Source organism: Uloborus diversus, chromosome 4, assembly GCF_026930045.1.
Source record: "Uloborus diversus isolate 005 chromosome 4, Udiv.v.3.1, whole genome shotgun sequence".
In the NCBI taxonomy this organism is placed as follows: domain Eukaryota; kingdom Metazoa; phylum Arthropoda; class Arachnida; order Araneae; family Uloboridae; genus Uloborus; species Uloborus diversus.
The window spans coordinates 54,006,056-54,078,144 of NC_072734.1; the positions used below are offsets into that span (position 1 = coordinate 54,006,056).

The window sequence follows — 72,089 nt, forward strand, 5'->3', positions numbered from 1 at the left end:
TATCAGGCAGAAGGGGCCCATCGGTTTAAATCCGTAACCACTCAGATTCGGGGAAGCAAGTGCCCAACACTTCAAAGGCCAGGGCTCTAGTATGGAAGAGTTCACATTGTTTTTTAAAACACTTTGACAGAGTCCGAGATTAATTTGAACTGGCTTTGCAGAGTTTATGCGATCATTTTGGGACACCCTGTATACTGGAATTATATGATTGCAACGTCAAGGCACCTTTTTTAGCCTATGAATCAGCAATCTTATTGCCATGGACTCCACAATGTCCAGGTATCCATGATTCATTGTAAAATGGTCTCCCTTTTGCTATCAGATCGATTTCACAACAGTCTCCGACATTCAATGATGAGAGAGGACACGAAGCTAAAAGTAAAGTTTCCATCAAATACTGCAAAGAGAACCGATAACCAGTAAGAATAACTGCTTTGGAAAATTTATTTAAGTGGCAGGTCAACTGTGAAAGAGCAATTTTGATCACCAGAAGCTCCCCATCAAATGGTGTTGCAAGAGCACTTGCTGGTTTGCAAAAGAAAAGAAAACGTGTTGTTATGAGCTACCAAATAAATTAAAATGAGCACCTTTTTATATTAGTTTAAAGATGGCTATAAATTATTTATTGCAAAAGGTATATACATTGCCAAAAAATTTTAGCATTTTGTAATAAAAATAACTAGGTCTGCTAAAATTGAGGTAGTGAGAAGCAAAGGGATGTAAGTGACAAAATAAAAAATTTCGAGATAACCTGCACAAATGGTAGGAAAACCTGCCCTTTGTTTCGAGGCAAGAGGCAGAACACGTATTCCTGATAGGTGCTGCTATATAGCAGGACTTTCAGTGAAAGCATACCAAGGATCTGAATTTTAAACGCATGTTTCTCGTAACTTTAAAAAGTCCACTTGCACCCCTTTATTTTTCTTTGCCACAATGTTCATTGTTGTAAGGCAAGCGTAGTTGAAAAATTTTGAAGTATCAACCATTTAAGCAACCTTTGAATAACTTTTTGCTTCTCCTTCGGTCTTGAGAGACAATTTCTCTTCGGATGAGTTATAACTTTGAATTTCAGCAGATCCAAAAATACAAAAGAATATTGCTGAACTCATGACTATGACAATGCTTATAATGAAGAATTTGTTCCACTGTTGTACTGTTTGCTACAAGAATAATGAAAAAAATATGTAATGAATTTTAGCTAAAACTTGAAAAATACACAAAACTCAATTTTTAAAACAGAAAAAAAAAAGTTGTGGCGTTATAATATGAGCTGTTGATGATTAAAATAGTTTATACAAGTGTTTGCAACTTAAATATTTTTTGTTAAAACGCATTCCAAAATCTGTTTTTTTCCGACAATTAGGAAAACTGAAGCTACTTTGTGTTAGAAAATTGACTATACTAGGGTTTTGATATTTTGGGTGTTATGTTGAAGTAACGTGTTTTGCTTCTTGATTGTACACTATAAAAAAATCCGGAAACGTTTCTGAGTATATCGTGCAGCTGCGGTTCATGAAATTTTCAAAAACGTTTCTGAGTATTTCGGAATTATCTTTCTATAATGTCCAGAAACGTGTCTGAGTATTTCGGAATCCTCTTTCAATGTTTCTGAGTAATTTGGAATACTCTTTCTGTAATTTTCAGAAACGTTTCTGAGTATTTCGGAATCCTCTTTCCGTAATTTCCAGAAATGTTTCTGAGTATTCTGTGCAGCTGTGGTTCATGAAAGTTTCGAAAACGTTTCAGAGTATTTCGGAACTCTCCAAACAATTTTCAAAAACGTTTCCGAGAATTTCAGAATCCTTTTTCCGTGTTTTTTTCTAAAATATAATTCTTTACTATAATATTGCATACCATATCAGTTTCAGTTCTTTCATATCTAACAGCAATGAAACAAACAATTTTAGAATCATTCGTGGATTTTTTTTTTTTTCTGAATTTATAATGACAAATAGCATGGTTAACAGCATAACATATGCACAGTTATAAATTTTTGAAAATTTATGAAATAATATAGTAGTTTCATTCCTATTCACAAAATCGTCAGGGGAGGGGAGGGGGGTACTTTCTCAAAAGTGGGATTGTTTGTTAAACAATCTTAAACTTCAGTTTTTCTATCAATAATTTCAAGACAAAATTATCAACATATTGTATTTTTAATGCAGAACTTAAAACATATCTTGAATCAAACTTGATAGCTTTTATTTTCGGATAAAATTTGACAGAACTTACCTTTCCTTCGCGTCAAGTCTATTTCTCTGACGAACAAAGTGTACCGAAAAGTGCCAACAGAGAAATTGATGAATTTAAATATGACACCAAGTCCTCCTGTTAGAACCATTCGGGGTGATTCTTCTGTTCTTGCCCTTTTCCAGTTCATCACAAATATAAATACTTAATCAAAATAGGTTACTGATTTTATTTTTACAATGTGCGCAAAATGCATTACATATTTTATTGATTAAAACATTGAATTCTATTGCATGATTACTCCATTTCATATATACGAGATTCCCCCCCCCCCCCCACAGCATAAGAGTGATGGTGAACCCATAAAATGCTATAAAGCGCCCCCCCCCCTTAAAAAAAAGCAATCCCTGAAAATGTCAGTGGCAGTCTGCGTGGTGAACGCCCCTCGTCTTCTCCCCATATGTACATTGTATATTAATAACATAGTATTTAAAAAAGGATCACTTTTAAAACAATGACATGAAATAATATTTCTTTTTATTTCGGCTTGTAAATGCAGCTGCTCCATTTTTGCCTCTGACTCATTCCTCCTGACTGTCCTATATTAAACTAGTATATCCACGAAGAAAATGTTATTTACCGAACAACTAATGTCAAGGAATTTTTTATTGTCAACCACATTTAACAAAATGAATAAGCACATGAATTAATTGCATAACTATGTTGCTTACTAATAGATAACTGGGCCATTTTCTAATGGTATAAATATTTTTAAATAAATGAATAAATTATAATAAAAAAAGATAAATAATACTGGCACATTTTTTGTGAAGCATATTACAATACTAGAAAACATTTGCATTACCATATTTTTAATGAATTAAACAATTGATTTTTTTTGAACCAATGTATGTATATCCAAGTATTTCGAAACAACTTTTCTGTGATTGCTTTTCAAATATAAATCTTATTTCTTTTGCGTAATAAATCAGTTTCAATTGGTTACAACAAATAGTACACTGCGCTCATAGGTATGTAGGATAACTTTAAATTAATTCGATAAACCCAAAAACAGTTACAATTGGAGCCTCATCAAATGCAAATCAACAAAAATATAAATGTATATAACAACATGTTTTAAAATATTCATTAATACTTACAAGTGAACATGAGCGGAAGAAAATCTAAGTACCTCCATTACAACTGGATAAGTAATCCAAAGGGTTTCGTTTCATTAAGTATAAAAACGGGTGTTGAAGCTATTCACGCTTGAACACACAATATATATGTAATCATGGTCGCACCGGAAATTGTAAAGAAGCAAATCGTTATTAACTAACTTAATAGCTGCGTACATCGTCTAAAAAATCAAGAGCAGCCCAAAATGCAAAGGCGTAAAATTAGTTTCGACACAATTTACTACTCTCTAGACATGAAATAACAAGCAATCCAATGCTAAACAGTTGCTGACTGCAGCAACCATAGAAAAGGAAAAAATAAGCTCTCGTTATTTTCGACTCTCTGGCGCCAGTGTTGGAAGGATAAAATATGTTTCGAAGCATTGCGCCTCACTTCCGCTTCTAGATTTCTTGAAATAACAAAAAGCTTTCTGAATAATGAGGAGTTCGCTATTGGATGAAGGATTCATACTATTTCGGAGACGTTTCCGATATATCTAGAAACGTTTCCGAAATTTGTTACAGTGTAGTTTCTTATTAACTCCATGTTAGGTTTCTTATTAACTCAACGATAATCCACAATCAAAATGCACCACAATCAAGAAGCAAAACACGCTACTTCATTATATAGCAGACATAGGAAAAGCACATCGTTACGCCCCAAGATTGTGGACGTGTCGCTACTTAAGCTACACTGTAAAAAAAATCCGGAAACGTTTCTGAGTATATCGTGCAGCTGTGGTTCATGAACGTTTCAAAAACGTATCTGAGTATTTCGGAATCCTCTTTCTGTCATGTCCAGAAACGTGTCTGAGTATTTCGGAATCCTCTTTCTGTAATTTTCAGAAACGTTTCTGAGTATTTCGGAATCCTCTTTCTGTAATGTCCAGAAACGTGTCTGAGTATTTCGGAATCCTCTTTCTGTAATTTTCGGAAATGTTTCTGAGTATTTCGGAATCCTCTTTCCGTAGTTTAAAGAAATGTTTCTGAGTATTCTGTGCAGCTGTGGTTCATGAAAGTTTCGAAAACGTTTCCGAGTATTTCGGAATTCTCCAAACAATTTTCAAAAACGTTTCCGAGAATTTCGGAATCATTTTCCGTGATTTTTTCTAAAATATAATTCGTTATTATAGTATTACATACCATATCAGTTTCAATTCTTTCATATCTAAGAGCAATAATACAAGCAATTTTAGAATCATTCGTGAATTTTTTTTTTTTTTTTTTTTTTTTTTTTTTTTTTTTTTTGAATTTGGGAATTGGAGGGGGGTACCTTCTGAAAAGTGGGGATTGTTTGTTAAACAATCTTAAACTTCAGTTCTTCTCTCAATATTTTCAAGACAAAACTATCAACATATTGTATTTTTAATGCAGAACTTAAAAACATATCTTGTATCAAACTTGATAGCTTTTATCTTCGGATAAAATTTGACAAGACTTACCTACCCTTCGCGTTCCGGAATTCGTTCACCTCAAGTCAATTTCTCTGACGAACAAAGTGTACCGAAAAGTACCAACAGAGAAATTGATGAATTTAAATATGACACCAAATCCTCCTGCTGGAACCATTCGGGTTGATTCTTCTGTTCTTGCCCTTTTCCAGCTCATCTCAAATATAAATACTTATTCAAAACAGGTTACTGATATTATTTTTACAGTGTGCGCAAAATGCAATATATATTTTATTTATTAAAACATTGAACTCTATTACATGATTATTCCATTTCATATATACGAGAATCCCCCGCCCCACCATAAGAGTGATGGTGCACCCATAAAATGCTATAAAGCGCCCCCCCCCCTTAAAAAAGCAAAAAAGCAACCCCTGAAAATGTCAATGGCACAGTCTGCGTGGTGAACGCCCCTCGTCTTCTCCCCATATGTACATTGTATATTAATAACATAGTTTTTTAAAAATGATCACTTTTAAAACAATGACATGAAATAATATTACTTTTTATTTTGGCATGTAAATGCAGCTGTTCCATTTTTGCCACTGACTCATTCCTCCTGACTGTCCTACATTAAACTAGTATGCATGCAGTAGGTACTGTCCTGAGGAAGACAAATTATAGGGACTTGTTTCTTAATTTAGCCGAGGTAAAAAACCCCTACTTTTAATTTTAGGTTTAAGCTCTTGTTTATTGCATATAGTTTAGCATATGGTGCGTTTGGCCCAATGTAATGCATATATTACAGCTTAAACACTCTCTATTTAGTAAGTAGTTTAATATCTTTTTGTCTTTTGACCATATTTATCGGATCTTCCACGGCTGATGAGCTCCGCGAATTCAACCTTTCAACTTTATACTAATAATTGCTACTTTTAATTTTCTTTTTCTCATTGCTATTCATTGCTTGTGCATTTCATATATATACAAAAATATATTATTGAGAAATAATTCTTGTTTGTTATATTTGCAGCTTCTTTCCCTTAAGGGCAGGTACATTGCAACTAAAATAAATCGTACTAATGAAGCTCTGCTGAGATAAATAATATTTCATGTATAATATAAATTATAAATCAAAGTATCATATACATTATAAATCAAAGTATCATATAAATTATAAGTCAAATACTTTAATATGGTGTAAAAATACAAAATTATTTATGCTATTAAGTTTTTTTTTTTTTTTTTTGGTAAAATTGAGGCTCGTAAAACGAAAAAAAATGAAGACACTTTTAAATACATATATGAATCTATTTGTTAAAGAAATTAATACACATTTAACTAATTTAAAGCGTTTCGCTAATGCAAATATTTAAAGAGATATCGTCATTTAGATAATACTGAAGCACTATGTTCCTAATTACAAGAGATAGATTTTTTTTTTTACTTCATACAATCTAGCTACACTGTTTACAAGAGAATGAAAACATGCAACCTTAAAGACGAACTATCAAACCTGACAATTTGCATATTATATCATTTAATTCATAATGCTTGATACATAAATGTTCAGCCAAATATTAACTGAGATTGACACATAAAACCAAAGTACACAATAACACTTATTTAAAGTTTTTTATAATATTCAATTCATAAATTTTACAGAATAAAACTAGACACACTTGCACTTTAAATATGTGTTCTATGTAATGTAAAATATTTTCAAATTGCAATAGTTCACAACGAAAAAATGATACTGAGGAAAATAGTTTTTTTTTAACGAGATTTATATGAACTAAATCATTTTAAAGTAATAGAGTTGCAAAGCGACTTACCTATTCGTCGGTGGTGGTCTTTTGCAGGCTTTGGTCACCAAAAAGGTGATTTTTATGACAGAATAAAATTCTGCCTACAAAAATTACCCATTTGGTAAAAAGAAAAGTATCCCAGAAAAAAGTAAATTACCTACACAAGTTATGCAACGCAACGAATTTCATGGCGTCCTCTCGGCAGTTATTTGGTTTTTAATTTTAGTTTGTATTCCTTCCGCGAGCATGCGTCGAGAAGTTGCACTTCGTACTTAAAAATATGACATAGCTTCAAATTCAATCTCATGACGATACATTAGCAAGAAAATATAAGACTTTAAAATTATCTTCAGTGAATTCATGCGAGGAACAAAACTTCTACTAATGGCCTTGATGAGTGTTACTTCGCACATGAGTCATTGCGTGCTTTCATGAGTTTCAGTTTGGATTTTCTGCTGGACTATAAAATTGAAGCGTGAGCTGCGCATGCGTCGACTCTTACTTTCTTGTTAAACGGGAAATGTATTTGATAAGAGCAGAAAACTGCTGAGGGCGTACGAATCTGTGAATTACGGAAAGCTTTTTTGTATATTCAGAGAATTTTCCGAGATTTTTTACAGTGTATGATCAAGAGCTCTAGTTCAACCTTGCTGGTAAATATGACCTTTAGTGACTGAAGTGGTGTTGAAAGTGAAAGGATATTGCGACAAATATTTCGTTGCATCACAGCTCGTATAAAATCATAATAAGGGTTGTTGATAAACTCATTGAAATCTAAACACCACTTTTAAAAATTGATTTTAGTGTTTCTTTTCTATTATTTTTCTCTAATAACCAGTTCCAAAAAACTTATCTTTGTCTACCAGTTTGTTAGCACTCTCAGCTTCAATGAGATGACATCTGCCTCCAGCTCGGTTATTCGCAATTCCTGACTGAGGAGTTCTAATAAAAACAAAACTGCAGTCTCAGGATGTCATAACCGGGCTGTGTGGAAAATCTCCATAAAAATCGTCAAGTATACCTGTGCGCAAGAGGGCGCTTTTCGATATGCAAATTTCCCACCTATCGGTTCAATTTAGTTAGCTGTCTTTCTGTTAATGTATCGTGGATTCGTGGCATTCGATAGCTTGATTTTTGTTGATGTTGGTCGTCTCGTGGCAGTTCGAATAGCAAGGGCAATTTGGAAGCCCTTTCGTATGTAGAATCCTAATAAAGTTAATTTATGTTTTTAGATAGTTGCCTTAGCATTTTCTTTATGGTGCATCGGCCGCAAGGTACTGCACAACCATTTGATAGTTAGAATTCGTCGAATAGTCATGTGCTTCTTATGTTATATTGACATCGTTGTTGTTTCGTACCATTGGACATAGTAACTGAAGAAATTTGGGTGAGTTATTTGTTTTCAATTTGTATGTCAATTAGTATGGATGCTGAAAAGATAAAAAAAATAAGCGTAAAGCGCTTAAATGCAGTGCCACTAAGTTCGTTAAAAGTTTAGACGTCACTTTAGTAAATGAAACTAATGTTCCTAATTTAGAAGTATCATACAATCAATTAATTGATAAAATTGACTGTCTTAAAGTGGCTGATAATGAGCTTCTTAATGTTATCGAAGCAAAAGATATCGAAAAAGAAGTGCAACAATGTGAAGACTTCATGGAAAATTTAATTTTTTATAAAAGTCAAATTACTCAAAGAATAGCAGCTCTAACACCTCCGGCTTTACCTCCTACTATTAGCCCCGCTAATTTATCCAATTCAACATTGGAAACTAGTGGTCTAGTATATCAAGAAACTAGATCGTCGATTAAATTGCCAAAACTAACTGTTAATAAATTCTACGGTGACCACAGATATTGGCTAGAATTCATTAGTCAGTTTGAAAATGCAATAGATAAAAATAGCGGCTTATCTAAAATTGAGAAGCTTATTTATCTTAAGAATTTAGTAGGTGGTGCTGCAGCTAAAGCAATTTCCGGATTCGCATTGACAGAAAGTAATTATGATGCAGCCTTGGAACTTTTAAAATCTAGATTCGGACAAAAGAATTTGCTCATTAATGCGCATTTAGGATCGCTTTTGAACATGACTCCCATAAAAAATACAAGTGATACGAACAGTTTGAGAAAATTATACGATAGAGCTAAAACTGAAATCAGGAATTTAGAAAGCTTGGGAATAAATTCAGAATCGTACAGTAATCTCTTAACACCGATAATTTTGAAAGTATTGCCCTCTGAATTAACTCTTGAATTTAGTAGAAAGAATAAAAGTGATAATTGGGATTTGAAAGCTCTTCTCGAGTTCTTAGGTGAAGAAATACAAAATCGCGAAAGAGCTCAATCTTTTCATTCTCCCATAAAAGAAAACAAAATTCGGCCCATCCGCTCCAAGAACGCAATCGAGGCGCTTCTGGGTCAAAATCTTTTACGAGAGATACTTTTCGAAAACAGAAAAGTTACAATTCTTCAGCGGCTGAACTCTTAGTCAATCATACAGTTGCTAGTTCAAAATGTGTGTTTTGCGGCTCGAACTTGCATGATTCAGTTTCGTGTGACTCGGTAAGCATAGAAATGAAACGGGATTATTTGAAAAGAAATAGACTTTGCTTTTTTTGCTTTTCGAATAGACACTCAATTTCTTCTTGTCCAAAGCTTAAGAAAGAAAAAGGTTGTTCGTTTTGTGGTTTAAAATTGCACCCCAAAACACTTTGTTATCGGTTTTATCAGAATTCGGATAAAACAACTTTCACCCCGCCTCTTGAAGAATCTGATGATAATGTTACTAACGTTTCTTCTTGTCAAACTGAAAACAAATCGCAAAGGGTTTTATTGCAAACCGCATAGGTCGTTGCTCGTTATAATAATCAATATAGAAATTGTCGTCTGTTAGCAGACACAGCGGCTCAAAGAAGTTTTGTAGATAGGAAATTTTCAAGATTGTTGAAACTTCCCATTATTCGAAAAGAAAATCTAACAGTTTATTCCTTCGGAGATAAGTCTCCTATTGAAAAAACGTTTAATGTAGTTAAAATAAGATTGGAAAATAAAGAAGATCCGAATTCGTATTTGGAAATCGAGGCGTTAGAAATAGAAAAAATATCCGCGGCACATATTCCACCGCCTGCAGTAGATATTTCCATTTATCGCAAGCATTTGAAAGGTTTGAAATTAGCTGATACTTCGAATAAGGATGCTAGTGCTTCAATTTTAATCGGAGCTGATAACTATTATGACGTCATGACAGGTAGAATTAAACGCATTAATCGGAAACTTGTAGCTGCTGAATCGCTCTATGGGTGGTGTTTAATTGGAATATCAGGCTCTCCAAATAAAAATTCAGGTGATTCTTTCGCCATGAAAGTAATGGTTGAGGAGAAGAATTTCCTTATGTATTTGCCTTTGTTATAGTTCTTTTTCTAGGTTCTATTGATAAACTCTTAGAGTTCATGGTGGGGAGCTGTGGAAAATCTCCATAAAAATCGTCAAGTATACCTGTGCGCAAGAGGGCGCTTTTCGATATGCAAATTTCCCACCTATCGGTTCAATTTAGTTAGCTGTCTTTCTGTTAATGTATCGTGGATTCGTGGCATTCGATAGCTTGATTTTTGTTGATGTTGGTTGTCTCGTGGCAGTTCGAATAGCAAGGGAAATTTGGAAGCCCTTTCGTATGTAGAATCCTAATAAAGTTAATTTATGTTTTTAGATAGTTGCCTTAGCATTTTCTTTAGGCTGTCTGGTATTGGACCCTGGCTTTGGACGGTAACTTTAAGGACTTTTGTCACTCGCTTTCAAATAAGACATTTTTTACATTAATGAGAAAATACTGTTTGGCTCTCTATTACGTTACAGTTTGGTTATTAATAGAACAGTAGGGTAATTGCCGGGACATATTAGTAACTATAATTGAGTTAAAGTTTATTTCTTTTAGAAATGTTTTATGTATTCGCTTTATATGTTTACCAATGTTTTTTTGAAAGCCCTTACCTTTTTAATTTTAAATGAAAATAAAATATGAACTCAGTAATACACGCATACAAATGCGATTCTCTTGAAACACCTGTATAATCAAAAAAAATATTTACCTCTTCATTCGTTAAAATGCCATACACAACAGGTAGTATGAATCCAGAAAGAGATCCAACTGTTGTACTCAAGCCCATTAAGGAACCTAAAAAATATCACTGCTTAAAATCAGTTTGTGAAGATCACTTGATTTCAATGCATTACATAAAGTAACGTGCCTTGTTTTGGAGTGTTTTAAAAAATCCTGCATGATAAAATTCTTAAAAAAATCTTAATTTATGTCAAGTAATAATTTCTTTTCCTTTATCCTTGGTTCCATGAATGTATTGTTCTAGATGCAACTGTGTTGTATGTTGCAGTCCTCAGAAATATTGTCGGTCATTCTATGTCGGTCACTGTTCGGTTCATGAATATTTGTATTTAAAGTAATTAAAGTTTTAAATTTGAGGTAAACTGCCTGCCGTCAACGCCACACCGCATATATACATATATATCTATGCGTAAATATGTATATCTTGTTTGTAAATGTCTCACCAACATTTTTTCACAATTGTAAGTGTAAGTGTATATAGACAACACTGAAAGAAATTTTTAAAATTAACATGTAACTATAAAAAGTAGAAGGTAAATCTAAAAAGGACAGCGAAAAACAGTAAAAAAACAAACAAAGAAGTAAGGCATGACTTTATGCATCAGAGGAAAGAGACAAACACAGTGAGAAAAAAAAAACTTAAAAATTACTTCTTTCGCCGCATGCAGAAAAGTTTTTCGGACTACAAAAGGCCATACCGGAAATAACTTAAGTTTAAATCTGGCGCTGAGGGTTCCAAAAGATTCAAAAATGCACATAAATGCTTTACATTATTCTATCATAGACTAGGTTACCCGCAAAATGCATTAACACGAGCCATCAAACCAGTAAATTCGCCACTAATGTCTGTTCTTATAAGCAAGGATGACATATCTTAAGCTATATAAATAAAACAGAAAATATATGTGTGTGTGTGTGTGTTCCCTATACAAATCCACAGTTTACGTCGGATCTCGACCAAATTTGGCAGGGAGGTACTTGGGCAACCGAGAAGGAATGTAGGAGGGTTTTCAAACTCCAAAAAAGAACCGAACTGTTCGAATTTTAATTTTAGGACCCGAAAATGGCATTAAATGGCTCTTTCTACCCGAAATAATTATCCGATTTCTTTGATTCAGGTTCAATTCGAAAGCCCGCGAAAGACAACCATAGAGTTCACTCATTTCCTTCAAATTTCAAAACAAAAACTGTAACATCTTCGTTAAAAAATTAAAAAGCTCTGCTAAGCCTAATGTAAGATAAATTTTAAATCGGAAAATTATCCTTTGCGCGATCTCATTTTAAATTAGCGTTCAGAAGGTTGCCACTTTTTTTTTTTTTTTAGTATTTATGGAGGGTCGCGTTTAATTTTTTCGGGAACTTTTGATTTGCAGTTTTCTTTCTTTGAGAATGATTATTTTGACGGGAAATTTTTGTACTATTTTTTTTTCCTCTAATTGAAGCCTGATTGTTGAACATGCTTCACTTGACAAAACTTTTATTTTCTAGGTAGACCGTGCAAAGTCGGGCAATGCAGCTAGTTATTAATAAAACATTACTCTTTAACCTGAGAATTATTCACGTATATTTCGTAATTAGGTAAATACGAACGAATAATAAAAATAGTTATTACTAGGATTAAAAAAAAGCACTACTATTAAAGGTGAGAAAAATATACCATATTTAGAACGATATTCAATGTCAATATTAGCATTTTCAAGATACGTCTTTCTGCTTATCAGGGTTGAGTAAATCTAATAGAAATAGGTCAGATCCATGGCATGATACAAAACATGACAGACTGTTTTAGCTTCGGTCGTGGTTTTGGGATTTGTGTATTCAGTGGTCGCATGACGCATTTCTCTTGTTTTGTTAAAAATTGCGCTGAATCACGATCACATTGCTGTTTGTTACTCTGATTTTCGCATTCATTGGGAGCAGTTACACAGGTTTTGTCACAATAAGGTTGTTTCCTTCAGTCAAAAGTACTACTTTCAGTCACTGAAATTGATAGAATAAGCAAAAAATAATAACATGGAGTCAGAAAAAACTTTTATTTTGCTAGCAGTTATTTTTATTTAATTCTGTTAATTGTCATATAAAAATGGGTTTTGGAAATATCGCGTGGTCTTTATGATGTCACAAGTGATGTTCTTTTGTGCGCTACTCCATTGCCGAGCTAAATGTATAAGCTTTGCTTTCAACCACGTTCCCAGGTTATGATAATTTGCGCTGTGTTCTAATGGCGTCAGTGAATGGCTTTTCATTACTTGGGATGCCATGTGCAGAAGCGTTAGAAATGAATTTCAATCTGCGCGTCAATTAAAATAATTGTTAAAAAACATTAAACTTTGTCAAATTATTTAAAAAATGGTTAAATCTAAGGTTTTTCAACATGCTCATTCAGAAAAAAATACTTTTAAAATTTCGGAAACAATCCAATTCTCTCCGAGGTTCGGCAGTTAATTAATAAAAATATTACCAAAGGAGCAACAGCGTAATGTAATTTCCTTTATGATCTCTACCTTGCATATTTCTCCGAAGTTTACAATACATACACAACGTAGAATCACGTGAACTATTTCAGCTGTTGTACAACGGGAGAAAACTTACCGGAGAAAGTTGGACTCATATCTAGAGCAATCACCATTATACTGCTGTTCATAAAACCGGTGCTGCCAATTCCTAAAATGGTGCAGACGATTGTCACTGTATTTTCAGAATTCGAAAAAATTATAAGAGCGAGGCAAAGGGAGTAGATCACAGAACCTAGAAAGAGAAGCGTGGATGATGATCTTTCAGAAATATTTATTAAGTCAAAAAGTAACAAAATGCTTTTAAGCTGCAGTAGAAAATATTTAATGCGAAATTGAGGGACTCGAGATATACAAGGTGTTTTATATTGAATGGAACAAAAAGAAAGAACACCAGTGAACACTGTTATTACTCCATTTTAATAGGGGTTATTATTGGTAAAACTAGTATTTTGACCAATTTCTTTCCCAATTACTCCTTATTTATAATTTATATCGTAACCACAAATTTCAGTTGAAGATCTATAAATAAGCTTGGCGACAGCTTCACCTCAAAATGTAAAAAGCATATTTGTCAAATTTTGCCCATCAACCATCACCACAGGCGATTTCTAGCAGCAATTACTAGTCGAATTAAATTACTTACAATTTTCAAATAATCCTAATTGGTTGCATATAAACCACCAGATTAATCATGATCTAAGTGTACTAAATATTCGAGTTACTTAATACGAGACAACAAGCGTTGCTACAGAATTGATAGTAACATATCTGTACCTGAGGACTAGACTAATGTGAGACTTTTTTGTCATTACTACATTGTATGTAGTATTTTATCCTGCATTGAGCCGCAAAAACGTATTAAAAAAATCAAGGTAAACAAAGAAGATTTTTGGCTCCAACATACGCCAGTCATCAACTGCTCATTGGATTGGCGATTTTTCTTAGGAACTTTGACTTAATCTAATTAGCGCTGTTTTCACCAACTCATCGCCTATCAGGTAAGGATATCGCCAAGTGTCACGCTGATTTGTTTACTTCCACCATCAGTTCTCGCTGAATTCACTCTCGTTTTATAAAAAAATTTCCATTGTAGTTATTTACCAGTATTTCTTTATATTCATTACCAGTGTTATAAGAGTACGACTCCTAACGGTTGCATGCGCCAGGCAAATGTTTTAATCCCTTTCTCAAAGTAGTGATAGTGTGTTTTACTTTTATCTGGTTTTGAGGTACAGATTTACATGGTGTAACTGAAATGCTTCAACAAACTTAGAGTGATGATAGTACCTATTAAGATGATCAATTACATATGATCGCATATGCCATGCTGACGCACTACATGCACAAGGATGATTTTACAAAGCATTTCAGTTTTTGAAAAGGTTTAAAAGCAGGTGTTAAAATTTACGCACGGCATCTTCAATACATTCGTCGAAATGACAACGAGTCGATGGTCGCAATGACGATGCATTTTGACAAGTTTTCGTCGATCTCTACATTGTCGTTGCGGCGCGTGAATTACACGAACAGATTGGAACTTTAAATGACCGCTTTGAACCTGCCTTAAAATTGAAATTAGTGTATACAGTGTAAAATAAATTGTTTACCTGCTTAGCATCCATCAGTGTCTGGATTCGTGTGGTCGATGTAGTGCATCAGCATTGCATTTGTGACCATATGATCCTATGTAATAATAGGTCGTCTATATCAGTGGTTCCCAATATTTTTACTCCAGAGGACTAGTTGGTACCCTACCAAATCCAAAGCGAACCATATACGGTAGACATAATATTTTCACAACAGTTATATCTGTACCTTCAGCCAGACTGACGGAAGTCCAAAAATTGCGATATTCCGTTTATTAGTGCTTTGTATGTAGAAGCCTATTCCACATCGAGCCAAGTGAACGTACTTCTTAAAAAGAAAAAAAATCCTTTTCAATTTTTTACCAAGATTAAAAGAGCGAGCGTCCCATCCTTTGCATGCGCCAGAAATAATTTTTTCTTCTCTGCTGTAAAATTACAATAATGTGGCTTACGTCCTTCTGGCTCTGAGGTACAGATATTAGGTGAGATGGGGGGGATCCAAAAGTTATCTTCAATAAATTAAAATTGATGAAGATTAATTTTCACTAGCTGTTTGCGGACCACATGAATATTGTTAACGAAACACTAGCTGTCCGCGGACCACAGGTTGAAAGGCACTGGTCTAGATGGGTATTAACATCCCTATAAATTTGTTAAAACATTTCAGTTACACCCTGTATACGCATTTGTGAACAAAAGAAGTTAAAAAAATTATATTTTAAAACTCACCAATAAGATTCCACAATTTTCTAACTTTGTTTAAACTTAAGTAGTTATTTGTGGTCAAACAGGAAGATAAGAAACTCGACGACACATTACAGATCAACCTTAGCAAGAACGGCACGGAAATCAATGTTCCAGTCTATAACATATAAAAAGTTGATGAATGTTAAGAGTTTTAGGATGAAGTTATGTGCCTATTTAAGTAACAATAACTTAATAGCCAGGAAAAGCAGAACAAAGTTCCTTTAACGTTAAATCGCACAAACTTGCAGAGAACTGCTTACACGTGCTTCGGGGTTAAAAGGAACCCCTTTTTCAGTGCAAAAAAGTTGAACTTGTGGAAGAAAAGCTTTTGTCTCGGATGTCTTTTTACCCATAACCTCAATTATTTTTCATTAAAAAACACGCTTCTCATAACCCCGAAAAACGTGTACACAATTCCCTGCAAATTTGAGTTATTTAACGTTGTATTTTATTTTTTTTTTACTGTACTAAGTAAAATTATTCAAAATATACTCTATACAAAGTTAATGGGACAGATTTTTACCGTCTGCCATAGTAATCAATGTACATTTATGTTAGGAAAAGTATACGAAACATCGCTTTAGTCAAATAGCGAAAACAATATGCTCAAAATGAATTTTAATCCTAACTGTATTACTTCTTATAAACAACATTTTACCTCAGTAATTGGGTAACGAAGAACAGTCGCTAAAAATGTTGCATGAACCGATACAAAATGAACTATCATCCAATATTGTCCAAAAGAAGCTAACAACAGGGCATATGTAGGCATAGAATACAATATTTGACCCCAAGGAGCTGCTGGCCTCTGTCAAGGAAAAATAAAATAGAGTATTTATTCATTTTTTTTTTTCAGTAATAATTCAATTCGAAACAGGTTACATCTTTCATATAAAAGGGCATTTTAAGCATTTAAAATACAACAAAATAAATATTGTTTGCACAAACCACAGTTGCATTTTAATGTAGTGTCCAGGGAACGAACACACTCCAATGGTTCCACAGTGTTTAAAATATAAAAAAAAAGTTTCAAAAGCTTTTTCGTAGTTAAATTGCAGTTGTAACATTCCTTCTACTCTGTTTCAAAAACAAACCGACCAGAAAAGACTATTTGTCACTGGTTGAGAGTATTCTTTCACCGAGTCGGTGCACACTTTTTCATTTCGAAATATGGGACTCTGCTTTCTGCTCGTTTCGCTCGCCAATCCCCATTTACGTCCTTTGAAATGAATCAATAGGTCGTATGTTTTTGCTTCGTTCTTTGTACTTACGTCTCTTAAACTGGACTAAATTTTACACAAAGTAGAAGTATTCATTTCCTATGTTCATAAAACGCAAAACGTAACTGCCTACGTTTCTTTTCAATGTAAAAAAAGAGCTAAAGTGCATGACGTACCTTTATTGTCATTTCATTTTCTTGGTTTTCTAAAATATATCTCAGCTCCTCTTTAGATATTCTTAAATCATCTTTAGGTAAGCTCTTCAAAGAAAGTGTCTGAAGTACTGACAGTAAAATTCCAAACCCTCCTAAAAACAACAAATAAGATTTTGTTACGAAATTGCATCTAAAGGTAGGTGCATCACAAAGCAAGGAAGTCGTCTGCTAGGTAAGTTTATGTGAGAATTTTAAAGCAATGACTATTTCTTTATTAGTTAAATATGTTTTTTTTTTTTTTTTTTTTTTTTTTTTTGTATATAGACGTTTGCATACGGTCATCAAAAAAGGTAAATATTTTCACAATATAAAATTTAAAAGGGTAAAAACATTCTTAGATATTGTTTTACGCTAGATACAAAAAAAAACTTGTTTGAGAGTGGTATCAATTTGGTTGGAATTGAAGAAATGAAGTAGAGAAACGTAGTAGTTTCAATGCAACAACATTTGATGAGCACATTTTAAAAGTTCTTTTGAAATTTGTAGGATATAGTTGATTGCACATTATAACCTAAACTTAAATAGAGAAATTTATATAACAGATACTAAAATATGACATGAAAACATATCAGTTACAATTTTCATAAATCAAAGGTATATTTTTCGATAGAAAATTCGATGCAAAAAAAAGGTATGAAACATTTGTGTTGCCTTTTTAATTAAAAAAAACCGTTAAAAGTTTTGTTTAATTATGCCATACAAATTGTAACATTAACTTAAAAACCCAATAATTAACGTTTTAAATTACCGAAAATTGAACGTACGTAAAATGAACGGTTAATCACACCGTGTCCCGGCAAGTTACCTCTGCGAGTCACAATGGTCACAGTCCCAAAGTGACTGAATTGCGATGTCTCCTGGGAGTCATACAGTGACACACTTGTGACATGTCTCATGTCATTTCACAGTGATATTACTTCAACGATTAAATTAATTAAATTGTGATATCATGAAAACATTCTCAAGTAGCACTTTTCGCCTCATAAGCGTTTAAAAGTGGTTGTTAACGTTATGACAACCATTTTTAAACGCTTAGAAAACTTTTAAACGTTACGTGTTCAACCTTAACTTACTTTACTGCAAAATTTCTTTGCACCATTTCCGCGGGCTGACATTCGTAACTTGCTACAATCTGTTGATGACATTACAATCATTTCCCAACAATTAAAATCACGCAAAATACGCAGACGACAGTCTATGACGATTTATCTTTCTTATTGTTGCATTAATAAAGATATTTTTATTCGCACAAAAAAAAAATCAGCTCTTCTTGGAGCGATTGGCGCCAAAATTGAACCAACACCTGTTTACGTATAGGTTCACATTTCTTCCAAATTTCATCGAGAACGTAACATTAATTCTTATGACGCTCGCATTGAAAAAGAAAGAACGTTCGTTGCGCCAGCTATTGACGCCAAAATATAATCGGCTTTTATACCTGCTAAGGGCTACTTGTCATCACATCACATCACACCCGAGGGTCCCCTAAGGGCTACTTGTCAATAAATTTTTATTTGATTTCGTTCATTATTAGATATAGCAGTCACAATTGATAACAAAAAAACGTTCTATAGCTCAGCCCCCGTTTGAGCTATTGATACCAAAACTGAATCAGCACCTTTACTTGTGGACCAAATTTTGTTTGACTTCAACTGTTACTTTCTGCGGAATGGCTGAGCCGCTTAACTCAAGAAATGCTCCATTGCTTCAACCCCCTCCCCCTGAAGAAATTCGCATCAAAAACCAATGGACGCAAGTTCACATAGGGGCTTATATGTGTACCAAATTTCGTTCGTTTTCACGCGGTAGTTTTTGCTGTAGAGCGGCCACAAAAAACCGGTCACACACATACGGACACACACACACGCGGACACGGACAGACAGACATTTTCCAAAAATGGTCAAAATGGACTCAGCACACCTCAAAACGCTCGAATCCGTCGAAATTCGAAAATTTGCACAAATCCAATATTTTCTTCCATATCTTTACTAATATTATAAAGAGAGAGGGAGGATTTTTGAGTGATTATATGTTTTAGGTAATCTCCGGAACCACTGCCCTTATTTGAAAAATTCTTTCCCTAAATGAAAGGTGCTTTCTTACTGAGTAACATAGGCTATAATTCGAAAAAATTCTGATGAATAGTTCTTTTTTTATTCACATTTAGGCCCAAATTTCAAGTAAATTGCCTATTATTGGCTATTAAAGGGGTGAAAAATTACTTGCACATATTAATATTATATATCGTTAAGAAGGGTAGAATTTTCTGCGTTTTAAACTAATTATTTCAATGCTCTAACTTAATTACGGCGGGAGTAATTTGCGTTTTTAGCTCGAACTTTTTTAGGCTTAGCTGAAATTTAGGCACTACTTTCTTCATTAAATCTATCAATAAAAAGTGAAGGAATCGTCCCACAGTTTTCTTTTTGACGGCATTGGAAAAAGCGAGATTTTTTACTCCAGATCCCTCTCGAATTTTGGTCGAAAAAATTAGCTTCTATCTTCAAAGGAAAAAAAGCTACAAGCGTTTTTAAATCAATTTCGAAATACGTCATTTTGATTCAGGTTTTCAACCATTTTATTTTCGCGTTTCCATAGTTACGCTTTTTGAATCAATTTTATTTTGCATCTGATGTCTAAAATTTATTTTATTTCATGTTTCCATGGTTACGCTTTTAAAATCCATCTTTCGCATTTTAATTTGGGCCGGGTTAATTATAATATCTGTCGTCATTGGAAGAGTAATTTTGCATGGTGTCTTTTTTTCTTTTATTTAAGTTATTCTTTAAGTTATTAAGTTATTCTTTTAATTAATTATTGAATATATGTCACTTCACACAATTTTTGTTCTCAAGGTAGACCGGGCAAAGCCGGGCAACGCAACTCTTAATATGTAAAGATTTGAAAGCTACTGTTAATGTGATTTTGTACCTTTTTGTTTGTTTGGCGAAACATTTATTACTGCCAAAGAAAAAACATCCGCTTCACTCGCAAAAGGACTGGGTTCCGGTAGCGTGGTCGCTTGGCAAGTTAGGCGCTGAGCAGTTCAATCTAGGATTATTGTTTTAAGGCAACCGTTAGTGTAATTCATTGTTTTGGCGATTTGTTTTGTAAGAAAAGAAACTTTTGATTTGTTTTTATCCGAGTGAAATGTACGACATTTTCTTTTTTCTGACGATGATTTTAAAATGTTCCACGGGATGTTTTTTTTTTTTTTTTTTTTTTTTTTTTTTTTTTTTTTTTTTTTTTTTGACTGATGGACTATGATAGCGTGGTTGCTGGGTAAGTTTGGCGATAAACAATAGAGCTGAGGAATTATTTTTACATTTGAAAGATATTATTTCATGTCTTTTTTTTTGTTTATTAGGCGAAATATTTTAAGTTGCAGTAAAAACCGCTTCACTCGCCAAATAGAGTTTTAAAGCAACTGTAAATCTAATTTATGATTTGACGAAAAGTTTTAAATTCCAAAGAAACTTAAAATAGTTTTTTTTTTTTTTTTTTTGAAAAGGTGTGTACGCATTTTATACACGAAGAAAAACGATCATTTTACATCAGAGGGGGAGGGGGCGTCAATTTTTTTTATTCAACGGACTTCCATTAAATTTTTAGCACGGGCATCGCTGTGCGGGTACTGCTAGTATTAGATACAAAAGAAAATAAAAACATTACAGCGGTGTCTTATTGTCGTCACGAAATTTTATATAAGGGACATACTTATGACGTGTGTTTCATGTGACTTGACAGTAACATCGCTTCATCAATTAACTTGTGACAGGTCACTTTGTGACATTCTGAAGACAGTCTGAGGTCCAACGCTGGGACAACCATTTTTACAGGTTTATGAAACTTTTAAACGTTACATGTGCTACCTGGATTACTGCAGCGTCACTTCGCACCATTGCCGCGGGTTGACATTCGAAACTTGCTGCAACTGTTGATAACATTACAGCGACGTTTCATGGCCGCTACGAAATGTCATAATGGCCTTATTTTAGTCACTGTTCCCTTTCAGTACACTATTAAAAAACTTTTTAATGAAATTATATTTTTTTATTTGTTATTACTTAACTTTGAAATCTGTGAACATAATTGACTTAGATTTCTTTTTTTATTTAGTCAAGATTTTGTACTTATCACCAGATGAACTTACTTACCAAAGATATAAAAAACTGAAGGCCAACCTCCCAAGGAAACACTGTCACAAATTAAACTGGATAGGATTCCTGTCACTAAAACTCCAAGCGCACCTCCAGAGAGAGAAAGTCCGGAGAGAAACCCGCGCTCCGATCTGGGAAACCAGTTTGCTGATAAAACTGTCATTGCTGGGAGCATCAAACCCTGAAATTTAATTTTCGTTCTGTGAAAAAAAAAAGTAATGAAATAAAAATGTGAGTATATAACACTAATCTACATCGTCGACTGGGATTATTATATGATTTTTGTTAAAATCTAGGAAAAACGAGCTGATGTGTGCATCACATGACTTCCTTTTACTCCAATTTAATGTCATTTCCCCATTATTGGCAATTTTAATGTGATTCAATTGTTTACTTTCTAAATATCACCAACAGTGGCCAAACTGAAACCAAATTTAAAAAAAAAAAAATTTTTTAAATCTCCAAATTTGTCATTAAGTTGCCGACAAAACTTGGCGACCAAAAGACTGGTGATATATCGGCAAGTGTCCGACAAATTATAACACAACTTGAGTTTACATCAAAATTAACAATGATTTCCCCCCAAAAAAGGGCAAAAGACTCCCTTAGGAACATCCGTATGCAACCAAAATTGAAGGTGCACAACTAGACACCACTAGAAGTCCACGTACCAAATTTCAACTTTCTAGGACATCCCGTTTTTGAGTTATGCGATATGCATACACACATACACACATACGCACATACGCACATACATACGTACATATAGACGTCACGAGAAAATTCGTTGTAATTAACTCGGGGGTCGTCAAATTGGATATTTCTGGTATCTGTACATTCCTAGGCATATATCCACGTGTGGTCGGGTCGAAAAAAAAACTCAACATTCATTCGGGGGTGAGAAAAATGGAAATTAAGGCCGATTTTTGAGTGAAATTTTTTTTGCGAATACTTCCTTTTTTGTAAAAGGAAGTAATAAATGTTAGAGCTGTTGTTTTATCAGTTTTTGGACATTTCATGTTTGTTGAGATATATATGGTTTGGATATATATACAGTGTTGTATTGAGGGGACAACGCGGGGGAATGGCGTCCACAGAAGTATTTTGATTTTTCATTGTAAAATTATCAAAAACGTAATTTAAATTGGTTTCAAACCTCAGTTTAGTTTGGTGAGTGTTTTTAGTATTTGTGTTTACATTTTTACATGTAACTTATGAGGAAACTCGATAAGGGTAGGTCAACCTAAGTCGGACCTTAGACCATAAAAGTTGATGTTTCTCTGGTTTCTTCAGATTACCATGGCGGTGAGAATAATTCCGCCTCGTTGTTACAATATTTATTAAGAGGACAAATTTTCGTCGTCATGTTTAACAATCGTTTGTGTTCATTCAAGGCTTAACTCACTTAAGCATAATACGTAACTCTGCGAACTCCATTGCCCTCCTGCCTTCGTGAGCGGGGACTACTACTAAGTGTTGGCGTCTATGCCCTACACACAAATACACACACATACACATTCCTACACCGTTACAAACACACTTCTACAGATACATACGTCTACACACGCATGCCTACACACACGTCTACACACGCGTGCCTACACACACGTCTACACACGCATGCCTACACACACGTCTACACACGCATGCCTACACACACGTCTACACACGCATGCCTACACACACGTCTACACACGCATGCCTACACACACGTCTACACACTCACGCTTACACACACACTTGCCTGCACAGACATGCCTACACACACATGCCTACACACATACACGCCTACACACACGCACACGTCTACATACACACGCCTACACACACACACCTACATACACACGTCTACACACAAACCTACACACATACGCCCACACACATGCCTACACACACACGCCTACACACAAATCTACACACATACGCCTACACACAAATCTACACAACACGCTTATACACAAGCCTACACACAGACACGCCTACACACACACACGTCTACACACACATGCCTACACACACGTCTACACACACACGTCTACACATACGCCTACACACACACGTCTACACACACACGCCTACACACGCACACCTACACGCGCAAACTCCTGCATACACGCACGCGCGCGCCCTCTCGTGATTGCGAAAAACATAATTTGAATTCAAGATGTCAAAAATTCAAAATGTCTTATACTTTTTTCCAACTACCAAACATTTACGATTGACTCATTTTTACTAAATAGAATCCAGAAATGTTGTGCAGTTGCTTTTTTTTAAACTCACCTGAGCCACTCCTCGTACGCATTGAATCAACATCGTAAAATAAGGGCTGATGTTGCTTGTTAGTGGTGAAACTGTGGTACTGAATGATGAAGTGAATGTCCCAATGATTAGCACTATTGTAGGTCCGAATGTTTCTGCCAGTTTTCCTCCAGCTATCAAAGATAGAACATATCCTAGAAAACCGGCCCCTATGACGCAACCTTGAATTTTCGGACTCCAGTTGTACTTAATGCCCTAAAACAATAAAATCTAGTGGTAAAAACAAGAATGATCAATTTTTTAATTAGCTATAGAATGTTGTTTTTAAGTTTCGTTTCTAAATAATTGAAATGCTCTGAAGACAATTATTCATTCTTATAGTGCACTCAATATTAATGTTCTACTATGCATTAGGAGAAATTTGTCTAAAATAGAAATGTCATTTCTTACGTAATACTCATTTTCTAGTTTATTTTAATGGGATAAAATAGAAAATAAATATCAAACGTTGTTTTAATTTTTCCGCATAATTCAATTAAGGGCAAAATTGTGATCACTACCTGTCATAGGATGATTTAAAGGAAGAAAAGACGACGTTAAAAATCATCGTCACCCGAACGCCAATTTAAAAAAAAGTAGCCTGAAAGTGCTTCGTTGACATTTAGCTATTCGCAATATCGTTTTCACCAGTAACAATATGAAGCCTTTATGAACTAAGTTATTTGAAGCACATTACTTTTATTAGTTAATGCAGTAATAAATTTACTAACTTCAAAAAGAAAGCGTACCGTTTTAGTACGTACCTTATTTCAAAAGAGCGGCTACTATTCGAATTGCTACTACCAACCACTGATAGCTTTACCCTCTCCTGGTAGAGGAGTCTAGTTCCACTCAGGGGCACCCCAAACCAGGCCCGGATCTACATCCCGCAGTGCAGGGGGGCACACCACTGAGGGGTCCATGGTCCGAGAAAACAAAGAACCATTTTAAAAATGAATAAAAAAAAACTTTACTCAGATTTTAAAAGGTGAAAATATTTTCAACATTTTTATAAATATAACGATTAAAAGCCCACATAACTGCTCAAAACCTTAAAATAATAATGATAGTTAAAAAATAAAAACCTTTGAAAAATGAACTCATAATTAAGGTAGACATATTGAAGCAGTTAAAAACAAACAACAATCACTCCTTTTTTTTCTTTTTTTTTTTTCTTTTTTTTTTTTTGAGAAGGGGGGTGGCAATCCAGTGGCCGGTTAGGGGCCCTAATTATTTTTTTGCAAGGGGGCAAAACTTTATGGATCCGGGCCTGCCCCGAACTTAAGTTTTTGGGTGAGCGGAAGTTCTCAGTTTGCCGAATGGCACTCAAAATTTTGCCGAATGATGATAAATTTTCTGAATTTAACTCCAAATTTCGCAGAATGATCATAATTTTAACGAATTGATTTCCGAATTTTGACGGATAAAGATAATCTTGCTGAGTTGTCAGACAAAATTTGCCGAATAAGGAAATTTTTGGAAGGTCACAGTGACCTCCCATGATCCCTTATTGGGATGCCCCTGGTTCTACTGGTTAGTAGGGCAACATTTTCACCATTTTACCCTATACAGTTAAACAGGACAGTGCTGTTTCTTTTTTCCTCCAAGTGTTCGGGAAAGAATAAAATTAAATATAAAATATTACCAAACATTATAGAAACAAACTTAAATAATAATCCAGCGTGTATAAATTACCGTACTTGATCAAATGTAACTTGACTACTATTGCCTGATGATACATTCCAGTTTTGCTGAAGAGTATGATTTTCATAGCCTGAAAGATCCACCATAGCAACCATGGCGACGCTTATGTTAATTCTGTAAGCAGCCATAAGATAATAAACGAAAAATCCATGGAGTGCGATTACGTGTCGTCTTTTCCAAAAACTCTCTTTAACTCCTAAAAATAAAAGAAAGACATTAAGCAGAAAATCCACGAAGATGAGATTGCTGTATCTGGATTGTTTTGATTGGAAACTTGGGCAAAACGTCAAAAAAATGCATTACCACAATGTGGTTGTTTCCTTCAGTCAAAAGTAGTACTTTTAGTCACTGAAATTGATAGAATAAGCAAAGAAAGTAACATGGACCCAGAAAATTCTTTCATTTTCCCAACAGTTATTTTTTAATTATTTTTTTAATGTCCGATTTTGCAAGACGTGGTCTTGATGGCGTCACAAATGATGCTTTTTGGAGCATTTTGTACCGCGTTTCCACGTTATGATAATCAAGAAGCGAATTAAATTTGCGCTCTATACTTGCTATGAACCATATCGTTGCCAATACACGTGAGTAAAGATGCGAATTAAATATTTTGCTCTGTGAATGGCAACACAGAATGGCATTTCATCATTTGTGATGTCATCGGCAAGAAATGTAAATAATGAAAGCGCATCGATTTAAGTAATTTTTTAAAAGTATTAAACTTAAACAAATTATTTAAAAAATGGTTAGATCCTATGTTTTTAAGCGTGTTCTTTCAGAAAAAAATACTTTTAAAATTTTGGAAACAACCCCATTGATGCAGCGGGAAACAATGAGATGTGAGAGAACTTTTTAAGTTTTCGAGTAAAACACCTTTAAAGTTCAGATTCTAGGTAGGCTTTCATCGAAAAATTTTCTCAATCATGCTTCGCAGCAGCTCTCACCAGAGCTATCTCTTGCCATAAAACAGAAAAGAGGTTCACCTACTATACTGATTATTTCCAAATTTTCAATTTTGACACTTAACATCCCTTTGCTTCTCACTTCTCAATTGCCTCAATTATGGTTTTAAAAATTAAAATAGTGGTGATAAATAGGTAACATGGCAAAAATATTCAGAGAGTTTGCGAATTTCCGAAAAATTGTTTTGCAGCACTATTATTTGAAGAGGGAGGCTACTTCACTAAGTTTAGTGAACTGAAATGGTCCTCTCCCATTAGCGCAACAGAAATAATTGTGACTTAATTTTAGTTTAGTACAAAAAAAAAACACACAATTAGTTATGAAATTTCCCTTTTCTGTACTTTTTGATGTGCAAGTTAAGCGTTTACAACCACCTCTTACGTAGTGTGCAGTGGAATAATTGGCAACACTTAAGCTTTAAGCTTCTCAAACTTCATATCTTTATGGAAGACAATTCATTTTAGAATCTGATGAGAATTCTACCATAACAAGGTAAAAGATAATATCTGCAGAAATAAGTTTCTGGGATAGTTGAAGAAACGCGATTTGGATTTCATAATAAAAGTAGGGAAACGTTGGAATTAGACTTTTTACTTCCTTTTACAAAAAAGGAAGTATTGTATTCGCGAAAAAAGTTTTTACTCAAAAATCGGCCTTAATTTCCATTTTACTCGTCCCCGAATGAATATTGATTTTTTTTTTTTCAACCCGACCACACGTGGATACATGCCTAAGAACGTATAGACACCTGAAGAATCCATTTTGACGATCCCCGAGTTAATTACAACGAGTTTTCTCGTGACGTCCGTATGTACGTATGTATGTGCGTATGTGTATATGTATTTATGTATCTCGCATAACTCAAGAACGGTTTGTCCTAGAAAGTTGAAATTTGGCATCTAGATTCCAAGTGGGGTCTAGTTGTGCACCTTCTCTTTTGGTTGCATTCGGGTGATTCAAAAGGTGTAAAAGGTGTCTTTTACACCTTTTTGGGGAAAAATCATTGTTAATTTCAATGTAAACTCAGGCGGTGCTATAATTTGGCAAACACTTGGCAATATATCGCCAAACTTTTGGTCGCCAAGTTTTGTTGCCAACTTGGCGACGAATTTGGTGGTTCTTTTTTTTTTTTTTTTTTTTTTTTTTAAATTTAGTTTCCATTTGTCCACATTTAGACAGTTTGAAGTAATTGAAGTAAATTTCCCATTTGAAGTAAAAAAATAAGTTTTAAGGGGTTACAATACCTCGAAAATGATCAAACGATGAAAAAACTTTTTATTGCTTATTTCAAAACTAAAACCTATTCCAAACACATAGAAAAAGTTCCGTTGCTTTAGCTCAAATGTTTAAAAAGTTATGAGTGGTTTTAGGTCGTGCTCGCTATGTTTCTTAGGCAAAAGAATAACTTTACATTGCTTTTTCTTGATGATCGTGTTTTTTTTTTTTTTTTTTTTTGTGTGTGTGTGTGTGTGTGTGTGTGTGTGTGTGTGTGTGTGTGTGTGTGTTTTCATATTATTAGAATCCCTAAGGATTTTTTTCTATTAAAGATACAACTTTAAAGTAATACTTTTTGCAATTAGGATAATATATATTCAACAAAACTGTGCATTGGATAAGCATTTCATAAATTACTCAAATGTTTAAAGCATGTTATACCTTTAAAAAACAAATTTTTTATTAAAAATATTGAGTTTTTTTACATAATTAATCACAGAAAGTTTTCTAATAAACGCATAAGTAAATGAATGCACAGATTTTTAGACATGATAACTATGATCGTTTAGCAAAAACATTTTTTTAATTAGTGCAAAAACAAAAAAGCTTTAGATATTTTAAAAAATAGAAAATTTTCTTAATTTTTTGAATTTAAAAAAAAATAGGCAAGATTTTAAAATTTTGAAAATAAATTATTGATTACAAAATAAGTATGCATATTATGGTTCCAAAAAAAAATGAAATTTACTTAAATTTTAAAAAAGTGTCTGAAAGGTAATGTAACTCCTTAAAAAAGATACGCCAACCTCATAGACTTACCATCTTTATTCTGTGCCCCTGTATTTCCACTTTCTTCTATGTTTTCGACGGTATAACTTCTTCCCTTGCATAACTTGCAGCATATTTCTAACTTTTGTTTCATATTTATCATTATCTTCAAAAAAAATAGTATTATTATTTTTATTAAACAGTACCATTTCTTTCACACTAGTATATATCCTGAAAGTGTAAAGGTTTTTATAAATAACTAAATTCTATTTAATCAAATTGTTAATCGGATATCAGAAAAAATATCTCATTGCTCTTTACAAATATCATTTCTTCAGTAAATCAACATTTTAGGCTATTTACTCAAGTAAGATTTTCATGTGTTTTTCTTGAGTAAATGAATTTTTAAACGATAAAATGATTCTACAAAGAAACAACTCCGTATAGAAACCTTATGAACGAAGTTTATCAATAAAACAAGAGGCTACCCGAATAAGATCCTCCGAAATTATAAAAGAAAAACATTTTCGAAAATAATTGTAAAACTTGCACTACTTTGATACAAGTAAATAACCACATACAATCTAATCAAATTAATATTAAATAACCAAATAGTTACAAAATTAAGCTAAGAATCTGCGAATTCGCTACGTAAAAATTACAAAAAAAAAAAAAAAAATGCTTCAGTCTGAAGACATTAACATAAACTAAACTGTGATATAGACAGTGAAATCCTTCATTTATAATACTGCCAAAGCATTTATGATATAAGTCTGTTCACAATTTTTTTAAAAAAAATTGTTTCCTGTTTACGTACAGGCATATGACAGTGAAAGTTCCAGTAAAAAAGTGAACGATAAAGATTGCAGTCAAATAAATCGTATGTTTACACTTTATCTGCATATACTTGTACTAAATATAAAATTTTTAACATAAGGGCATTCACCTAAATATTTTAAACTAATTTTCATCTCAGACATCAACATTAACAATTGCTTAAAAAGGGTAATATCTTTTAGTAGTTTTCCTCACCTTTTATCTCTGACTAACCTTCGTAAGTTCACAAAAACAAGTATAGCTCAAAACTGATTAAGGAATAAGGATGAAAATACAAGGCTGAATATAACATTCAGCCTTGTTTTATTTTCATCGTTATTTAAACTATTTGCAAAAACTTCTTCATCCAGGTAATCAAAATAACCAAAAATAGAAAGAGAATAAAATCATTATCCTGAACTCTTTATCCAGTTGAAAATTGTGAAATATTGCCCATTCTTCATTTAAAAAAGAAAAAAAAAACATAACAGGTTAATGGTTTACCCAACTTTTCTCGCCGACATTTAAAATTTCCTTCCCCCTTTAATAGGCATCAAAAGGTAAAATTGAAACATAAAAACATGGGGAGGGAACTTTCGTATCGGCGAAAAGTATAGGACACCACTTTATTAAGTGGCACAAAAACATTCATTGTTGTAAAAGCTTACTTATAATACTGATATGCATTGAAACGAGATTTTATTCTATAGTTGTTCGAATACTTTTAGCAAAAATGATTCTTTGCAAAGAAATGAGAAATTCATATTTCTGAAAAACAAGTAACTTAGATAGATACTGCAAAGAGGAATGAATAAATAAATTATGCTAAACATTTTCTTTTTGAACTGAATCAAATATTTAAAACACAGTGTATGGTAACTTACCATTTTGCTTCTAATCCACATGAGAGCTACTGATTGCGTAAATCAGAATCCGTGGGTGTAATTTATTCATTTCAGATCTGATACATATTTCATTTTCTTGAAAAACCTTGTACACTTACACGCGATATCTGTGCAAACATTGTCACGTATGAAAATAAAATGCCGCTGTGAGGAAACGAATCTCTGGAGTACAAGAACTAGCAAAGCTAGAATGTTCCCTTTTGATGGAAGAAGGGAGGTGGGTCATAATAATTCAAAATTTTACTGTGGGAGTTTGTTTGATGCCTTACATCAGCCACATGGTCCTTTAATTTATTTACAGGGTGGTTTGAAAATGTTTTTGCAAATTAAGATTGATGATAGTAAACATCGAGACGACTTATAATTACACTAGTGGTACCCGCACGGCTTTACCAGTAATAGAAAATTTAAAAGGTCTTTTGCTTCGCCTGTATATTTACAAATAATGTATGGTGAATTTTTTCGCCAATTGGCTTGTACCCATGTTACAGTTCCACGTTATGATAATTTCGTATCTCGCCAATTGGCTTGTGCCCATGTTGCGGTTCCACGTTATGATAATTTCGTAATTTACTCGTCCATCTTATGATAATTTTGTTCTTAAAATTGGAATAGAAAAAGAACCACATCGAATTTTCAAAAATCGCTTCGATGTGCACATCCCCATGTTACAAACTAACTTTGTGCCAAATTTCATGAAAATCGGCCGAACGGTCTAGGCGCTATGCGCGTCACAGACATCCTCCGGACAGAGAGACTTTCAGCTTTATTATTAGTAAAGAAGTTGCTTAGAAGCTTCAAACTCTTAAAATAGATTTTTTTTCCCTTCTTTTCTTTTTAGCCAGAAGCTGCAATTTCAGTTTTGTAAGACAAAATTCCTTTTTTTTATCTGACTGAAATTTGTGCTCGTTAACCTTTTTTTAAGCTGATTTCTTTATTAATTACAAGCTACGTTAATTTCTACCATTCTTGATTTTAGAAGGTGTTTAAAAGGGTAAATGTGGTTCTTAGGTGGAAAAAAAATAATATAAATAAACTTAGCTGTTTTTGTAGGAATGATGATATGGGGCTATGCTATAAACTTGGCTAACGATAATAATGTAATAATGCTTCCTCTTCCAGCACACACTAAGCCTCATTTTACAGCCCTTTGACGTGGCCATTTTCAAGCCTCTGTCCACAGATTTCAATCGAACCTGTGGTCTTTGTATGCGAGAAACCCAATGAAGTCAATCACCCAATATAAAATAAGAGAACTGTTAGGTGACTCTTATGGACAAACTGCAAGCGTGGCTAATATTCTGTGACTATATTCTCTAGAATAGGAGTTTGACCCGTTAGTATAATTGTGTTTAATGACAGCGAATTTGAAAAGTAACCGAGTCAGAAGTTTGTAGTCCAAATGAGACTAACAAAGTAAACATGCTACATGTTCGGTGTCAGCTGTTCAAGATGCACAAGAACAATGTACAGATAAAATTAATAAGTTCCGAGGAATCAGTGGTTAGTTCTCATCAAGTTATGATCGTCGGTTGTATCGATGGTTTTGTTAAGGTGGCACACATATTACCTTTGCATAAAGAATGGAAGGCAGAAGAAGGAAACCAACTTCGGCAAACGTTCTAACGTCATCGATACAGAAAAAGGACACAGAACAGGAAAAGCCGCAAAAGGAGCAAAAAAAAAAAAAACGCACAAAACACTGGTATTGCAATTTTTGCCATAGAGATTAAGTGTAAAGCATGATTTAGTGTACGAAATGCCATCAGAGGGTTCATCAACATTGCGCCAAGTTAACCCAAAACAAAGGAAATTCCATTGCAAATCCTGTAAAAAGACTGTACAGTTCAAATGAAAATTATTATATCATTTACTGTTACGGTCCAATTTAGGAAGCGCATAGTTCAATATAGGCGCATATATTCCTAAATTGGACTTTTGCAACTTTGTCAAAAATAATTTTTCAAAAAATTATCATCATATTTACAGAAAATGTAAGTACCTATGGTGGTTCCTAATTAAATGTGGCTTCAGATGCCCTATTTTTTGTTTTTGTTTTGCTTCACATTTAGCGACACGGGCGTCTTGTTCTTAGGGGGTCCAAGATAGGCGGTTTTCCCCTATATCTTACTGCGAACATGGGGCTGTCCCCTAGTGGATATTGTCGAAATTAATTTCAAAAGTGCTTCCTGAAGGTTATCAGAGAATGTTGCATCGTTTTCTCAGTTTGGACCAAAGAAGGACCCCAGGGTCAAAAAAGCCCGTGTTTACTGTAGCTTACTGGTTTCTCAAATACGAAATGAAATCTGATAAAATTTTGTTAGGGATTATAATGCTAATGAAATGATCTACCGGTGCATTTTAATAAATAAGTACAGTATGCTATGCAATACAAGAGAAAATTATCTTCTTGCGTTAAGGAAAATAATTATTTATCAAAGCATTTCCTTGCATTATTATTTTTATGCATACATGACATACTAAAGCGTTTTGTTCGTAAATTTGTCGTAACAATTACAAGTAAAGTCTTACAAGTTCTCATACAAAGAATTTTCTATCTGAAACAATATTTATCCCTTAACTGAAAAATGATGAGGATAAATTTATTCTGCATGAAGCTGTAATGGTAATGTGAAATACACTGGTGTGCAAAAATTAAGGACGAAGTCGAAAAATTAGCATACCAGCTGATCGGAGAGGCAGAGCGGACAGAAAGACCAATCAGGAGATTAAGTAAGGTGATGTACGGAGCACATGCGCAGATATGCAGGCAGACGTAATGGGGGAGTGTCTGAGTAGTATAAAGCATGTTGTTGGTGTAAGATCAGTATTTCTGGCAAAGAGATTGCACCCCGTATAGCAGTTAAAATCACAACGAGTTGCTGCCTCAGCGAGAAATGGCGAATAATCAATATGTTAGACGACATCTGGATGCTTTTACCCGAGGTCGAATCATTGGGAAGTTGGAGGAAGGCCGCAGTGTGACAAGTGTAGCTGCAGAGTTCGGAATTGGTCACAGCATCGTTTCACGACTTTGGAGACAATTTCAAACCACAGGAACAGCTATCCGGGGGTTCAGTAGTGGTCGTCCACGAGGAACCACACCCACAGATGACCGGTATATTTTCTTACAGGCCAGAAGAAACAGGTGGCAGACAGCGGGAGAAATCGCTAGACACACGACACAGGCGACTGGACGACCGATATCGCGTTTTACCGTGGCCAGAAGACTGCACGGTGGTGGTCTGTTTGCACGACGCCCTATACGGTGTGTACCTCTAACGCCTGCCCATTGGAGAAGGCGTTCTCTGTGGTGCCGGGAACACCGGAATTGGAGAGACAATGAATGGGGACGAGTACTCTTTACAGATGAGAGCAGATTCAGTCTCAGTAGCGATTCTCATCGCATACTCATCTGGAGAGAGCGGGGAAGCCGCAATCATCCCTCGAACATCATTGAAAGGGACAGGTATGGAGGTCGCGGTGTTCTCGTTTGGGGAGGCATCATGCTTGGTAGTCGTACAGACCTTCACATCTTCGACGCAGGTTCAGTCAACGGGACCCGTTATTGTAACGAGATTCTTCTTCCATATGTGCGTCTTTTTAGAGGCGCTATGGGTCCGCAGTTCCTTTTCATGGACGACAATGCACCATGTCATCGCACAGTAGCTGCCGAACAGCTCTTAGAGAGTGAGGATATTGAACGAATGGATTGGTCGGCACGATCTCCGGATCTCAATCCCATCGAGCATGTATGGGATTTTCTAGGCAGACGCTTGGCAGCTCGTACCTTACCACCAGTAACGATTCGGGAGCTTCGATTGGCGCTGCAAGACAAATGGGCAGCAATGCCTCAACAACTCATTGACAACCTCATTCTCAGCATGGGCAGACGCTGTGAAACTTGCCTGGCAGTCGGGGGAGACCATATCCCCTACTAAAGACCGGATGTTTCTTGCTGGACACCCATCACAGGGATGCTTCGGCCTTCAGTCGCATTGCGCTCCATGCTACTTTCAATAAAGCTTCTTTTTATCCCTCTGATTTCTCTTTTAGTAAGTGTTGCTTACATTACACATGTCCTTACGTATTGGGGATCTTACGGTATTAAATGTGTTTATTTGGAAAGCTTTTGTGCAAAGTTATATTGAAAAAACCGTCTCGTCCTTAATTTTTGCACACCAGTGTATAATAATATTTTCACAGAATAGTAAAATATATTTTTATTCGTCGATTCATTTGAATATGAAAACAAATAGACAACATACAATATGCTTTCCTTTCTGTTAGTCGGCAAGACTCACACAAATATTGTGAGTACACATTGCTCTTTTTTTAAATCACTAGAGAATCGCCTGTCAAGATATGACGGGTGAAAATTGCTTCTACATTTGAACGAAACCATTGCCTGTTTGATGATATTTTGATAGTTGAAATTTTAACCCTAACACCAGTGGATTAACCCTAAACTTTAGTAGATAACGTTAACGGTTGACCACTTTTTCATATCTTTATTCTCCTTAAATGACAGTCTTATCAGTAAAACAGTTAAGATACCGGATCCAGTTCAGCCTCGTCTCTCTCTTGGGGCAAGAGATAGTATTAATATCTCTGGTATGTGTCGTTATGCATCATGATATGGGGAAAAATTTCTAGGGACCTTACTATTAAACACATTTTACTTAAAACTTTAAAAAACCCACTTACATCCCTTTGCTTCTCACTTTCTCATACGTTATCGTAAAAAGGGGGGGGGGGAGAAAAAGGAAAAAGTGTAATCGGGCGATTCTCAAAAAATGTCCCGTGCGTAACGCTAAGTTTTTTATTCTTTCCAGCTAACCAAAGCCTTCAAAAAATAATGCTGTTGAGGAATAATACATGCTTTAATATACTATCAAAGCATAATAGTTAATCCCATATTTAATTAACATTTACTTGAATAAAATAAAACACTTAGCGTTACGCACGGGACATTTTTGCGAGAATTGCCCAATTATAAGTAATTTTACTTGACAGATGTATCGTCACAGTGAGAAAAACAAATTCTTACTATGAACGTACATGCATCCATGCATCAATCTAATTCTGCTCTCTCATTAAAAAAAATTGATGCGACACTTTGCTCCGTTTCTTGAAATTTTAAAAATGTATATAAGGCTTTTCGGACACCCTGCACATTAATTTTCTGTACTGTAAGGCCATTACAGAAGTATTAAAACCGGTTCGAACAAACAAGTTAATTATGTTAATTTACAGCAACAGCTTTGAAGGTCCTGTTGAGCGAACACATAGCTATTGTGTATTAATTTTAATGCATCTCTTAATAATTTTATACTAATTTCATTTAATAAGATTAAAACAATTTGGTTTCTCTCTTTTTATCGTTAAATATTATTTTTTTTCTTTAAAAAATGGCTGTATTTGATTGGTGAGCTTTGGTACTTGTTTTTTCCACTCCATGTGAGTTTACAAGTAATAGATGGAATTCTGAGTATTTAGGGGAATGTGGGGCAAAGTGAAATAGCGGGGCAAAGTGAAATGGTGAAATATTTACTCCGCTTTTAGCGTCACTTATCTAGAAATATTTTAACTATGAAGTAACACAATCAGGCTGTTCCAGCCAGGAAAAAATTACCCCTGAAAATCAAAGCACATGATTCCACAAGCAATTTTTAAAAATGGATACTCAAATTGTAACATTTTGTTGTAAGTCAAAAAATATTTTGATATTGTCAAAGGATTTATTTCTTCTTATTAACATTTTAAACATTTGACCTTCTAATAGTCGGTGTAGTATTTATTTAGTTAATATTTTGCTTATTTGTATTTTTAATATTTTTAACAATTAGTCAAGTGCAAGAGGGAAAAAGTGAAATAGATCATTTCGTTTACTCATTCAATCATTTACTAAAATTCTTACGTATTCATTTATTGAATAATTTATTTACATTCATTCCTTTATTTAATGATTCTCTTATTAATTAATTCTTTCACTTATTTTCTTCTTCATTCACTATTTAATTCACTCATTTATTTTTCCTCATGTATTAAATAATTAAATTATTTATTTATTAGTTTATTGTTTCATGGTTTTTTCATTTATTAAATTATCATTTTATTTGCTCATTAATTTGTTCAAAAATATATTTCACAATCGAATGGAAGAATTTGCATTCGAAAAATATTTCATTTTTCACTTTACCTCATGAAAAAAAAGTGAACATTTTCCACTTTTCTCTGAAAGCACAATTTTACTGCCAAAAATTAAAAATAATGTTTCAATGCAAGTTTTATTACAATGAAATACAATGCTCTTTTTTTATGTGCTATAATTTTCAAAACAAATTTCGAATTTGTTCATTTTGAAAAGGCTCAGTCATCTTAACTATTTCACTTTGATCCACAGTCCAACATTTGAGAAATGAGTTGTGAAGAAATAAGCTCTCCAATATTTCTTTTGTCAGAAATTCCGCCCCGTTTCAAAAAGGTGCGAAACTAAGAACAGAAAGCGCAAACACTTTGTTAGTGTCTACTTTCAGTTTCCTTTTGCGGTACAGTCTTGGAATCAGCTCGGGGCTTGACCAACCGAGGCGCTGGGCAATTTCATTTGCAGCACGATTTGAACTTACTGTTTTTATTACATATCCCTTAGCCTGAGACAAAGAAAGGAGTAACTTTTTCAAGAGGAACTCTGCCACCAGAGGACAATCCGCATAGAGAGGGGTAACATGAGCTTCGCCGTTGTAGCTTATCTTAACAGAACCGAATCCCACGCAAGAATCATTTTTAATTGCCACACAAGTTAGACTGTCAGCTTCCTTGCAACTGAGTCTGATGGCCAGATCCAACTTGTAACCCATTAGCACGGAAAAGTATTCGATCATCAGAGGAAGGTCCGTTTCCGTATATGGCCGAATGTCATATTTTTCTGAAATACTGTCTGACAATTCATTCACTTTTAAACTGGCTGTAGTTCTGTAAAGCAAGGCAACCCACTCTTTTTCCACAATGGGATATCCACATGTATCTCTGTATAACTCGATCTTCCCCGGCACGGCACTCACAGCAGCATTTCGAGAGCCAATGCGTTCGTTGCAAGCTTTCCAAACCTGCAGAGAGTTAGAACAACTATGAAAGCAAAGAATAAATATATATGTATGAGTTCCTTATACAAATCCGCAATTTTCATCGGATCTCGACAAAATTACAGGGAAGTACTTGAGCATCCGAGAAGGAACGTAGCTTTTGAGGGTCGGTACCATTCGAACCGATCCGTTCCAATTTTAACTTTAGGACCCGAAAATAGCATTAAATAGCTATTTCTGCCAGGAATAATTAAAGTTTTCATACATTTTTTGAACATACAAATCCATGTAATGTGTCCTCCCCAATCCCTCGAAGGGTGTTATCCAGGGAATGCACCGCCCGCCCCCCTTCCGTAGTGATGCTACTGCATTTGATAAATGGAAATATATGGGAAATTTTTCAACATTGAAGTTTTTATATTTTTCATTAACTTACAAATTAATTTTGGAGTATCACCTTCCAGACGGGTGACACCTGAGGCGGACCCCCCTCTCTCCCCTTCTTGCTATAAGAACGCTACTGGTAATAATAACAATAAGAAGAATTTATACGACATTTTTTGCGTTAATTTAGCTAATAAATTTTGCATTTTTTCTAAAAATAAAAATTATTCTCCCTAATTATAATCATTACTAATGTTTAAATTTCGATATTATTGTAAGTAAATCATTTTCGAAATCTCAGTGTTGATTAAAAAAACAAAAACAAACAAAAAAAAAACTCGGTCTAAGATGGAAAAATGCTGTACCTCTTTACTCTAACAGTTAGTTATGTTAGCATAAAATTTTTTGATGGAGATTCATTTTCAATTTCGAGATTCACTGCTGAAAAGGCAATTAGGAAGACAGCATCAAAATTTCAAAATTTGGTCTTAATTAAATTATGGAGAAAATAGTGGTCTGTGAACTCCTGCCATTGTTTAAGGTTTTATAATTTTCTTTTTCAAGCTGTAGTTTTAATTTATGTCCAATCTTTATTAATAAGATACATGTAGTTGGTTGGTTGTATTGGTTTTACAGGTGCAAAAGCCTTAACAGGCTATGTTGAGCCAAACGGTTGTTTTTAAAATGCTAAAGGACGGTATAGAGCAGGGCTGTCAAACTGGAGACCCGCAGGCCGTATGCGGCCCGCCAACACATATTGTGTGGCCCGCATCGATGTTAAAATACATCGATGTTGATATTCCTGCCCTTGTAAAGAAGGCGGATGGGCCTCAGTTTTCCCATTAAAATGTAAGCAAATTGTTTCATAATCCTTCTGTTTCATTGTTTCATAATTAATAATTCAACTATTAATTGTTATTGTATAAGAGGTTATTGCACAACTTTTTCAAACTGCGCCCCGCCAGGTGATCAGTGACGGAATTCTGGCCCGTGGGCTCTTTGCAGTTGGACAGCCCTGGTATAGAGTACTAAAAGTTTATTTTTAAATAAAAACCTTCAAGAATTTTGGAGAATTTAGTCGAAGTTAACTAATAAACGAAGTTTTACATTTTGAATAACAGACCAAACTAGTAAACTGCAAAAAACATTGAATACTAATGAAAAATACACAAATTAAACACAATGACAAGACGAAAACAACAATAACGAGGGAAAAAAATAAATTAAACACAAAATCCTGTTTTCTGAAGGAGGGGGAACAACTTGGGATTATGTAGATACATCTAGATGTGAATTCACAATACATTTAAATAGTCAGTTCAATTGCAGTGTTGCCAGATGGTCAAATCCAGATTTCCCCAATTCCCTTCCAACTTTTCCCCAAAAAGCAATGTTTTCCATCAAAATTCCCCAAATTCAAAAAAAAGATTTCCACAAATAGTTCCATAAAATGAATCGATTTCATCCAATATTTTTGTCTCTTGAAAAAAAAATTTTTCCCCAAGTAACCAAATTGTCTTATAAAATATCTTTACTAATAATAAAGCTAAATCCTCTCTATCTGGATATCTCTCTGTCTCCCAGGATCTTTCTGACACACATAGCGCCTAGACCGTTCGGCCGATTTTTATGAAATTTGACACAAAGTTAGTTTGTAGCATGGAGGTGTGCACCTCGAAGCGGTTTTTCGAAAATTCGATTTTGTTCTTTTTCTATTCTAATTTTAAGAACATTTTCCCGAGCAAAATCATCATAAGATGGACGAGTAAATTACCAAGCTTTCACCTTTGGCCACTAGAGGGCGCCTGTGATGCAGGGAGTGTTATTGCTGCTAATTTGATAAGTGTTTTCTTACTATAATTTTTCATTATTACTGTCTAGTTTTAGGTTTTTTTACTTCACTTTATCATGTAATTTAGTTTTATTGTGTTTTGGGGGCTCATTTTTGCTGTTATTGTATTCTTGAAGTGTTTTTGCATTTTTAGGAGCTAAGCCTAACATGTGGTGATCTCCTGGTTTTTGATCTTGAGTGCTTTATTGGGTGTAGCAACTCTGTTTATTTACTGCTGTTTTTAGTATTTATTCTGTGTTTTTTTGCATTTTTATCTTTCTGTTTTGCCTTTTGGAACATATTCACTGAGTAGAAATGGGTGTTATATGCATTATGAAAGAGGTAAAGAGTGGGAAGGGGGACAGGTGGATCTCTTGTGATTTATGTCATATGTTCTGCCTGTATAAGGGGGAAAATGAGTCTGTTTTTGAGGAAGATTATATTTGCACTAAATGTGCTGAACTCTCAGACTTAAGACTTAAGATGCTAGTTTTGGAAGCCCAGTTAGCATTAGGGTGTAGGCCAGTTGTAGAGGGTATAAATGTTTCAGAGATTCAGGGGGAAGTTTCAAATGAGGAGTTAGATTGGGAAACTAAGGGTGTAATTTTGGGGGACTCTATGGTAAGGGAGGTGGGTAACACAGTTGGGAGAGTAAAGCGTAAGGTGGCTAGGTGTTGTTTACCAGGGGCTCGGGTAAAAGACGTTAATATGGTTGCTGAAAAAAAGGGAGTATTGAATAAGGAGGACATGGTTACTTTGTGGGTGGGAACAAATGATGTAGGCCACAGTAAAAATGAGGAGTTTTCTAGGGAATGGGAATCCCTGTTGGATAAAGCAACCAGCTTTTCGACGAATGTCAAAGTGGTTGGCTTGCTTCCCAGGTATGGAGTGCATAGGAGCTGGCTAAATCAACGTGCGAGGTGTATGAACTTGCTACTGAAGTCAATTTGCGAAAAGCGCAGTATCAGGTTCATTGATGTATGGAGTCATTGTAAACGGGATTGGATTGCTAGGGATGGCCTGCATCTGAGCTCTACAGGGGTCAAAATGGTTAGTGGATTAATTTTAAGGGCTTCGGAGTCAAAAAACTAAGTTGGAATGGGGGGCATGGTTCAAGCATCAGGTATCGAGAGAATGAAATTTTTTTGGGTATTGCTAGAAATGGAAATAAAGTGACGAACAAGAGTAGTAATGTTAACAATTGTAATTTAGGAAATTTCAGGGTGTTAAATAAAAGCAACTTAGGCATGCTTAAAGTTTTCTATACCAATGCTCGCAGTATTAGGAACAAGATGGATGAATTGAAAAGCATAGTTATGGATGAGAAGTTGGATGTTATTGGAATTACAGAGACATGGGCTACCGAATCTGATGCAGAGTTATTACATATTGCTGGGTATAATTTGTTCAGACAGGATAGAGTAGGTAAAAGAGGTGGTGGGGTTTTATTTTATGTTAGAGACAATTTTATTTGCAATGAATTGGTCATAAATGATAAGCCTACTGATATTGATATGGTTTGGCTGGAGTTGATGAGCAGTAAGGGCAAAAAGCTACGGTTTGGAAACATTTATAGGTCACCTAATTCAAACCAGGGACAAGATGAACAGATGTACCGTATTATTAGTGACATGTCCAGTAAGGGATCCGTTATCATAATGGGGGATTTCAATTTTCCGGGTATCGATTGGAATAATTTTTATTCTGGTAATGGCAAAGAAGAGGAATTTTTAAAAGTAATTGGTGACTGTTTCTTAGATCAAGTTGTAACTCAGGGAACTCGAGAGGAGGCAATTTTGGATCTAGTTTTTTGTGACATAGGTAGTTTTGTTCAGGGGTTGAGTGTAGGGGAGCATATTGGAGATAGTGATCATAACAGCATTAGGTTCCGGGTTAAATTTGAAGTGTGCAAAGATGATAATTTTAGGTTTGTGCCCAATTTCAGAAACACTGATTTTGTTGCACTTAGGCAGAGCTTGAAAGAGGTTTTTTCGTCAGGGTTGGAAAATAGCGACGTAGATCAGCAATGGACGGAATTTAAGGATAAACTTGCTAAAACCGTTGGGGACTATGTTCCATTTAGGAGAAAAGGTGTTAGTACCAAAATTTGGCCCATGTGGTTCTCCAGGGAGACTAAAGAAGCTCTTAATTATAAGCAAGCCACTTTTCGTAAGTTTAAAGAAACTGGTCAGAGTGCGGAGAGACTCCAGTATAGTAAGGCAAGGCGAAATTTTAAGTATTTGGGACGGATTCAGAAAAGGGAATTGGAGCAAAGGCTGGCAGATGACATTGATGGGAATCCTAAGAGGTTTTTTGCTTACGCTAATTCTGGGAAAGCTCGAAACAGTCAAATTGGGCCTTTGGTTGATGAGTATGGAAATTTAATCCAAAACGATAGGGATATTGCAAATGTTCTAAATAACTTTTTTTCCAGTGTGTTTAACGATAACTGTATCTCAACAGTTGACACTAACAAGACACAAGCTATTATACAGCTTGAGGATTTTGCATTTTCCAGGGAGGAGGTTTTATTTCATTTGAAAAAGATTAAAGCAACTAAAGCTCCGGGACCAGATAATATTTATCCAAAATTTTAGTAGAATGTGCAGAGGAATTAGTGGATGTTATTTTGAATATTTTCAATGCTTCTTATAACTCGGGGACGGTGCCAGAGGACTGGAAGCTGGCTAACATAACGCCACTCTTCAAGAAGGGGTCTAAAGGTATTGCTGGGAATTATAGACCTGTAAGTTTGACTTCGGTGATTTGTAAGATTTTCGAAACTTTGATCAAAATTAAGATCATGATGTTCTTAGAGACTAATAGTCTGTTGACTAGTTTGCAGTATGGTTTCAGGAAAGGTAAATCCTGTACTACTAATTTATTGCATTTCTACGACAAGGTTACCTCAGCTTTAGATAACAAAAAATGTGTGGATGTTGTTTATATTGATTTTCAAAAAGCTTTTGACAAGGTACCGCATGTTGCTCTTCTCAGCAAGTTAGCCGACATTGGAATAGGAGGAAAAACTTTACTTTGGGTAAGAAATTGGCTTACTGGTAGGAAGCAAAGAGTAGTTGTGAGAGGAAATCATTCTAATTGGAGTGATGTTTTAAGTGGGGTTCCTCAGGGATCAGTTTTAGGGCCTCTTTTGTTTATTATATTTATGAATGACATCAATGAAAATATTTCTGGAAGCATGAATTGTTTTGCTGACGATGTAAAAGTTATGGGGATTGTCGAAAATGAAGAACAAGTAAAACAGCTGCAAGAGGATTTAGATCATATTACTAAGTGGGCAGATAAATGGGGTATGGCAGTTAATGTAGGGAAATGTCAAGTGCTACACTTAGGTCATGGAAATAAGCGTATGAGATATCGTTTACAGGGTTCAGTCATAAATCAGGCAGAAAATGTTATGGATCTGGGTGTCTTTATAAATCAGGACTTCAAGTTTAGTCAACAGTGCAGTATTGCTAGTAACAACGCCAACAAAAAGCTTGGGTTCATCAATAGATCTATTTCAAACAAATCTAAGAAAGTTCTTCTGCCTTTATATAGGAGTTTAGTAAGACCTCATTTGGAGTATGCTGTGCAGTTCTGGTCGCCTTATCTGAAGAAAGATATTTTTGTATTGGAAAGGGTTCAAAGAAGGGTAACTAAATTAGTAAGGGGACTCTCAGATTTAGATTATGATACCAGACTTAATAGGCTTAACATGTATAGCCTAGAGCAAAGGAGAGTCAGAGGGGACATGATTCTGTTATTTAAATTTATCAAAATGAAAGATGTAAATGGATTAAATTTTTGCGGGGAAAGCAGGACAAGGGGTCATTGTTTTAAGCTATTTAAATCTCAGGCTAACTTGGAAATCAGGAAAAACTACTACTTTAGCAGGATCGTGGGCACTTGGAATAGCTTACCGGAAGAGGCGGTAATGAGCAAGGGAGTGGATAGCTTTAAGAGGGCCATTGATCTTCATTGGGGACTAATTAATTGACTAGGACCAGCCTAGCTGGGCCCAGAGCCTGTTGCTGGTCGTCACATTTGTATTTGTATTCGTATTTGTATAACATGGAACCGTAGCGTAGGCAAGCCAATTGGAGAGAAGTTCATCACGCATTATTTGTAAATATACACGGGAAACAAAAGACCTTTTAATTTTCTACTGCGGGCAAAGCCGTGCGGGTGCCACTAGTCACAAATACAAGCGCCTGACCGAAAGATAAGAAATAGATAAATGTTTTTTTTCTGCTTGCATTGACTACTCTGCTTCTGTATGTACATTTAAACTATGATTTTTGTATATATTTATCCAAGAACGTTCTTGATCACACTTATTTTTACCCGTTTCACGTATCAACTGGTTACTTACGCAGAACATTAATGCGAATTCCCTAACATAATATTCCGCATAATGCGAAATTGGAATTTCATAAAGTTGAGCAAAGCTAAACCAACACTGTTTGATACAAACAATGTAACTACTACTTCTTGACGCGTATCCAAATACGAAAAAAATTCTTTTTTCCCCCGAGGGTTTCCCCCCCCCCCCCCCAGGTTTTCCCCAAGAAAAAATCTTTCCCCAAAGAATTCCCCTCAAAACCCATTTCCCCAAAATTTCCCCAGAGAGCACCAGATTTCCCCAAAATGGGGAAATTTCCCCCAATCTGGCAACACTGTTCAATTGACACTAGCTTCTGTTCTATATACCAGACAGACCGGTTATCACATTGGTCTGACCGACCTTTTTATTAGAACTCCTTAGTCAGGAATAGTGAATAACCGAGCGGCAAGCAGATGTCATCTCATTGAAGCTGAAAGCGCCAACAAACTGGCAGATAAACTAAATTTATCTCACCAGCCAATGTCAGCAGCATCCAGACTGATGAGTTCTAATAAAAACGAAACTGCAGCCTCTGGATGTGATAACCGATCTGTCTGGTACAGTCGAACACGCTTAATGGAATAGCCATTTTGCCAAAGAATATAATATCTTTGATTTTGCCTCAAAAAATATTCTAATAAGCGGGATATTCTATTAACCGGGATCAAAATAACACATTACATTGGTTTGGTACATTCAAAATGTATTATATTAAGTGGGATATTCTTTTATCCGATATTCTATTAAACGGGCTCGACTGTATATTGCACGTAGTTCAGTTCTAGCCTTGACTTAGGGGCAGTAACCTACTGCTAACTAGCTTCTGTGCTTCCTACCTGAACATTCACATTTATTCCTTAAGAAAAATCTTCAAATGCTTGAGATTATCGTTTAGAAGCCATCTTGTATGTTTAAAAGCTTCAGTCTGGCATACGCATCCTACCAATCTGATAGTAAATTTCAGTTATATCAACAGGTTTAGACTCATAAGAGAGCGTTGCTTCGATAAGCGTTGTTTAAAAAGATGTATAGAGTAAGTTATGATTTTGTTGATTAAACTCTGACACAACTTATTAAATAATTTTAATCTAATATTTTACCACAAAGACAGCAAATTCAGTGATTGTATTTGGCAATGAAAAAGGTAAATTTCGTATAAAAAGCTTTGGAATGAATTGCAGATACCTTACGTCCAATCCCTAGTCCACGATACTTTCTTTTCACACAGTAAGAGCCAATGACAGCCAAGTTTTTATGTTGCAAGACAGCAGAACATACGCCCACAACATCTCCTTAATGAAATATATAAAAACAGAACACACTGGTGAATATTTTAAAGGATAATAAGACATTATATGAATAATACAAGGGAAAAAATGGATATAAAAAACTTGTCTATTCACCTGATTTGACCAGAGCGTACCTATGTATCTATGTATGTTCAAGCTTCTCCCGAACGACAGTGAACTAACCATCGAACCAGGTATCGATGGATTCGTAATCTTCCCGTATTCATGTTTGGCTATTTAACATAATCCTCCGATAATAATTAGCGGAGATATCAATTAAAAACTATCAATTAGTACACTTAAATTTCGACATAAAATCCCTATTTTTCGAAGGCTTTCCTCCATTTAAATTATTTTTCAGTGCTTCATCTCAACTTTCCGCAACAATGCTTTTATTAAAATTTTTAGCGTGAAGAAAATCATTCAGACGAAAGATATGTTGTCATTTTCTTTCTCGAATATAAAGAAATAAAGTCCTTGATTTTGTTTTAAAGGATTTTCTTGTAATCGGGGGATTTAAAATGTTTACTTTTTGGTTGTTTTTCCGCAAACTGCCCCAAAACTTTACTGATTTTTTTTTCTTTTCTTTTTGTTCAAGCCTGAGGGTTGAACAGGCGTCACTTGACATAACTTTTTTTTTCGAGCTAGACCGTGCAAAGCCGGGCGAGGCAGCTAGTAACTACATAGTTGCTGTGAAAATATGATAACCTTCTCGTCCCAAAAAAAGAACATTCTTTTTTTTTTAAACAATAAGTTATTGGATTAATTTAGTTTGATGACACGGAATTAATTTATAACCATACAAAGTTAGTTGCTTAATGGCAATTAATTTCAGACTAATTTTAATAATATTAAAAGTCCGTACAAAAAGTAATGTCAGTTTAAAGTTGATTTAAACTGACTGATTGTAGATTAATGTCATTGCCATTAATCTACAGATTAATGGCAATCTACAGATTAATGGCATCTACAGTACTGATAAGTAAGATCGCAACGACTTACTATATTACCTAATTTTTTTTTTATTTTTTTTAAGGAAAAAAGAAGGCAACTATTTGAAGTGAAATAGAACCACTTAATTTCTCTGAACTTTCAATTAAAAGTGGCTTATGAAAACAGAAGCAATCTTAAAAAGTTTTTATATACCAATATCAGTTACTGCCACATAAAAGCCTCCCGGATCCACTTTAAACCACGTAGACAGACTGTGCGCTGGTTTGTCCATTTCACTTTCGCGCCAAAGATCCAGTACTTCGGGAATATCTTCTTTGCGCATGAGTCGAATTTCATAAGCAATGCTAGTCATTCCTACGCATTCGGTGTCTCAGTTTTCTAAAACTAACTATATAAGTCCAGAAACCTGAAACATCAAATTAAGTGAACATTTAAGAAATTTTAATACTAATCAATTATTTCATTTCTTTAAAGTAAATATATTTTAAGAGTTTCCCCCAACAAAGTCCCGTTAATCTAACAAAGAGCCAGTCCAGAGAATATCACAACCGTACAGCTGTAGAATGATTAAATTTAATAAGTAAACAATTAAATGTCATTAAAAAACACATCTTGTACTTTCAAGTAAATGCTAGGCATGAAAATTTTAATTACATTTTTAGAAGACACAATTAGTAATGTACCAAATGGTTTTGGGTCACAACCGTTACCCAGATTGGCTCAAAACACTAATCTCTTTACTTTGAAATTTAAGAACGGAAGAATAATAATTTCTTTTTGAAGTGAAACTTTTTATGCGAGGGTTTTAAAATTATGATCCGCAAACTTTTTGTGTGACGGATGTGGCGTAATGGTTTTTTAATCGTTGCCAAAAAGTATGAAAAATAACAGTAAATATGAATTAAGTTTTGTTAATGAATTTAACAAATTAATTTTAAAGCTGAACTTAAACAAGCACATATTTGTGGATTTTAGGCATAATAAACTTTTCAAACAAACAGGTTCTTGATCATTTCTTTGATTAAGGTCAAGTCATCAATTTAAAAGGTTATTACTTAGGTTCAGTCTTGAAACTGGCTTGGCATTTTTTTTTAAATCTACTTTATAATTACAATTTTTTCCCCATCGTTTTTGGCTACAAAAGCGGATTTCAAATATTTTTTAGTTTTCTCGTTGTTTATGATTTGTTTTTTTCATTGAAATATACAACTTTGGTGAGCATCTGCCTAAGTCAGCCTCAGAGAGAACAGGAACGTGGCGTGAGAGGAAACGAGCGGGTAAAGTTACAGTTCAGAACAAAAGAAAAAATAAGGAATAAAAGTTTTACTTCTATCGTATGTCTTTACGACACACTTTTTTTTTAAAACTTGTAAACAAAATTTTTAAAATAATTGCAAAAAATGGTAAAACAGGCATGAGCATATATACCTCTATCTATGAATGCGTTCATTAAGAAAAACACTGAAATGTGCGGACGTAATCTTTAGAAAATCTTCTCTTCAGTATGTATTTATTTCTTGAGTCATCTATATAAGGTAATAGGATAATGAACTAAAAAGAGAGTCCTACGAAAATCATGATCACATTGATCAAAAACATTTTGCATACAATATAAATCATAAGCTGTGGAATAAACTACGTAACATATTTCATCCTTTTCTTGATAACAGGACACATTTGGGTTTTATTCCTGCACTGTAAATTTAAATAACGCAGTAAAAGCTGTACGCAAATTCGCAAACACGAAGTCACACCACTACTTATTTACCAGTATGCCATTACTAGAAAATCGCCCGTCAAGATATGACGGGTGAAAATAGCTTCTACATTTAGACGAAGCAATTGCCTGTTAGGAGATATGTTTTGATGGTTGAAATTTTAACCCTAACTCCAGTGGATGAACCCTAAAGTCCAGTGGACAGCGTTCATTGTTGACCACTTTTTCGTTTCTTCATTCCCTGAAATGAACCAGTCTTACCAGTAAAACCGTTAAGTTGCAGGATCCAGTTCAGCCTTGTAAAAATAAAGCCTTTCCCCGAATGTTAAACATTACCAAAACATATTATCAAATTATCATGCCGTGGCGCGAGTTTTATGGTTGATGACGTCAGGAGTGTTACTCGATCATTGGTTATTAAATATATGAGGATTTTACTCAAATAACAAAATGGGAAACCAAACAGGCACGGTAGAACCATCTTTGAATTTGGATTTCGTTACAAAGACAAGAAAATAAATATGTACTTCTTGTCGCGGGCGTTTTCTTGTTGCATTCGCCTATATCTTACCAAAGTAGAGTTTTTCATACATCAGGCAAATGACAGTACTTCGAAAAGTCTAATATTACAGCGCGGAAAAGAAAAACCTCTCAAAATGCTTGTGACACCATTCTTGATGAATCTAATGTAAAACGAAATTCCTAAATCCAAACATGATCGCCATCCCCCTCCTCCCATCCATCGCCCTCCCCTTTTTGGAGATAGCGCTCCTTTTCTTTCTCCAGCCTCCCCCCCCCCTCCCAATTGTGTTTTTCAGTTTTCGACAGTTTCATAGTTATCGTTTTTATTGGGAAGAGAAGGGTAAGGTTAAACTTTAATATTCTTCTGATATGCTACAGAGGGGAAAAGTTTAAAAGCATAAATATGTGTAGCAATAGGAAGGAGGTTCATGGCGCTTTCCCGTCCAAATTACTTTAAAAAATTTCTTTTTCAATCTTTTTTTCTGGATTTTTTTCTCTACTTTTTTCTTTCACTTTTTTTTCAGCGAGAGATCAGAGCATCGGCTTCACTGTGCAATAAGCCCATGTCCGAAAGCTTTTCACGCTGTAATATATATATATATATATATATATATATATATATATATATATTATATATATTAAATTTTGGAAGCATCGTCAGTTCCATGCGAATCGTAACGCAGATCTTCGGCAAAGAACCTTCCCATGCTATTTATATTAGTTCAAGTTCACAGGCATAGTTAAAATAAAAAATTTAAAAAAGTTATTAATGTGGATGCCCCGCCCCCTTTGTTTATCCTTTCTGAATATAGTGATGTGTCACTTCTCGGTATAGTGAATTTTCACACGCCATTTTACGATGAAATCCTTACACGACATAAGTATGTTTAAAAATTATGATATACGAGGATGAAAAAGAACTTCATATTCATTGATTCAAGTGCTGTGTAGTCGCTTGGAACCTAAAGTAATGCTTACCTAAAACATCGTGGCGATCATTTTTATGATCGTAGAATAGTCACGTGCGGAAAGCATTGTGACTTTCATCTCACGACAAAGCAACCATGGAGCCATGTACAGAATGCATCAGACTTTCACCTTCGCGACAGAATAGACATGTATAGAAAGCATCAAGGGGTTTTAATCTTCAACACAGAATAATCATGTGCAGAAAACAAGCATCACGGTATTTCATCTTCACGACAGAACAGTCATGTACGGAAAGCATCGCGACTTTCATCTTTATGACAGAACAGGTATGTACAGAAAGCGTCGCAACTTTCTCCTTCACATCAGAACTCTTATGAACGGAACGCTTCACGGGATTTCATCTTCATAGCACAACAGTTACGCATTGCAACTTTCATCTTCAGGACTAAGGGACCATAGAGAAAGCGTTGCGGCTTTCATCTTCACGACAGAACTACTACAGAGCTGTGATGTACAGAAAGCATCATGACTTTCATCTTCACGACAAAAAACTGTATGGTAAGTATCCCGACTTTCGTCTTCACGACAGAACTCTTATGTACGGAAAGCATCAAGGGCTTTCATCTTCATATCAAAACAGTCATGCACTTAAAGCATTGCGACTTTCATCTTCAGGACTTCAGGACTAAGGAACCATACAGAAAGCGTTGCGACTTTCATCTTCACGACAGAACTACTACAGAGCTGTGATGTACAGAAAGCATCATGACTTTCATCTTCACGACAAAAAACTGTATGGTAAGTATCCCGACTTTCGTCTTCACGACAGAACTCTTATGTACGGAAAGCATCAAGGGCTTTCATCTTCATATCAAAAGAGTCATGCACTTAAAGCATTGCGACTTTCATCTTCAGGACTAAGGAACCATACAGAAAGCGTTGCGACGTTCATCTTCAGGACTAAGGGACCATACAAAAAGCGTTGCGACTTTCATCTTCACGATAGAACTACTACAGAACTACAGAACTGTGATGTACAGAAAGCATCATGACTTTCATCTTCACGACAAAGAACTGTATGGTAAGTATCCCGACTTTCGTCTTCACGACAGAACTCTTATGTACGGAAAGCATCAAGGGCTCTCATCTTCATATCAAAAAAGTCATGCATTGCGATTTTCATCTTCACGACCGAACTGCAGAACTGTCATATACAGAAAGCATCGTGTCTTTCATCTTCACAACAAAGCAACCATACGGAAAGTATCATGACTTTCATCTTCGTAACAGATCAAATAAATACACAGTGTGCGTTTCACATCTAATGGAAAATTTGCAATTGCTTCGCAAAACATAAAATCGGCAGGATTGAAAAAATAGTACATAATATTCATTACTTCATTTTTTCAATAGTATCCTATCAGTAGTATTTTTTTTTAATTAGTTGCTGTTTTAACCTACTAAACCTCAGCTCGGGCAACAGATTTTACAGATCATAGTACGCTGATTTCGAGTGGTATGACTAGTTAACAAGAAGGAAATTCATTTTCTTATTCTCAGCATTGAAGAAGATATAAGAGCTATGACATTTTTTGTAAGTATTCAAAACAAATCTCGAAATTTAAATTAAAATCTAAATTGGAATTCATAGAAACAGTTAAAGACTGTTAGATGTTACTGCTATGTTTTACAAATTCGTTAGCTCAATTGAGGCAGTGAGAAGCAAAGGGATGTATGGAAATTTTCAAGTTTTGAGTAAAACGCGTTTAAAGGTAAGGTCCTTAGGAAGAATTTCATTGATTTTTTTTTGGGGGGGGGGGGGACCATACCAGGGATACTATTACTATCTCCTGCCCAAAGACAGAGGAGAAGTTCGCCTACACTGTAAAAACGATTCAGAAACGTTCCTGGAAAATAATGGGCAGCTGATGTGCCCATTTTCAGCCAGTAACATATCTTGCAAAACCCAGGAAAGTTTTCCCCTTAAACTAAGTAACCTTCTTGAAATTATCCCGAAAAATCCGGAAACCTTCACGTTTAGAGCCAGTCGTGCCTCTAGAATTCAAAGGAATCTGAGATAGGAATGACACAACAACTCCAGAAGGAGTATTAAGCGAGAATTGCAAGTCATGATTGCAATTCTTGCAAAGCTCAGTAGTCCAAAGACTTATTCGCTCCGTTTGGGAGCTTAATCAGTCAGGACGAGCCGTGATTGTATTAAAGTCGGTACACCTTATAAATACTCTCAGTTCATCATTAAACTGGGAGCTATAAATATTTTTTACAACAGAGAGAAGTCTGCATTCCTGAAACTTGTAGCCATTCAGGAAACTTTTTGACAATGATACTTGATATTTCCAGGAAGTGGATGAAAACCATTAAAATCCCGAAACGTTACACGGAAATACTCATTAACGAGTCTGAAATTTTTTACAGTGTATCATTTGTACTGGTTATCTCCAAATTTTTGATTTTGCCACCTACATCCCTTTGCTTCTCACTGCATCAATTGAATAGTCTCATTAAATATAAAAGTTTCAAAAATGTGAAATATACTGCTCACCTTTCTGGAACTTTTTGGATAACTCAAGGGGAACGAAGAATGATCTTATTGTTATCTGATGCAGAACATCTTAACCACCTGTTATAAGAAACACACAATTGCACGTACTCTATAGATTTCATCAGTGCAGTTGCGTCGAGAAATGTGCAAATAAGTGACATTCTACTGGCTTGTTTGTCCAAAACCAGACGAATATGTATATTATATTTGATGTACCATGATCGATCGTGAAACATCAGTAACTATACTCGGCTTCGGCTCTAGCTTTTTTAAATTCGATTATTCATTTTTCAATTCCCACGATAAGGTCACACTTTTCCGTAAATGCATATCTTGTTCATCGAATTGAAATATATAGCTTGTGATGTAAATATCTCGCTTAAATCTTGCAACTCAATTTTCATCCACATCTTGTAATCGGATTCTTTTGAAATTTGGAATGCTACTTCAGACCCGATGATAATGCAGAAATCTTTATTCAAATTACTTAATTAGCTACTAATAATTGGTTTATTACAATTTTAATTAACAATTTTGCATAAAGCCTCTAAATGAGGACGAAAAAAGGCTCATGAAAATTAGAATTAAATATTTGCAGAAACCCCTGATTTTTCTGCGTGAGATAAAATTTTTTCCAATGTTCCAAGGTAATTAGAAAGTGAATTATAGGGTGCGTTCGACGAACCTCACCGGTTAACCAGTAAGTAACCGGTTACTTACCGCAGCGTTCTATGATCAACCGGTTACCTCACTGGTTACAATTCTAAGCAGTTGATTGGTTGATTGGAGCACGTGATCATTAGTTGTCACGTGATTAACTAACCGGTCGCTCTCGGTCGTGCTCATCGAACGCAACCATAGTTGTTGTTTTTTTAATTTCATTCTGAAATGTAGGAGAGCCTTCGATTGGGAATTCATCGTTGAGCACTGTCATTGCTTTTATGAAAATTTGTATTAAAGCTTTCAGATTAGCATTATCTCCAGCTTTTAACGCTGGAATTACGACAGAAATTTGTATACATAGCTTGCGTTCGACGAGCTCAACCGGGCGCTACCGGTTAATCGATCACGTGATAGCTACTGATCACGTGTTTCAATCAACCAATCAACAGCTTAAAATGGTAACCGATGTAGTAACCGAGAGATGATAGAACGCTGCGGTTAGTAACTGGTTACTCACCGGTCGACCGGTGAGGTTCGTCGAACGCAACCCTAGAAATACGGAGGGGTTCATTTTGACCCCTGCTAAAGAAGTCGGCGTAGTTTCCTACATAATGTCTTACGTTTTTAAAGATGAAGTTAAAATAAACTAATTTATAATAATTACTAATTTATAATAATACTTTTTTTTGAGGATAATGAAGTTTTTAATCTATATAATGAAATATTTAAAAAATATTTTTTGAAGTGAGATTGAAATATCTAGCACTGTGTTTCGGTTTCATTAAAAACATTTTAGAAATCTACAATAAATTAAGTGAATAATTCAAATTTAGCAGAAAACAGTTTTAAACCCAAAAGTTTAAGTAAATGAATGTTCTTTTTTTCAACTATAAGCGAACATAACAAATAATTGTACTTACAAAGTCATTCGTCTGCGCAGCATTTTTTGCATGAGCTAAACTTTCTAATTTTCCATACACAAAATCGACATTCAGATATCTTACAGTGGCACAAAGTTTTTTTTTTTTTTTTTTTGCCTTTATATTCCTTTGTTTGACAGTTCTTTCCTTTCTTTTTTTTACTCCACTGAATCTCGCACGTACTTAAATTTACTTACAGCTAGAAAAAGTTTGTTTATACTTGATGTGTGTTCCGCTCTGAGTTCCCCTTCTGCTAAACGTAATTAAAAAATTCTTCCGCTGATACTTTCTTTTGTACATGTCCTGAACAAAATTCAGGTATTTATAGCTGCTCAGTCCAAAATATTGTGGAAGATATATAATATACTGGTCGGAGGCGTGAGGGAATTTCAGGGAGTATTTCCTTCCCATTTGATCTAGAGCGTCTAGTTCTTGTAGCATTTTTACAATTTCGTCTTGCCTTAGCCCTCTTTTACAAAACAATAATATGCTTTTAGAAAAACAAAAAGTCACGTAAATAAAGTAAACTATCTTATCAAAAATAAATAAAAAAAAAAAGAAATCATCTAGCAGAACCTACAATCATTCATCTATGTATAATATCTTTTCACTGTTCTCTTTCTTTTAGAAAGTATATTTCCAGTATTACGAATCACGTGACAGGCAGGTGTGATGTTATGCACACACTCTTTTATTATTTTTTGTTCGTTGCTTAGTTGGCAAAAACAAATATGGCTTACAGAACAAAAATATACTGCGATGAAATGCATTAGCGTTTCCTTTTTCTCAAAGGATTCAAAATGACACATACCGTAATTCTAGGTACAACCTTCCGATTGGGGCTCAAAAAAAAAAAAAAAAAAAACTTTTTTTCTTTAAATCTATATACAATCACACAGCACAATGGTTTGGGAAAAGTCAAGAAAGGATTAAGAATTTAGCAAAAATATAGAAGATCAGTTACCAACCAAAGTTTGCTTGCGGTTCAAAATGACCTCTTCCGTAATTCTAGTGTTAAAGCAATATAAATATGGTTTTCACTAGTTTTCACTTAGGGGAACTAGTGCGACTAGATCCAATTTTTGGTTTGTTATTTACTTTCCTTTTTTTTTCTTTTTTGGAAGAATTGAAACGAAATAAAAAATATACATACATAGTTTGCCATTTTACGCATTATTATAGCTAAAAATTATATCATAATTCTAAGTAGAAATGGTACAAAAAAATTATATTTATCACGTCTGTAAATGGGTCAAGTGTCTCTAGAGCTAAAGCCCTCGATCCGTCTCTTAACTGGCGACACGCTCCAGGGTCCGCCATTTTGTGTCGTTCCGCAACTTTCTCCCTATCTCAACAGTAGAAAAATACAGAGTTTCGTTCATTGAAAAGTATATTTTATTCAACGAATGTTTACAGATTTTCAATCGTAACTTATGTAGCTGATATATGCATACAAAAATGTTGAATTTCACCTTAGTAAAATATTTTTTTTATTATTAAACCGAATATTAGTAAAAAGGTGTTTTGAAGAAATTTTCGACCATTTTTAAGAGTAATGTCGTTTTTCCCCCCATATAGACTTTCTGAGTTACAAATTACTTGAAGTGTTTTAAATATGCGTTTTATTATTAGAAAGTTGGCGTAGTAGAACCAGGGGCGGATACAGAAAAATCTCTCGGAGGGGACCCGGGAAATTGAATAGCACCTCCTCCTTCCCCCTGCCACATACGATGTTTCATAAAAAAGTTTTCATTACTTTATTTTAAGATGTATTTTTTTTAATTTTTTTAGGATCCCTTAAACTAATGATCCACTTCTAAGTACATACTGTTTGACCATCGATTACATAGAAAGTCTAATGTCCGGTTTATAGGCGGAAATGGACACATCTATTAGTTTATAGGGATGCTAACTGGTTTGTTTGTTTCAGATGTGCACTTTTGCCTCTCTATTATTTAGCCTTAGTTTTGTAAAAATGAAAATTTTCTCACAGCAACATTTTTTAAATCTAAAGTATATTCGATCTATATTCTCACGGCAAAAACTAATTGATTTATTTATCTACAACAAAGTTTTGAGCTTACCGTTTTGCTTTTACGTTCCTGGACGAAATGAAAATATTTTATTTTCTTTTTGTTGTTTCCATGGAAACTATTTTTGTTTCCCATTATTTTATTTTAGAGAATGCAATACATGAATAAGGCACTAGTGACACTATAAAACGCGTGCATCAAAACCCCATCGTTATTTTCCCTTTTCCCCTGCTAGATTCATTCAGATGGAATCGTCTTTACTCGGCAGATTGCCGAATTACATACAATCCGTAGTCAAACAGTGCATATTATGTACCAATATACTTTGAATGTGAACGTAAAACATCTTTAACGTTTCAAGCCAATTAAATACTAAACCATAATAATGTTACCGAAATGCTATACAATTAGCGGTTTTAATTTTAGGAACAATGTGGTAATGATTATAACACGAGGGCAAGGTTATTCAATAAAAAAATATACCCGTACCTCATTTGAGATTTTAATATTATTTTATAGTATTTTAACTATAAAATATTATTTAATTAAGAAAATCATAAGCTATTAAACATGTAAGTTTTACTTAAAAATTCAGGACAATTTCTGTGTGGATTTCAAAGCAGTTACTGATTGTTCTTAAAGCCATGATACAGTTGAAATAACATATTCATATTACATGCTGCCTCCATTAATATCATGGTTTTGTCAAGAAACTACGATCTGATTTCTTTCATTTTGCATTTTTTATAAGCTGCAAAAGAAAAAGCTATTCTTTCGCAAATAGCTTCCTGGATCAAAATAATTCTTTTAGGCACGCCTGCACATTTTTTGAAGAATGTTAGTTATTGATTCCATCAAAGAAAAATTAATGGACGAATCGCGATATTACGTTCCCTTGAATTCAAAACCAGCGAGTTAAATGTATAAATGTATTCTGCCACTCTAGGACTCCAGTACGACATCTTTAGCAAACAAAAATGCCAATCTTCAAAATATGCTCTATGTGTGTTTTGTGTTCTATTTAATTAACTATATAAAAAGAATGCTATGGAGAAGTCAATAATAGTGAATAAAATAGTTAAATAAATTCATCCTTTTGGCGGGGGGGGGGCATGGGCCTCCTGCCCCTGCCCCTTAAATCAACTACTGAGTAGAACAGTAATGAGCTAAATTAATTATGTCATAAATTATTTGTGGGCAACAGTTTGAACTTATTCATGCAAAGCAGTATCATTTATATTACTAATGTGTGTAGTTTTCTTATGGAAAATTATTCACTTCTAAAAAATAGCAAAACTAATAAGGTTTAACTAATAAGATTTTATTTTCAACAGGACTCTTCCATGTTTTTTTTTTTTTTTTTTTTTTTTTTTTTTTTTTAACATTTTATTAACAATTTCTTGTTTCTCATGACGATTTTACATTTCAAAATGCCTTTCATTAAAACCTGGTTTTAAAGGATGCTACTAGTTCTTGAAAATTCAACGAACTGATAATAAAATGTAACCAATTTTAAATCAATATTGAAAAAATAATAATAATTGAATTATTTGATACCAATAGGAATTCAAATAAAAGAGGCACATTACGTCTGTGACGAACAGTTATAAATAGTAATAATGAATTTATAAATTAACAGATACTAGGATAAATCATATATATATGTTTTTATTAAAAAGATTTTCACATCAAAATAAAAATTAAACGAAAACATTTTTTCCGGGCAAAAAAAAAAAAATCTTCACGTAATTATGTAACGTGGCTTGAGTTACATGTTACTATAATCTCAAAGAAGCTTAATTTTTTTAATGAATAATTTCATATTTTTAATATCTTAATTTTTATGCGCAAAATAGATAAATAATTAACTTGGCAACGCACGGAAACTCATGGCTATGACACAATTAAAAGCAAAACGACATGTTCTTAAAATAATTTTGCCACAGTTATTGAGACATTTTGAAACTAACTAAACAATAGAAAATTTACATTAAAAATAAAATAATAAGTATATTTAAATTTTGACGGCTTTGTTATCTTAAACTCAGAAAAATCAATTTTAAAAACAGGGCAAATATTTTACTACTGCTAGCAATTTATTAAGTGCCGCTACATAGTTGAGTTTTACAATATTTGAAGGAACTATTGATGATGTACTACTTACGTTGTTTGTTCTGACTTTACTTTTCAGCACAAAGGTATTTATTTATCTTATTATTGATGATGATTTTAGTGAATGTCCTTATTATCCCATGAAAATTAACAAACCATCAGACAGTTTCATGAAAAGTAAAAAATATTACAATTTCAACAAGAGTTTCAAAAAGTATCTGAAATTGCACAGCAGTATTGATGAAAACATTTAAAAAATACATAAATAATATTTCAATGTATTTCGATATAGTAATTTTGAACTGTTAGAACATCTTAATGCGCTACACCAAGACATCTTCACACTAAAGATAGCGTTTGATGAAAAATACGAATAGCAAATAGAAAATATCTAGTATTCCTCACAGTGAAGTCACACAGGCAACGACACAAAATGGCGGACTGAACCCACGTGACTGCCCGCCTCCAATCGCAGTCGAAAGCGGCGCGCAGTGCATGGATCAAAGTGTGTCGCCACTTAAGAGACGGATCCAGGGCTTTATCTAGAGCTAGGGAGACTTGATCCAACACCTAGGGAGGCATGACCTCCCCCCCCCCCTCATGAATCTAAGAAGACTTAAAGATATTGAAATCAAAAATGCAGATTTGATGGTGTTTTTTGCTTTAATAAGTGATACTTGAAGTGAATGAACAAATATTCACTCTTAAGGTGAAGTGTTACAGTTTTTTTTTTTTTTTTTAATTAATCTTATTGCACATCAGCAGAAAAGCAGAAGTCTAATTCAAAACTTTATCAGTTAAGATTTAAACAATATTTCAGTTATTTTATTAAGAAACTAGTGGCACCCGCACGGCTTTGCTCGTAGTAGGAAATGAAAAGGTCTTTTGGTTCGCATGTATATTTACAAATAATGTATAATGAATTTCTCGCCAATTGGCTTGCCCATGTTACGGTTCCACGTTATAACTTGGCAATTTACTTGTCCATCTTATGATAATTTTGCTCGGGAAAATGTTCTTAAAATTAAAATAGAAAAACAACAAAAACGAATTTTCGAAAAATCGCTTCGAGGTGCATACTCCCATGCTACAAACTAATTCTGTGCCAAATTTCATGAATTCGGCGGAGAAATTCAGAGTCCTTTATATTTCTACTTGAGGATATGCGCAGGCGATTTTTTTTTCCGACAATGAAAATTATTTTTTTAAGTTGATATTTTATTGTTTTTATTTATTTATTTATTTATTTTACATTTCATTAGTTCAAATTTAAAATTATTTTTTGTCAAAGGGGGACACACAAACAATATTTTTTTTTGGTATGATGTATTTATATTAATGAGCTTATTAGTTTTAATTCTTTTTTTTTCTTTTTGAAAGCGGTTAAAGATTTTTTTTAATGGGATATAATGCATTTGCTGCTTTGTTTAAAAAGTGCTGCTACTTTATTTGTTTGTTTATTTGTTTTTTATGCCTCGAATTCTTTAGATGAGCGAGGCATATTTTACTTCTAGAAATCAGCTTAAAATTTAAAAAAAAAAGGATTTGTGATTTTAGCTAATTTTGAGTATTTTGATCTGGTACTAGAAAGTCGATTGGTATGTAGGAAAGTAGGCTCGTTTAGTTCTGGACGGAACTGTTTGTTTCATATATTACTTGTTAATACGATTACAGGCGAGTCTCGACTTACGCGAGGGATGCGTTCCAAGACCCTTCGCGTAAGTTGAAATTTCGCGTTGTGGAAAAGGGTATGTGTAAAAACTTTCATAAACATACCCATACGATTAAAGACACTTGTAAACACCACCTCTAATTGTTAAAAACCATTTCTTAACTATACATTACTGTTTCTTAATTAAAAAATTGAATTTTTATTTATTGTATTTTTAAAATAAAACCGTTTTATTTAACATAAAATACTGCTTCGATGCACAAAATCAATGATCAATGGGAAAGGAAGACGTAAAATAAACCACTACGGTACGTACATTATGTAGTAAGAAAAACAAATGCATAGTTGTTGAAACTTCCTCTTTTTCCTTCTATCTTCACAAACTTTAAATGAAACAACGCTCCTAGGTGTAATTATATTTCATCAACTTTCCCATATAGAATGAAAAAAATAAATGGAAAATAAGAGTAGTTATTTGTATAAGTGATGTTCAAACTAGTACGGTATGTGAACTTCCGCTCTCAGTGATGCGAAAGAGATGAAGGTCCATTCACGAAAAAAACGCGATTCCCTTCGGAAAATTTTCATGTTGCGGGTGAAGAATTCGCGTTAGGAATGAAATTCTGTACCGGGGGAAAAAATCGCGTTATAGCCATTTCGCTTAAGTCAGATTGCGTTGTAGCGGGAGTCGACTGTATTCAATTTTTACTATTAGTTCACTTTCCGTATAATATATAAATATCTTGTTCAAATTATGCAACTCAATTTTCACCCACTTTCTGTGATCGGATTTTTTTGAAGTTTGGAATGCTACCTCAGACCCGATAACAATGCAATATTCTACAAGCAAATTAATCAAATAACTATTACTTATTAATGTATTCTCATTTTAATTAACATTTTTGCATAAACCCTCTAATGTATAAGGATGAAAAAATGCTCGCAAAAACTAGAATTAAATATCCGTAGACACCCTTGGTTTTTCTGCATGAGAAAAAATTTGCTTGAATGATTCAAGGTAATTAGAGTGTAAATTATTAACTTATTCTCATTTGAATTAACATTTTTACATAAGTCCTCTAATGTATAAGGATGATAAAATGCTCGCAAAAACTAAAATTAAACATCCATAGAAACCCTTGGTTTTTTTGCATCAGAAAAAATTTGCTTGAATAATCCAAGGTAATTAGAGCGTGAATTATAATTATTTTCTGTAAGTTACCACCCTATAGCGAGGGTTGAGCAGAAATACATGAAATACACCGCCAGCTCATCCATTCCATTCGAGGACAGCAGTTTCGTGCTTATTAACACTCATCAGCCCGGAATAGAAAGTGACTGAGCAGGAGGTGAAAAACCTCTTCAGGAAGCCAAGAGTGCCAAACAAACTGCTAGCTAATATAGAGTTAGCACTGACCAGACGAGTGACCAAAGCAATGGTTCGGTTCAACTCGAAGATTGATGGCAAGGTATGGTGTTTTCAGTAAGTTACCACCCTATAGCCAGGGCTAAGGCAGAAATACATGAAATGCACCGCCAGCTCTGTCATGCAGTCCTCGAATGGAATGCGCGTTACAGAGAGATCCCGACACAGATTCGGACAGATATCTGTACAGAGATCCAGATATCCAGACAAACTTTGAGCTTTATAGTAAGGTTTAAGTAAAGATACAGTTAATATATTAAGTAAAGATAAATGTAAGAGCTTTGTAAAGATAAAATGAAACGGGGAAAAAAACTTAAAGTATCGCAGCAAAGCACCACCTCAATTCGAAATATTAAAAGTTCTTTTACTGGGGGGTCACAGACACTTATCTTTAAAGCAACTGAAAATATTAGGCAGGAAACGGAAAAATTTACCAAGGAAAATTTAAGCAGGCAAATGGCATTGGAACAGAAAATCTGGAGAAAGGTTTTTCTCTGTATTTTTATCAGTAATTAAAATAAATAAAAGATACAGGCGTAGGCAAAAAGTGAGACCCAGAGATAGAGGGATATCTAAACCTTATCCCTGCCTCTGACATCACCAGGGCCCAGGGCTGCCAAGAGCTAAGATGCCTTTGTTGGTTTGATCGTCAGGTCCCCTTCAATCCCAAAATCTTGCCAAATTAATGCTACAACGACTTCAAGCCGGGTATCCTCAAAAGACGGGCTCCTAGCTTCCGACAAGGCCCCTTTTCAGCCCCGGGACGTCACCAAAGCTAGGCTAGATGTGCGTTTTTGAAATTTAGGTTTTGAAAGAATTCTGGAGGAAAGAATTTCTAGGGGAGCGTTCCCTCCTCATCATTAATAGTCGACTCTGAAATTTCCTCATTACGAGCTCAATGTCAAAATAATTCCGGAGGATCCCCCGAACCCCTCCTTTCTTTAATATCACCAAAGATCGTCAGAAATTCGAGTTTAGAACAGTGTTGAAACTTTTAGAGGCCTATATCCTGCATAATATCATTGAAGGTTGTCTACGATTGCTTTAATATGGAATTCGAAAGTTTGAAAGCAAATTCGAAAGTTCGCTCGGGAAGAGCCTCCGAATTTCGCCTCTCACTAGCAGTAGCAAAGATTGTCATTGGGGGGGGGGGGGGATCTTAATATTTTTTTTGCAACAGCATCCTTCTCCCCCCCCCCCCCCCCCCCAACATTATCAAAGATCGTCCACAGTCGCTTTTATTGAGTTTCAATATCAAAAATTTGCTGTGAGACAGCTTTCGAATTCCTCCTCCCAAACATGAGCAAAGATAGTCTACTCTGCGTTTTAAAACTAAACCGTCAAAAGGTTTCAGGGAAAAGCCCCCCCCCCCCTCTAGCCAACATAATTGAAAAGAGTCATACATCTCGCTTTAGGTGTTTCAATTTCGAAATATTTCCAGGAGCCCCCAAAAATTCCCCTTCCTATCACCATCAAAAGTCGGTTAAAATAAAATTACCTCTTTCGACCTTTAATTTAGAGAAACTTTGGTGTCCTTATGCCTTTAACAAAGAAGGACTACTATCATATTTTTAAGACTTTTTCGAACAATTTCTAGGATATGGCACTGAATCTCTTATCCCCCTAACACTACCGAAAGATCGTCCAAAATTACGTTTTTAGAACTACAAATTTGAAAAACATCTAAAGGACAGAACTCCCAAACCCCCTCTTTCTAACACAATAGAATATAATTTACTATCGTGTTTTCGGGCCTTCAACATCGAAAAACTGCCAGGGACGGCACCTGAACCATCCCTTCCCCTAAAATCTCCAAAGATCGTCCAAAACTGCATTTTTAAAACTACAATTTCGAAAAAATTCCTGGGGAAAACCCCATGGTCCCCTTTCTATAAGAATGAATACAACTCCTATGATTGGTTTATAGGGTCTGGTGGCGGAAAGTGGTCAATGGGGTAAAGTGGTCATACGTCAAATAAATGACTATAGCTTGGAAATAAATGTTCGAATGAGTGTGAAAATTTTATTTTAGGTTCGGGGAGTTAGAAACTACATTTTTAATACAAAACTTCAGAACTGGCAAAATTTTATTTGGGAAAAAAAAATATTTTGTGTAAATATGAAAATTTTAAAAATCTAAACACCTCTTTTAACTTCTTTGGGAAATTTTGTTTGTTAGAATTATGAACAGATTGACGAAACACGAAGCTTCCTACATGTCTTAAGATTGCTTACTCATTAGCAGTTAGCTAAATATATTTTAGATAATTTTTTAGAACAATTTCAGTAAGATGGGGTAAAGTGGTCATAATATTAGGCTTAACGAATATTATTCTTCTAATGTCAATGAATCTTAAAGTATAAGACAGATATAAATTAAATATTCATTTCACTTAATATGTATTGTTCTTACAGTAAATAGGGTTAAATATGCGAGTATATACGTATGCATACGCATATACTCGTGTAGGTGCGTATATAAACGTATTCACATAAATGCACCAAATATGTTCAACTTATATGGGTATCTGCGATATGGGTTTTTTTGTCTATGCAGATATACATTCGACTATACACGTATATACTTGCTTTTACTCGTATGTATACGAAAACTTATATACTCAGGTAGACACGTATATACACGTACATACTCGAGTAGTTATTTACATACAAGCATATGATATACAAATATACAGGGTGAATTTAAACTCTTGGGAAATTTTTTAAAAGGTTTTAGAGGGGAGGATAAGAAGCAAGAATCATAAGGAACATATGGTCATAAACACAATGCTGACGCGCTACATGCATGCAAAGCCAAAGACTGATGGATGCAAAACAAGTCCCAAATTTGTTACACTAAGACAATTTTACACAACATTTTAGGTCGTAAGTAAGTTTTAAAGCGATTGAAGAAATTTGCGGCCTGCAACTGTAATACGTGCGCCACAATCACAAAGCACTCTCTGTTTTAATAACGGGATTTTTGAAAAATTTTCTTCCGCCGCTGCGCCTTTGTCGCGTTGCGTGTATTAGAACTACTACGGGCCGTAACTTTTAACAAATGCTCTAAATATTTCTTAAAAACTAAAATTTTTACTAAAATCATCTTTGTGTAAAAAGTTTGTGACCTATTTTGCGTCCATCAGTTTCTGACTTTGTGTGCATGTAGCGCGTCAGCGACCATAAGCTCCTTATTATTCTTTGCTTTTTATCCTCCCCTCTCACACCCCTTAGATTTTTGCTCAAGAGCTTGGATTCACTCTGTAGACATACATGTATATAAGCGTATATACTCGTGTATACATATATGTACTGGTGTATACACGTAAATGTACGTATATACGTCTTTTAAGGTATATAATTGTGTTTACACGTATACATACTTATATACTCGTGCTTCCATATATACATGTATATACGTGAGTAGACATGTACAAACACGCATTAGATGCATCCACGAATTAACTCGTGTATACCCGTACATACATTTATGTACACTTATGTATGTACCCACATGTACAATTGTACAAATATGCGTATATACGTCTACTATACACATATACTCAGGTATGCACGTATATACTCTAGATACCAGTATAATGACGTATAAATGCTTACATACTCGTGTATACACGTATATACTTAAGTAGGCACGTGGTTGCATGTATCTGATGTATACATGTATCTACTCATATATGAACGTGTTTACTCATGTTTACACGATATACTCGTGTATACACACATATATTAGTGCATATACTTGTAACCATAAAAATAACTGAGTTATACAAATATTAGGGTTATTTAATATGGTTTTGCATTTATTTTTAACTATGACCACTTTACCCCATGCTATGACCACTTTCCCCCATCCCATGGGGTAAAGTGGTCATAAATACAAAGGGAAAAGAAAGTGTTATAAAACTAATTAAATCAATTTTTTTTCTTTTAAATTTCAATGTACTGTGTTCTTTAATAATGCAATGTAAAATAACAACAAAAAAAGTTGAAGTGCTTAAATAATTTGTTGTATTTATTACCCACTAAAGTGTAAAACGTACGATTTTATGACCACTTTACCCCACCAGACCCAATTGAATATTCTTATTTCTTGCAATGACTTCCTCTTAAACCAGAAGCTGAATCCCTTCTCTCTCTCTCTCTCTCTCTTTCTCTTTTAATATATTATTACGAGTTCAGTCACTATAAGAAATTCTTTAAATGATGACAAAGTTTTTGAGAAAGCACAGGAGATTTATTTACAACTATCTAAGAGGAAATATTGTTAGCAACTGTTAAATTAACCATAGCAATTAGGCAGACATAAATTAACACCGTAAATTCAACGGTTACACACGTATTTACATCCAAATACGCGAAAACACAGCGCAAAGGCTAATACACACAATAACAGAGCTAACCGCTTGTTCCATTCAAAAATCTTATCTTTCAGAAATAGGGCGACCATATACTTCATTCGAATGTAAGGGGGTTGTATATTCATTACAAGAAACTATTTACAGGTTAAGTTTCTACAGTAGTTTTAGATGAAGAATAACGGAATAAACGCCAAATTTAGCCAGATTACAACAAATTAATCACAAAAATAATTACTATTTACAGAATTTGTAACAATATTAATACATGCGTATGAAAAAATGAAGAGACGTCAAGTTGTAAAGTCAAGGAGGTAAAACTGTTTGGAGGGAGAAAAATACTGAATTTACTGACCAAAATTTATAAAATACTGAACAATACTGACGAAATACTGACTAAAATTTAAAAACTTAATAAACTTTGGCGTCCCAAAAAAGAGTATCATACTTAGTGAAATAGATGCCTCCTTTATTTGTAATGTGCAGCAACATAATGTAAAGCTTATTTGGTACAAATTTTGACTGAAAGTTGTGAGTTAAATTCATATATTTACTGAATAATGAATAAAACTTTTTTAAAACTAGGAAAATAAATTAAAAGTTCTCGCAACTGGTCAAAATATTATTAAATAATTTAGAGCAGTGTTTCACTTACATTTTTTTTTCTTTGAAAAAATGCACAACTTTAAGAAAGATTTTGTGTTTACACACATACATACAACACACAACTTTAAGAAAACACAACTTTAAGGAAACACAACTTTAAGAAAATTCTGATATTAGGAAATAAAGTGAAAACAATCTATAAATTGTACATTTAACCCTACTACTTTTTAGTTAAAAAATATTTTTGTAAAATCCAGAACACATTTAAAAGATTCTTTTAATTACTAATCAGCAAATATTTTTTTATGTACAGGAACTAAGTTCACTTGTACTGCAAGAACTTATGATGAAAGTTAAAGGCAACAAATAAAGATAACAATTTAAACATAACAAATTTTTTTTTCATCTCGAAATTTTACACAAATGTAGTTGTCATGTATACTTTATTGCTCTGATATTATCTTCATCTTACCTTGGACAAAAATAGGGGAAAAAATCAATTTGTTGAATCAATTTTCGGAGAGATCACCCCTTACTTACCATGTACTGCATGATTAACGGTTTTGTACACCATTTAAAAATAAAATATACACACTATTATCTTATGCAGTGATAATTAATTAGATAAATAGAGACAAGTACTACATGATGTGTAAATAATACTGTTTGATATTTTAAACCGCGACCTTCCTCGAATTTGCGCATGCGTCAGGTCGCTTCTGATTTTATCAAAATAGGGGAGATATTGATATGAAAGATAACGAATGTGAAGGGATTTTTTTTTTTTTTTTTTCGTTTTGTTTTCCGTTGGATTCGTTTATTAGAGATAGAGGTGTTGGTTTGAGTTGAGAGGCTTGTTTTTTTTTTTTTTTAATTTTTTATTCCCCTTCCTTATCACTAAAGCAGAAATGCTGCCATGGTGTATTTTCTTAATTAAGCTCTCACCCCTTTTTAAAATGAACCGTTCAACGGTGCTAGTCGAGGCATTCGAGGTCGTACAGTATTTTGTTCTAATATGAACTTTAAAGAATAGTGGGAGAAAGGAAAATTTCTTAAAGTTAATTTTAAAAAAATAATAATAATCTATACATGTAATAAAATAAGATGTTTGTGTGTGTGGCGCGCTTCCCGGGAAAACGGTAAGGCCTAGAAAGATGAAATTTGGTATACAGGTACAGTTTCTGCCGAAGATGTGCACCTCGGGCTTCGATTTTTGAATTAGAAAAAAAGTTATTTAATGTTTTATGTGTTTTTTTGCACTTTTTACCTCACAGACCCCAAACCAATTGCACCACACAAATATTTTTTGTACTGTAGTGTTGGAAAGTTAATTTTAAATATGATGAATGAAAAAATTTTGAAGATTGAGCAATTTTTGTATTTTTTATGAATTTTTGAAAAAACCTTCAATTTGCATTTTTTTCTGGGTTTTATATTTTTCTAATATCATCCTGCGAGAAGTATCAAAGCCTCATTTCTAAAATTTAAGTTGGTAATAGTAAAAACATTTCGCCCTCTTCAGAAGAAAAAAGTTCTTAAAAATACGCAATAGTTTTTTTTTTACAATTTTTTTAATGCTGAACACATCATGTCTTTCCACGCATCCGTCGAAAAAAGCGTTCTTCAATCTTTTATACCTCTGACGTCACTACTTGGATTTCGATTCGATATTTACGACGGAATCTTAATTGCAAACAATGTTAATCTTTTTTTTTACTATATATCTTACTTCTGCTTTTTATAACGTGATGGTTACGTGTTTTTCCGGCAGCGCTTGCTTTTTTTCTTCCCTTTTTTTGTTTTATTTAATGATTACATTTATTTCTTCTTTCACCCCCCCCCACCCCAAGCTGGAAGTTTTGCTGTATCTATATTACGTTACATTTCATATTTGCGTGCATTTAATTCAATAAAAACAGCGAGATTTTTTTTTTCTTTGTCACTTGCTTTACTTTGTTACTTTTGTACACTATGGGGAATTTTGGAGACAACTTTTTTTTTGCTCTACTTAAATAAAAAAAAAAGCGGTTTTTTGAGTGATCTTTGTTTTTATTAGGAAATGAGCGGGGATGTTGAAATAAATCGAGATGGATAAGAAAATTTAGAGATAGATCGTGAAGGTAGATAGCCGCCGGAGGCGGCAATCTCGGCGTCAAAACGGGAATGGCACAAAAAAAGATAGAAATGGATTGATTAATACTGCTGCCAAATTTATTTAAAACAGTCGCCGAAGGCGTCAAACTTGAAATAAAAAGGTAAATTACAAGTTAGTCAAACATCCGCCGTAGGTGGCTGCTTGCATAGAAAGGTGAATGGCGTAAGAAGATGAACCAGCTGTCGCCGCAGGAGGCTAGTAAATAAATAAATAAAGCAATTTTTCTGTTGCAATAATATTTACATTTTATTTTGTAAGTATTAAATCAATTTTAATCAAATAAATTTAAAATAAAATTCTTTTTTTCTTGAAAATTTATTAATTTTTTCCCAGCAGAATTCTTGATTACCCTTTTTAATCATTGCCAAAACAAAAAAGAATTTTGTTCCGATTCAAAAGTATACTTGTTTTGTTTACTTATTTGCACATTTTCAAATGTATATAAATTGATAGGTTCAGAAATTCCAGAACATGTTTGATTCCTGACATTGAACGTATCAGTGGGTCGCATGGATTAGTTTTGCGGGCCGTATGTTGGCCACTACTGTTTTAGAGTATAAGAATTCCTCTTTTTCTGTATTCTTTCGTCTTACTAAAGATCTTTAGTTTCTAAAACCTTCAACAAATTAAGGTAAATTCTGTTAAATTTAATAAAAGTTCTTACGAGTGATGGAATCGAATTCGGATGCAATTGAACTGCTTTTTAAGTGATGTCCAAGCAGTAAAATCACATCGCAAAAAAAGGCAAGCGGCTGCGAAAGAAGTGGATGCAATGAGATTTCAAAATTCAGATTTGATTTTGGGATCGTTCAATTTTCTTTTTTAATGGCTTTTATGTGCTTTACTGTTAAATTACTCAAGATTTCTAATGCTCCTTTAGTTACTGTTACTTCGCTACATGTCCGTCAGCTTAACATCCAGGATATTTTTCCATGACTTGAAATAAATTTCCATGACTTTCAATGAAAATTTCAATTTTCCATGACTTTTCCAGGTCTGAAATTCGCTTATTTTTTTCCATGACCCGTACGAACCATAGGCTTCTTACTCTCCTGACATGGCTCCTTGCGACAATCTGGCTGTTCCCCATGCTCAAGAGGCGATTGAAATAGTGCTGTTCCAGTCATTTTATCAATATATCCCAAGAGGGCACAACACTTTACGTCAGTCAAACTCTATTTGCCAGTGACTGACGCCACTGACAGACAGGAAAATTTTAAAGCATGCGCAATGCATAGAAAGGTCCAAAGTTGGCTTTTGCAAGCCTGTTTGATTTATCAGTGGTACAGCCAAAGGGAGGTTTTGGGGCAAAACCCATCCCAGAACCCTTGGTTTTGACCAGGGATGCGGAGTCAGAAGAAAATTGGCCGACTCTGACTCCAGGATTTTCAAACGTACAACTCCGGCTTTTTTTGCTTTTCTTTTTTTTTTCAAATAACCCCGCCCCCCTCATGGGAAGGTGGAATATAACTCTTAAACAGAGATTGAAATATCAATTCCTTTTAATGAAATTTTTGCGTTGTATTTTATTGTAAACCTAAGATGCATACAACATTGGAAATTCCATTTGAAAATCAAATTATTCAATAGTTGTGATTTCTAAAGTAAGGTTACTTAAAAATCCCATTTTTAAAACACTTAAAAGGATTAATTTGCTCCCCTGTAATATTTAACAAATAGATGTTGATCAAATCCTGTGCTTTCAAGTTTTGAAAGTCAGGGTTCGTACTCAATTTCAGAAATAAAATGAAGGAGTTTTGAAGGAGTTAAATGAGATTTCGAAGGAGTGCTAATGGGCTGTCTAGAAATGATGTGATGACATCACTTTTTTTTCAACGCATTTGACCCCTTCCTCCTTTGTCACAAAGTGTCACACTTCAACTTACTCCTCTTGTCTCATGTCATAATTTTTACAAACATATTGTAATACTAACAGTGAGATGTCCCTTTTTGTCACCCTCTCTCTTCCCCTTGTCACAATTTCATTACCCTGTCTCTCCCTCAAGGTATGACAGCACTTGTGGATGACCCTTTTTACAATATCATAACTGCTATTTATTAAACAATTGTTTTTTTAACACAATCATTTAATAAAGTACATCTATTTATGTATTTTTAAATATTTAAATAATAGTTAGACAAACTGACTTTTGCTGCTGAGAGTGTGGTGGAGCAATAATCATAAAACTTGAAAAAAAAAAAAAAAAAAAATGCCAAGCACCAATTAAACATGTTTTACTTCACTTATGAAATGTCTTAGGCATTTAATAATATTTTCACCTTTAACTTTTAGGACTTCTATGATCAATTTGTAAATCACCCCTTGATGAAAAAAATAAATATATGAAATTACTACATTAAAATCGCCCTCATACCTATTGACCCTTCCCTTGAGTTGTCGATTGTTGAAGTATTTTAAGTTACTGTCATAGAGGAAGATTTATGTAGTCTTGAACTAAAAAAGGAGTTTTGAAGGAGTTAAAACACAAATGAAGAAGTTTGAAGGGCCCTTCAAAAACAATTTCCAAAGGAAGGAGTATTGGAGGAGTTTTTTGAAGGAGCGTACAAACCCTGAAAGCACATAGAAGAGTGAGAGAAGGAGTTACGAGAGAAAAAAATAAACCTTTTTGTGAAATAAAAAAAATTTTCTTGAGAGGGGGCGGTAACCCCCCCTTCCTCCCGGATGACTCATCTGGAGGATGACACCTCAACTTGATTTCAGAGTTTATAAAAATTGAAATACTTTTAATTCTGAGAAAAAAATTCCCAATAAATCTTAACTTTCATTTAAAAAATTCAACAAAAATATTGCACTATACTGCGGAGAGAGGTCAGGGACATGTACATCTGGAGTAAATTTTACACAAAATGCGGCAGTATACATCTTTGTATGAATAGCTTTTACTACACCAATATTTCTTGACTCAATTTTCAATTTTAATTTTATTGGATTAACTATAATAACTTAAGAGTTGTAACCAAATAAATCATGTACTTTTAGTGAAAACCAAGCTTTCTTTGATAAAGTCTTCAGATTTAAAGAAACATTTATATTTTATCGGATCTTTTGGATTTGCACTTTTCTGCCAAAGTTTATTTGAATTTACCAAGCACCCTCAGAAGTTTCCCAACTTGCTCAAGCGATACATACATTCCTTTTACTATTTCATAACTGAGATGGAGGTAAAAATATTACTATTATTTGAAAGTGATTACTTAGAAAACATTAGACAAAAAAACTGTTTGTTGACAGTTGCTATCAGTTAAATAAAGCTAGAAAATAAGCAAACTGGGAGACGGCGTAGGTAGGTGTTACAGAAAGTTCAATAAACAATCAAGCCAGCTGGTTATCACAATGACAGTTATTTTCTTATTAGTAGGCCATTATACATGCAATCAAATTAATTGGTACTCAGTTTTTTTTAAATGCAAGGATAGTCAGTAAATATTAAAGCAAAAAAAGATACTTGGAGTCGGTATGTTTTCGAACAACTCCAACTCCGAATCCTTTACCACAAAATCAGTCTGACTTCGACTCCACAGCCCTGGTTTTGACACATACTGCCAACCTAATAAAAGAACTAAATATACTAAGTGTGGTTATGACTAAAAACCCCACCCAGAAGGTAATGTCTGGCTGCGCTACTATGTCCATTAGGTTTTCCCACAAAAAATATGGTCAGCTATTTCTCCAACAACTTGTGTATATGTAGCGTGCATGACTGAAGAGCAGCTAGTCATCAAAAGATGAAATTTCGTACACAATACATGAAGAAGGTATAATGTCCAATATCTATTTGTACATCTCCTTTTTTTTGTTACAATTAGGGATTGCAATACTGGACCAAAAATTCAATACCGATATTCAGTATTTTTAAAATGTGATACCGGAATACTGGTATAAATACCAGTATTTGAAATTTCTCAAAACATACTTGAAAACCTATTGTTCCGTTGCCACACATTTCATTATTGAAAACATATTGTGAACAAATACAAAATGAAGGAACAGATGTCATAATTAAAAATCAATAATGGTAAAAAACATAATGCTTCTATTGAATCTGAGCCTAGAACTCATTTAGTGCTCAAATTCCCAACAGTTAGAAATATTCTTTCTGAATTCATGCAGGTTGGTGTTACTGTTAACGATGGGCGATACACCTCCTTCAATTGTCTAGAAGTTCTTCATCTTCAAATAATTTGATCTCTTGCGCGTTATTTTTTGATAAATCCTTTTGTGTGTGTGTGCGTTTATTTTGCATTGTGCGTATTATTATTATAATTTATAGCTAGTTGTAATTTCTTTCCGAGAGATACTTTTCCATTTGGTTAGAAAGTTACGATAAACTTGAAAATTTAATCTTGTTAGTTTCTCTTATTCATTCTCGCATTCTGTTCAAAACTCTTTACAATTACAATTATGTAAATAAAAATGATTATGATTAAACCTCTATGCAAATTTTTAAGACATCATATAGTTCCTAAATATTATCTTGCCAAGTATGACAACAAACCAATACCAGCGACAACAAATTACCATTTGCTTTACTAACAAGAAAACCTTTTTTGCCAAAATTCAGTACAGTTGAGACAAATATTTAAAGAAAATATCATAAAGTATTACTGCAATTGATGGTTGGAATAAATTATTCGTAGAACAAATA

At 34.2% G+C, this 72,089-nt stretch overlaps 2 protein-coding genes across 3 annotated transcripts; both read right to left on the reverse strand.

The window, feature by feature from the left end:
* Positions 1–665: 665 nt before the first annotated feature.
* LOC129221187 (sialin-like) lies at positions 666–28,222 on the reverse strand. The gene is made up of 10 exons (XM_054855640.1): positions 28,128–28,222; positions 25,127–25,326; positions 23,409–23,642; positions 21,126–21,309; positions 16,929–17,059; positions 16,191–16,340; positions 15,515–15,647; positions 13,276–13,431; positions 10,652–10,737; positions 666–1,160 (listed from the first exon to the last, which is right to left on the reverse strand). The coding sequence occupies exons 2-10, from the start codon at positions 25,256–25,258 to the stop codon at positions 987–989; spliced, it is 1,380 nt and encodes a 459-aa protein (XP_054711615.1). The 5' UTR covers positions 25,259–25,326; positions 28,128–28,222; the 3' UTR covers positions 666–986.
* Positions 28,223–36,059: 7,837 nt separating this feature from the next.
* Positions 36,060–51,523, reverse strand: LOC129221275 (uncharacterized). 2 transcript variants are annotated; one of them, XM_054855731.1, is made up of 4 exons: positions 51,460–51,523; positions 45,920–46,133; positions 44,670–44,776; positions 36,060–36,906 (listed from the first exon to the last, which is right to left on the reverse strand). In XM_054855731.1, exons 2-4 carry the CDS (start codon positions 46,077–46,079, stop codon positions 36,277–36,279), a joined length of 897 nt encoding a protein of 298 aa, XP_054711706.1. In that variant the 5' UTR covers positions 46,080–46,133; positions 51,460–51,523; the 3' UTR covers positions 36,060–36,276. The 2 variants fall into 2 exon arrangements, with proteins under 2 accessions (XP_054711706.1, XP_054711705.1); XM_054855730.1 differs by lacking the exon at positions 51,460–51,523 and adding an exon at positions 48,945–49,239.
* Between the last annotated feature and the right edge of the window lie 20,566 nt (positions 51,524–72,089).

Excerpts from the sequence above, each read along its gene's own strand:
- LOC129221275 (XM_054855731.1), bottom strand. The coding sequence starts at position 46,079 with ATGACTAGCATTGCTTATGAAATTCGACTCATGCGCAAAGAAGATATT. Across the intron at positions 44,777-45,919 it reads TGTGGCAGTAACTGATATTG|GAGATGTTGTGGGCGTATGT; the intron begins GTATATAAAAAC and ends TATTTCATTAAG. Across the intron at positions 36,907-44,669 it reads GACTAGGGATTGGACGTAAG|GTTTGGAAAGCTTGCAACGA; the intron begins GTATCTGCAATT and ends AACTCTCTGCAG.
- LOC129221187 (XM_054855640.1), bottom strand. The coding sequence starts at position 25,258 with ATGGCTGCTTACAGAATTAACATAAGCGTCGCCATGGTTGCTATGGTG. Across the intron at positions 15,648-16,190 it reads TTCGTTACCCAATTACTGAG|ACTGGAACATTGATTTCCGT; the intron begins GTAAAATGTTGT and ends TATATGTTATAG. Across the intron at positions 13,432-15,514 it reads AAAATTGTGGAATCTTATTG|GTTCTGTGATCTACTCCCTT; the intron begins GTGAGTTTTAAA and ends TTCTCTTTCTAG.